At 38.7% G+C, this 72,089-nt stretch overlaps 3 protein-coding genes across 3 annotated transcripts; 1 reads left to right on the top strand and 2 right to left on the bottom strand.

The window, feature by feature from the left end:
* Positions 1-2,692: 2,692 nt before the first annotated feature.
* LOC118853464 (ubiquitin-60S ribosomal protein L40) lies at positions 2,693-3,260 on the bottom strand. The gene has a single exon (XM_036763570.1). It carries the CDS (start codon positions 3,208-3,210, stop codon positions 2,824-2,826), a length of 387 nt encoding a protein of 128 aa, XP_036619465.1. The 5' UTR covers positions 3,211-3,260; the 3' UTR covers positions 2,693-2,823.
* Positions 3,261-3,835: 575 nt separating this feature from the next.
* LOC118852628 (disintegrin and metalloproteinase domain-containing protein 8-like) lies at positions 3,836-7,646 on the bottom strand. The gene has a single exon (XM_036762289.1). It carries the CDS (start codon positions 7,436-7,438, stop codon positions 5,378-5,380), a length of 2,061 nt encoding a protein of 686 aa, XP_036618184.1. The 5' UTR covers positions 7,439-7,646; the 3' UTR covers positions 3,836-5,377.
* Positions 7,647-49,285: 41,639 nt separating this feature from the next.
* CISD2 (CDGSH iron sulfur domain 2) lies at positions 49,286-71,837 on the top strand. Its single transcript, XM_036763909.1, has 3 exons — positions 49,286-49,554; positions 69,960-70,174; positions 70,977-71,837. The coding sequence occupies exons 1-3, from the start codon at positions 49,452-49,454 to the stop codon at positions 71,064-71,066; spliced, it is 408 nt and encodes a 135-aa protein (XP_036619804.1). The 5' UTR covers positions 49,286-49,451; the 3' UTR covers positions 71,067-71,837.
* The last annotated feature ends 252 nt before the right edge of the window (positions 71,838-72,089 follow it).

Below are 72,089 nucleotides of genomic sequence, written 5' to 3'. Positions count from 1 at the left end.
TTAATTTGCCCAGGGTCACACAGCTAGTAAGTGTCCTGGAATAGATTTGAACTCAGGGAAGGCCTTATATAGGAGGCAGCAGCAGAAGTGTGATTTGAAAGAAGCTAGGGATTCTAGGAAGTAAAGGTATAGAGTGAGTGCATTCTAGACACAATGGGACTCACTTGTGCAAAAGAACTGAGTTGGGAGATGGAGGGTTATTTATGTGCAATTGCAGATCTGCTTGATTGGAAGGGTAATACTAAATAAGACTGGAAAGGTAGGTGGGATCCAGATTGTGGAGATCTTTAAAAGTCAGACTAAGGATTTTGAGTCAATAAGCACTTACTTATTAAGCGTCTACTATGTGCCACTCATTGCTAAGCACAATAGGGTGATGATCAAGGGCGTTCTTTCCAATCAATTTTATGAGTATTCCCAGTATTCCTCTCCCCCTTATAAAGCAGTCCTCTCTAAAGTGGTAGCTGTGCTCCAATCCCAAGGGATTGTGATCAACTAATCAGAAGGCGGGAATATAGGTCGTATCCTACCTTCCCAGTGATAGCCAATTTTTTGTCCAATGCAAACACACCTACTGTAATTGCCCCTCACTAATTTGTCCTGCATCCTCTCTCCACTGTGCAAACTATCCTATTATGAGCTGGGTGCACAACCCTGTTGAGTTGAGTTGGTGGAATCGTCAATTCCTCATTCTCACTCCCCGTATCCACTTAGGTGCCAAGCCTTGTCTTTACCTCCAAAATACTTCTTGTATCTATCCCCTTCTCTCTGTCACACATCAAGTACCACCCTAGTTGAGGTCTTTGGCACTGCTCGCCTGGCCTATTGTAATATCTTTCTAATTGATACCTCTGTCTAGGTCTCTCCCTCTCTAATTAATCTTCTATACAACAACCAAAATTATTTTCCTAAAATGAAGTTTACTTATTCTGTCTTTTACTCAGTAAACTCAAGTGACTCCTTTTTGGTTCTAGGAACAAACATTAGTTCATCTTTAACTCATTTTCTTAAATTTCTGTTTTTTAAGTTTTCTAACATATGTAACTATTAATAAACTAATACATTATATAACTTAGAAATAAGTAGATATACAGCAAATATATTGAGAGTATGTGCTCAAAAATGTTTCACTCAGAAGGGTGCCTTATTTAAAAAGTTTGAAGATTACTGCTACAGAGTATGAACATATCAATTGTTACCTTGTTAACATTAGAGGGAGTGACTTTTGATTGGTTTTGGGGGACTGGAATTATTGAAATTATGGACTGGGGTACCAGGGAGGGAGGATTCTAATATGGAGGATCCACCCTTCTGTAAGCCTCATAAAAGACTTTATTTTTTTACTTATCCTAATGCTCACAATAGCCTTTAAAGAACTAGGACAAGGGGCATCCTGTGTGTCCTCTAAAAGAAAAAGAGACTGCTCTCAGTTATACCATGCCTCAACTGTAGTGTCGCCATGGAACCTACCTCAGCCCCTGGTACCTCCTTACCTTAGAATATCCACCTTCCCCAGTGGCCTTCTTACCCTGGAACATCCATCTTCCCCTGTAGTTTTCCCATCCTGATACATCCCTCTGCCATGCTTTCCCCCTCCTCCTATCGTCTGAGTTCCTTCAAGGGGCCCCTGTTTTGGAGATGGGCCTAGGCTGGTCCCCTCTGGACTATGCTTCTGACACTCTGAACTTCACCATGCCCAGAGAGAGGTATCATCTCCCCTTATCCCACCCCTTTTCTGGTTTTCAGCTTCCTTTTTTGTATTGCCTTCCACATTAGGATAGAAACTCCTTGCAAGTAGGAACTTTCTTTTTGTTTCTATTTGCATCCTTAGCACTTAGCAGTATTTAGCACAGGGCTAGGGAACCTGTGGCCTCAAGGTCACATGTGGCCTTCTAGGTCCTCAAGTGCCACCCTTTGACTGAATCCAAACTTCACAAAACACACTCCCTTAATAAAAGGATTTGTTCTGTAAAACATGGACTCAGTCAAAAGGCTGCACCCAAGGACCTAGAAGGCCATATGTGGCCTTAAAGCCACAGGTTTCCCACCTCTGGTCTAGCATATAATAGGAGATAAATAAATGTTCATTGCTTTTCCTTGCCTCCAGTTTTGACAGCTAAGTGTACCTGTTTCTGGGCATGGATACACCTGTGAGTATGTAGTCACCCGTATGTGTACATTCCTTTGTGTACATAGTAATAGTGACCCTGAGTCACAAACATTAGCGTTACATGCTTTCTGAGCACAGATCAGAGACAAGAGACCTGGTAAAAGATTTTCCCCATTCAAAGAGATGTTGGTGGTTGATAGAATTCCTGCAGAAACATGCAGCAGAAGCAAATACAGGGTGTTCCAAAAGTTTTGGTGCACTTTTAAGCTATCAAAAATGGAAACTGCACCAAGACTTTTGAGATACCCTGTATATATTCACTTTCATGGGCTTCCTATGTAGAAGAAAGGCTATTTCTAAGGCAGCCTTCCAACCAGAGAAGGAAGATTTCCAGCAGAGGGAGATTTCTCTTGGAAATTGCCTTAAGAGCAATCTCAAATTTTAGTGCAGTACTGGGGAGGTAAAAGGGTGTGAGTCAGAGTGTGAATAGTGCCTCTCAGGTACAGTCAGGGACAACCACACCAATCCCCAGAATTCTTTGTTAACTGGCTCATCTCTTTATTTTTTTTTTTTCCTGCTTCCCAACTAAAAGGGGATTTTATTGATATCACAGCCCCATTAAACCCAGGAACAAGGCCTTGTTACAACAGACTACTCAAGAGCACTTCATCAGTCAGGGGAGCCAAACCAAAACTGGGTCCCGAGGCTGGTCTTTATTTGACCTTCTTCTTGGGGCGCAGATTGTTGGTGTGGCCGCACTTCTTCTTACGGCAGTTTACAGCGCGGGGGTGCAGGCGGGCATAACACTTGCGGCAGATCATCTTGTCACAGTTGTACTTCTGGGCCAGCTGGCGAAGGGAAGGCTCAATGATGCCCCCTCGAAGACGTAGCACCAAGTGCAGAGTGGACTCTTTCTGGATGTTGTAGTCAGAAAGAGTTCGGCCATCTTCTAGCTGTTTTCCAGCAAAAATCAGACGTTGTTGATCTGGTGGGATACCTTCCTTGTCCTGGATTTTGGCTTTGACATTCTCGATAGTATCACTTGGTTCGACCTCAAGTGTGATGGTCTTGCCCGTCAGGGTCTTCACAAAGATCTGCATCTCTGCAACGCTGTGCCCGCCGCTTGGCCACCTCGCCGAAGAGAAAGAGGCCACCGCGCTCATCTCTTTATTAATTCTTTCTCTTTAGGTCCAAGGACAGCCTAGTAGGCTTTCTCAGAAATTACCAAAATTACAGAAAGCCTTTCTCTAATCAGCTTGACCTGCACTCCAGAGTAAATTGGAGACATTTCTTTCTCCCATGGGCTACCTTTCCCTCTTCCATTCTCAAACCATGAATTTATAGGTTTAAAAAAAACTGCTAATAGTAATGTAACTTATTAGCAGCATTAAGCACAACCTGTCCACATAGGTTCTCTAAATATACTGATGCAGCTCATGGGTAACATGAATAGATGAGATCTGAGACCTAGGCTACCTCTGCCAAGGAGATGAGAACCAAGAACAGGATGGACACTGACAACAGTCTGGCTGGGGAGAGAGCAGGCACTCATGGAAGCTAAGCACTCTTTTTTCTGTCTCAAGAGGAATATCGGGCTGGAATTTTATTTCTCTGCCACACCTTGAAATTCAAGATAAAAGAAGACTTTCTTTGCTCACTTTTAAAAGGGTAGCCTTTAGCTTAGATTTGCAAGCACTCTTAACTAACCAGATGAACTATCATTTGTAATGACTTCTATTTAATTAATTTTCACTTGATCACCTGGACACATGTCCTGGATACCTTTTCTTAGAGACAATTCAATATGCTGGGGTACAATTCTTAGAAGCTTGGAGGTACTGTTTTCACAGGGACTGCCAATACTAGGACATATTCTGGTGGGCTTAAGTGAGAGCATGGCCCAGAGTGGTTTGACTGTGTTGGACAAGGGCCAGAGGTGTAATTGCTGGACCACAGACAGACTTGAGAGAGGTCCCAACTGGAGGAAGTCATACAGCAGGAATTCCAACCTCAAAGCCCACTATAGGACCCGCACCGGAAAGAAGCCCTACTCCTGGACCTGGTTCAAGTGCCATGGACTTTCACTGGTTTAAAGAGGCAGATAGTCTACCAGCCATACCCATGCCACTTGTATTCCTAAAACTTCTCCCAGTCTCACTACCTTCCCTGCACTTGAAATGTCAACAGTGAATCTGCCCCAGGGACCGATGCCTCCTCTCTTTCTCCCTTCTTTCCTTTCTTTCCTTCCCCTCTTGTTCCTGGCTCCTGTGGAGTAAGTGAAATGGACATTTTCCAGAAATATTGTGGCCCTAGGCTAGCAAGGACTGAGCACTATGACATCCCCCCCCAATACTGTTACAACTCCGAATTGTCCATGGATGGGACCATGCTATCGATGACATTCTCTACTCCTAGCAATCCCTCTGGACTCCTTTTTGGACCCTTGCCTGATGTCTCTTTCCTGCCCTATTGGTTCTTAAGGGAGAATTTTGATTTTTTTTTTTTTAGCTTTTGTAGAGAGATAGAGAAAGCTTTGAACTGTCTCAACTCCCCTCACTAAGAGACTGTGGCAAAGTCATTTAACTTCTCTGGGTCTGTTTCCTATGATAAAATGGAGGTTAAATAAAGTTTTTGTATATTTGTGAAAACACTAAAATAGTATTTAAATTAAAAAAAAATAAAATGGATATGGTTTTGCCAAAGAAGGACAAATGATCAACAACCATATGAAAAAAACATTCTAAATAATAATAAGAGAAATGGACATAAATATAATTTGAGGTTTCAACCAATGCCCATTAAATTGGCAAAAATGATGAAAAATAGAAATAGTTAATTTTGGAGAGGTTGTGGGAAGATAGGCACGCTTATTCCCTCTTAGTAGAGTTGTAAATTTCTGGAAAACAATTTGTTACTATATAAGAAAAGTCACTTAAAGTATCCAGATCCTTTTAACCAGTATCATACCATTGGGCATATGCCCCAATGACATCAATGATGGAAAAAAAAAGTCCTACGTAGACAATCAGGGCTCTGAGATTGTCTTATTTTGTTGTGCTTCTAGATAGCTTCACATTATTACTAAGCATGGGGGAAGACTATCCATTGCCACCCTTAGGGTCTATGAGGAAATTTCTTTCTTATGAGGGAAACCTCTCTGTCCCTAGACAGAACAGTGAAAAACACCTACTCCACTTGTTGTAACCAATTATTTGTTAATCTTTTACAATATTCCAAAACCCTCCCCCACGTTAATCACCCAGGGATTCATATTTCTGAATTGAAGTGAGAGAGCTGTGATTGACAGTATGGTGGAGCCCAGCCTGGTTCACAGTGGCATTCTCTCTTGTGATTACAGACCCCATGATTATGGCACTGACTGGAACAGTCCTCAGAGCCATAGATGCCGAGGCCCTGACAACGTTTGTGGTAGCACACCATCTGCTCACCACACTTCGTGCCAGTGGCCACAATCTCAAAAGGATTATGGCTTTCAATTTCTGTTACAGCAAGATCACACCTTTCACCTCCCAAAATGAAGGTGCACAGAGCCCTAGACGGGGTACTTGTGTTTGCCCTGGAGCAGTGCAGGTCCCCACACTTGTTGAAGCCCCCTTTGGCAGGATAATCAGCTAGTGTGCATCCTCTGGAAAGCCCAAGCCAGAAGCATCTGTCATCGGACACGCGTGATCCTGTGCCCCAGAGTGCCTCGCACTGCTGCTTGTAAGTGGGGCAGGCCCCATTGTAACAGTAGCCTTCCCAGCATGGTGTTCCGTTCTCTTTGTATACATTTTCTGGACACTTGGCCTGTCGGCCATTGCAGTACTCAGCCAGGTCACAGACATCCTGAGCTCCCCGACAGAGTTCTCCCGCTGCTGTGAGATGACATGCCTGGCAGCATTCCCCTTCGACACAGTCAGCTCCTGGGGCCCGCCTACAGTTCACAGGGTTACAGCACTGATTCACACACTCCTCTGGAGGGCCACAATCACACTCCTCCCCTCGTTCCACAAACTTGTTCCCACACACAGGCCCTCCCTCAATCTGCTCCAGGTCTGGGAAGTTGGTCAGGCAGTTGGCCTGGAATATAGCCCCGCTAAGAAACTTCTGCAGGTTGTCCTTGCTACAGCTGCTGAACTGCTTGGGGTAGGCATTACTGACACCCATGGATTGCATGACACACCCGCCTTGCATCTTGCTGACCTCACACCGGCAGCCCTTAACATTTTCATCATGGTCCATGCCAAGGTTGTGTCCCATTTCATGAGCTATAGAGGTTGCTAGTCCAAATGGATGTGACTCATGGTCCTGGTTCACACCCCCAGAACCTAATGTGCACATGGAACCCAATCTGGCTAGTCCCACAACATCTTCTCCAAAATCCAGTGCTGTGATCAGCTGGGCATTATCATGCTTCTTCTTCTTGATAAGATTATTTTCCCTCCATTTCAGGAAGCTGTTCAGGGAAGACTGTATGTCATTGGTGATTGCAGCCTTGTTACCTTTGTCCCATATTTCCAGGCCAATTAGGACCACACGGAAATTGAGCAGCTGATAAAGCCTATCTATTTGATTCACGACCTCCTTCACCCTAGTACGTATATTCCATAGGTTTCCATATTTCTTGAACTCTGTGTACTCTACAACTACATAGAGCTCCACATAGTGAGTTTCTTTTGGAATGGATCCGGGTACCCAGCTCCGGGGCATGTTGATTGTAGCCATCTTTGTCTCTAGTTCTCCTTGTAGGGAAGCCCTGGAGATACCACAGAGGCTCCATTTCTTCTTAAAATAATTTTCTCTATAGACTACATGTTTTCCCTGGGCATTGCCACTTCTTTCCTGGATGCTGCCATATCTACCCTGGACTAGTGGTTCAATCAGATGGATGATAGGCCCAATCTGGAAGAAGCCCCGGATGCCATCACAGATGCTGATGCTGGCAGAGGAATCCTGGTGCCCCTCCACATGGCCCTGGTAGAAGCAGTGCTTTTCTTCCTTTGGCTGCTCAGTCACCTCTGTGCCATTAGCCAAAGTGTAGGTTTCTGTGTAGTCTGACCCCACCAGGTACCTGTTTCTAAAAAGGTGGAGGGTGAAGTTACTGTCTCTCAGGCCTAGGTGGTAGCGGACAGTCTCAGGATACACAGCTGTATCTGAAGAGAGTTCTCTCAGAATCCCTAAAATGGGCAACTGGAGAGGTTCAACCACTTCATACTGTTGCACGTGGGGAACCTGTGGCTCTGAGAAGTCCTGGTTCTCTCCAAGAGAGCTCCTCAGGCAGAAGAGAAGGAAATAGAAACAGAAGCCAGGGTGACAGGGGAACATCATGTAGAGTGGAAAGTGTCTGCCACCTTTCTGGGGACTAGCACTGCCCAACCACCTGTAAGGGTAGGGATGTGACCATGCAGAACATGCTGTGCCACACTGTGCTAAGTTATGCCTTGCTGCAGTGGCCCAGGCTGTGCTTTTCTCCTGACTGTTCTGCCTCCTCCTCTAGACCCTCCTACTCTCCCCGCTCCCACTTATGCATGAGAATCACATTGACCTCACAAAGGGCTCTTCTCCCAGCAACCCTGTGAGGTATTCCAGGAATAGAACAAATTGAGACAATTATAGTCCATCCAACTCTTACTACCAAATAAATTTACTTAATAATAGCATGGAAGGGACATCAGCTTCCATGTCCTCCTTCTCTAAGCCCAGTTGGTGCTTAATTCCTTTTGATTTCCTCCGGTGTTAAGGTTTTGTTTTATTTTGTCTGGTGCACATAGTAGGGACCTCAATAAATATTTTTTGGATTGAATAAATAAAATTCTTAAGATCTGTTAAGTTCTACTCAATAATTGTCACTGTTTTCCTACAGGTATCTTTCTTTGGCTTTCTCTTCTTAGCTGTCCTTTGACCACTTCCATCGATGACCATTTGGTTAACTTGCTTATGGGAATAGTGATTACAACAATTTTGCTTTTTTTCCACATTTTCTTCTTCAGTGAAACTCTTGCATCAGAGAAACATGTGATTGTAGGATCAAAGGGGCTTAGATTTAGAGCTGGAAGGGGCTTTGGATGCTGTTAAGTTCAACCCCTACAGCTAAGTTCAGTGATTTGCTTAAGACTGTGTAGGACAGGGAATGGGCAAAGACTTTTTAATGCCAAATCCATCCCCTTTGGACTATACTGCCCTGACAGGCAGTGTGATGGAGTGGAAAGAGCTCTGATTTGATGTTGGAAACCCAGAGTTCAGATCCTGATTCTATGACTTTCTTAGCTGTGGGATCTTAGGCAAGTCACTCTGTATCCCTTCGAGGCTCATTCTGTAAAGTGGGAGTAGAAATCTTTGTTCTATCCATCACTTACAGACTCTTCTGAGGCAAGCTCTCTGTAAACCTTAATATGATATGATCAAGTTATTAAATTCAAACTCCCACAAAAATATACTAACTTAAAGCAAGAACTATCTTGAAGGGTACCCCATTTCTGTTGCCACAAGATCCTACCAAGAAATTTGGTAAATCCACTTTCCTTTAAGTCCTGAGGACTCTCCCACATATAACTGACCTCCAAGCCACCTTTCTCTCTTCCTTATTTCTGTCAGGGCTACTCCCATCATCCCAGGCTTCCATTCAAAGCCCATCACCAAGCAATCGTCAGTTGTCAATGTTTTGTCATTTCTACCTTTACAACATCTCTTATATTTGTCCTTTTCTCTCCAGTCCCACAGCCACCACCCTTAACAAATTTCTTGACCTCTCTGCCTCTTCAAGTCTCTCTCCAATCATCCTCCACATAACTGTGAGTGATCTTCCCAAATCATAGGTCTGACAATGTCACTTCCCTGTTCAAAAAGCCCTACTAGGGGCTCTCTGTTGCTTCTAGGATAAAATACAAATACCTCTGGCTAGCATTTAAGGCCCTTTTCAATTCCAGCCTACTTTTCCAGCCCTGTTCCAGTGCCTTTCCACTCCCAATTTATCTCATATATAGCTTGTTTGTATATAGTCATTTGCATGTTATCTGCCCCATCATATTCTGAGATACTTGAGAGAAGGAACTGACTTTTGCCTTTATTTCTCCAGAGTTTAGCACAGTGACTGGCACACAGTAGATGCTTAATAAATATTTATTGACTGGTACGGTGTCTGCACTTCACTGACTGTCCTAGCATTGCATACTCTCATCAGTCTCCTAATTTTATACCTCCTTCTTCCAGCCAACTTCATATTGTCCTTATTTAAGTTTTTTGAATTATTGAAATATGCAAATTTTCCAGGAAAGAACAATGCCACAAAAACCTAAGAGAGCAGGGTATCCAGAAGAATAGAGTGACAGTATAGAGAGGTCAAAGAGAATGGATGATGAGTGAGAAAGTAACATGATGTCGTAGAGTTCTTGCCTTGGAGTCAGAAAGACTTAGGTTTTAGGTGACTCTGGGCAAGATACTTAACCTTTCTCTGTCTCAGTTTCTTCATCTGTAAAATGAGGGAGTTAGGCTTGATGTCCTCTGAGCTCCTTTCCTGCCCTATGTTCTATGATCTTATGACTTGGTAATTAAGAGATAATTGGTAATTTTGGAGAGAGGAGTTTCAGTTGGGTGGTAGTAGAAGTTTCAGTTGGGTAGCCAGATTGTAAAATGTAGAGAGGTGAGAGAAAAGGAAGTGGAGGTTTGTTTTGCTGCTTCCCTCTTAATACCTATCACTGCCTTGCATTGTAATCTTTTAAAGTTTATGTCTTCTGAATTTGATTGCTAGCTGATATCTTCTGAACTCCTCCATCATTTGTTTACTTATTTTTGCGGAGAATAATGGAGATATAAATACTGTATGATAATTACCATGTACCAATTACAGTGGTTGGATCACTGGACTCAAAGAGTAGCTGTTAATGGCTTAATGTCATTGTCAAGAAGGTCTATGGCAGAGTACTCATGAGATCTGTGCTTCGCCCTGGGCTGCTTAACATTTCTAATGGCTTGTGTGACAACCTGGGGCTCAAGCCTAGACATTTGTATAAGACTCTCCTCATTTGTGGAGAGAATGGCTACTCAATACTTCCTGTCAGTGTGAGGGGCTGAGTTAGCAAGTGCTTAAGAGAAGAAAGTTCATTCTTTTGCTTTCTGACTTGGAGGAAAAATACTTGATTCCAGACTCTCTTCAGGGGAAAGGTTCTTGGAGGACAAAAGTCTCTTGGAAGTCAGCATGTAGAAGAACCGGCACCTCAAGCATGTTCCTGTTTCTTTTTTTTTTTAATTTAAATTTATTTATTTAACATATTTAGTTTTCAGCATTGATTTTCACAAGAGTTTGAATTACAAATTTTCTCCCCAGTTCTACCCTCCCCCCCACTCCAAGATGGCATATATTCTGGTTGCCCTGTTCCCCAGTCAGCCCTCCCCTCTATCACTCCCCTCCCCTCTCATCCCCTTTTCTCTTCCTTTCTTGTAGGGCAAGATAAATTTCTACACCCCATTGCCTGTGTATCTTATTTTTTAGTTGCATGCAAAAACTTATTTTTTTGTTTTTGAACATCTGTTTTTAAAACTTTGAGTTCCAAATTCTCTCCCCTCTTCCCTTCCCACCCACCCTCCCTAAAAAGTCAAGCAATTCAACATAGGCCACATGTGTATCATTATGTATAACCCTTCCACAATACTCATGTTGTGAAAGGCTAACTACATTTTGCTCCTTCCCAACCCATCCTGCTTTATTGAATTTTCTCCCTTGACCCTGTCCCCTTTCCAAAGTGTTTGTTTTGATTACCTCCACCCCCATCTGCCCTCCCCTCCATCATCCCCCGCCCTTTAATTTTTTTTTTTATCTTCCTCCCTCTTCTTTCCTGTGGGGTAAGATACCCAACTGAGTATGTATGGTATTCCCTCCTCAGGCCAAATCTGATGAGAGCAAGGTTCACTCATTCCCTCCTCACCTGCCCTCTCCCCTCCTCCCACAGAACTGCTTCCTCTTGCCACCTTTATGCAAGATAATCCACCCCATTCTATCTCTCCCTATCTCCCTCTCTCAGTATGTTGCTCTCTCATCCCTTAATTTCATTTTATTTCTTTTAGATATCTTCCCTTCATCTTCAACTCACCCTGTGTCTGCTCTCTCTCTTTTACATATATATATGTATATATATATATAAACACACACACATATATATATATACATACATACACATGCATACATATACACATAGATACATACATACATACACATTCACTTATATAGATACATAAACATATATATATATGCATATTCCCTTCAACTACCCTAATACTGAGGTCTCATGAATCATACACATCATCTTTCCATGTAGGAATGTAAACAAAACAGTTCAACTTTAGTAAGTCCCTTGCAATTTCCATTACTTGATTACCTTTTCATGCTTCTCTTGATTCTTGTGTTTGAAAGTCAAATTTTCTATTCAGTTCTGGTCTTTTCACTGAGAAAGCTTGAAAGTCCTCTATTTTATTGAAAATCCATATTTTGCCTTGGAACATGATACTCAGTTTTGCTGGGTAGGTGATTCTAGGTTTTAATCCTAGCTCCATTGACCTCCGGAATATCGCATTCCAAGCCCTTCAATCTCTTAATGTAGAAGCTGCCAGATCTTGGGTTATTCTGATTGGGTTTCCACAGTACTCAAATTGTTTCTTTCTGGCTGCTTGCAGTATTTTCTCCTTGATCTGGGAGCTCTGGAATTTGGCAACAATATTCCTAGGAGATTTCTTTTTGGGATCTATTTGAGGAGGTGATCGATGGATTCTTTCAATTTCTATTTTACCCTCTGGCTCTAGAATATCAGGGCAGTTCTCCTTGATAATGTCTTGAAAGATGGTATCTAGGCTCTTTTTCTGATCATGGCTTTCAGGTAGTCCAATAATTTTTAAATTCTCTCTCCTGGATCTATTTTCCAGGTCAGTGGTTTTTCCAAGGAGATATTTCACATTGTCTTCCATTTTTTCATTCCTTTGGTTCTGTTTTAGAATATCCTGATTTCTCATAAAGTCACTAGCTTCCACTTGCTCCAATCTAATTTTTAAAGTAGTATTTTCTTCAGTGGTCTTTTGGACCTCCTTTTCCATTTGGCTAATTCTGCCTTTCAAGGCATTCTTCTCCTCATTGGCTTTTTGGAGCTCTTTTGCCATTTGAGTTAGTCTGTTTTTTAAGGTGTTGTTTTCTTCAGTGTATTTTTCAGTATTTTTTTGGGTCTCCTTTAGCAAGTCATTGACTTGTTTTTCATGGTTTTCTCGCATCCTTCTCATTTCTCTTCCCAATTTTTCCTCTACTTCTCTAACTTGCTTTTCCAACTCCTTTTTGAGCTCTTCCATGGCCTGGGACCAGTTCCTGTTTTTCTTGGAGGTTTCTGTTGTAGGCTCTTTGACTTTATTAATTTCTTCTGTCTGTATGTTTTGGTCTTCTTTGTCACCAAAGAAAGAATGCAAAGTCTGAGACTGAATCTCGGTGCGTTTTCACTGCCTGGCCATATTCCCAGCCAACTAACTTGACCCTTGAGTTTTTCAGTGGGGTATGACTGCTTGTAGATTACAGAGTTCTATGTTCCACGTTTGGGGGGGAGGTGCCAGCTCTGCCACACCGGCACTGCTCCTTCCCCAACCCCCAACCCGAACTGGGCTTAGATCTTCGGCAGGCTGTGCACCCCTGCTCTGATCCGCCACTTAATTCCTCCCACCAGGTGGGCCTGGAGCCGGAAGTAACAACAGCTGTAGCTGCCCCACCTCCGCTGCCCCCGGGGCTGGAAGCCGAACCGCGAACTCCTTCCACTCCCGCAGCTTTTCCCACTAACCTTCTCCGCAGTCTTTGGTGTTTGTGGGTTGAGAAGTCTCATAACTGCCGCAGCTCACTGAATCAGGGCGCTAGGGCCCCCTCCGCCCAGCTTCTGGGTCTGGATGGTCCACACTGCTCAGGCTGGGCTCTGCTCCACTCTGTTCCCAGCTCCCAGCTCCCAGCTCCGAGCTCCGAGCTCCGTGTGGGATAGACCTCACCCAGAGACCATCCAGGCTGTCCTGGGCTGGAGCCCTGCTTCCCTCTGCTGTTTTGTGGGTTCTGCCGTTCTAGAATTGGTTCAGAGCCATTTTTTATAAGTTTTTGGAGGGTCTCGGTACAGAGCTCACACTATTCCTTGCTTACCAGCTGCCATCTTGGCTCCGCCCCCCCCATGTTCCTGTTTCTAGCCTGCCAAACTAGAGACTTTGGGGAATTTCTCTCTGGGTGAGATTAGGAGCTCTCTTATAGTTGAGATATGTCATTGCCAATAGGAGAGCTCAGTCACTCTCTGTATTATCTGGTGTATTCTAATCTGTAATTTCTCTGATTTCTGTTTGCTATCTTCTTGGATAAATGAGTTTATTGACTCCAATATTTTTGATGGTCTTTGCATAATTAGCATTTGGTGGGAAGAGAGTCAAGCTTTTAAATACTGCATGGAGCACTGCTATCACAACTAAAGAATAGCAATCAGGAAAAGGTGGTATGAATGCAAAAACTCATTGCCTCTAGACTAGCAATATTTGGAAGATGGGGGGCAGAGAGATATCACTCTAATCTAACATTCTCTCCCTTAGCCTCACAGTCCTCTTGCTCTCTTCCAGGCAGTAATTAATCTGCCTTAGAGACATGTGGGTGAGATTTGAGAGATATCTATTCACACCTACCTTTGAGCTGTATTTAGACAAACCCATGTGGACAAATATAACCTACATGGACAACACACACACACATACACACCTTACACTTGTGTAATAGCACAGACAACATGCTCATCAAGTTTTCAGATGTGACACAAAGTTGAGAGGAATAGCTAACTCACTGAGTGATGGAGTCAAAGTCCGCAAATATCTTGACAGGCAAGAGCACTAGGTTGAATCAAATAAGATAAAATTCAAAAGAGATAAATGTAAAGTCTTACACATGCGTATAAAAAGTCAATTTCACAAATAGAAGATAAGAGAAACATGGTTAGAAAAAAATCATTTTAAAAAAAATCAGGAGGTCCTAGTGGACTCTAAGGTCAGTATGAGTCAACAGCATGATGTGGCAGCCCAAAAGCTAGTGCAATCTTGGCCTTCATTAAGACTGGCATAGCTTTCAGGACTATGGAAATGATCATCCCACTGTACTCTCCCCTCATCAGACATCATTTGGAGTAGTGTGTTCAGTTCTGTGAAACATGATAGGATGTTGATAAGCTAGAAAATGTGGCATGTTTAGCCTAGAGAAGACTGAGAGAAAATGGTAGCTTTTTTGAGTAGTTGAAGAGCTATCAGGTGGAGGAGAGATTTTTCTGTTTGGTTCCAGAGGGCAGAGGCAGGAGCAATGGATAAAAATGGCCATGAGGCCAATTTAGGCTTGATATTGGGTGGGGGGAACCTTAACAATTAGAACTGTGGCTCTTTGCTTCTTGCCTCAGTTACTCTTGGGGGATCTTAGTTACACATCTGGTAAAAGATCATGAGGTAATGAGAAATATGTTAGTGCCTTCTCCTCTCTGAGGACATGTAGTCCTGAGGCACAGGCCTCCATCTTTTTGGTTTGTTCTTTTCCATTCTAGGTCTAGAGAGAAGAGCCTCATCACCTAGTGAATTAGAAAGGTCTTCAGGAGAATGCTCTGGGGCCTGGCATTCCAGAGTCTGGGTTCTAGACCTTATATAGGAGCAAAGTGTTGCCCTAGGGAGAGATTTTTCAGGCTCCATCCCAATGGAAGGACTCATTTGCCAGTCATGCCATATCTGAACATAAACTTGGTAGGATTAATACATAGTAGGAACTGACCTAAATTATGAGGCTAATCCCTCTCCTCCTCCCCAATCCCCAAACAAGAAACCAAGGTAGTATATAGGAGATTATGCCCTTGAGGTGTTGGGGAAAGTGTTTCTATTTTATTCTTGCTATATCTTTGATGCAAATATCCCTTTATGAAAACTAAACAACAAAAAGGGACTCTCCTACTAGAATATGCTATCTAGAGAGGTGGGTTCCGTTTCATTGGAGGTCTTCAAGCAGAAAATGGATAACCATTTACTGAATATATTATAGTGGGGAGTCCTTTGTGTATAAGTTAAACTAGATAGCCACTGAGGTACCTTCCAACCAGGGGTGTACTGGAGCCATCTTGAACCAGCTTATGAGAATCAATGGTTAAATTTCCAGCGAGCATTTACACTCAGAAATTTGGCAAATGCTATAAATCATGGCTTGATTCATTGTTTCATTGATTGTTAGACCATCACACAAAGAGAACAGCAAATAAATCCATTTATCCAAGTTGACAGCAAACAAAACAGAGAAGTTATACAGATTAGAATATACTGGACAAAAACAGAATGAATGAGCTCTTTCACTGGGAGCAATGTTTCTCACTCACCTGGGAGGAAATTCCCCAAAGTTTCTGTCAGGGTGAGCTGGGGTTAAGGATATGATTGAGGCACTAGCTCCTCTCCATGTTCACTTCTTCCTGGAGTCTTTCCCTCTCCTCAGGGATTTCACTCTGAAGAGAATCTAGAACTGCATGTCCCCTTTCTCAAAGTTGGCAGCCAGAAAGACAAGGATTTCTCCTCTTCCAAGCTCTCACCAACATTATCCCTCACTTAGGCATGAAGCATTGAATAACCATTCTCTACCAGTCAGGAGAGTCCTACATTACTTAGCACTGATTACTTGTATTATTAACTATCTTTCCATTTTTATCTATCGCTCCCCAAATCTACCATCTCCACAAACCTCTTGACTGTGGGAATCATGTCTTAGACTCCTGTCCTGCCAACTCTCTGGTACTTAGCAGTGTCTTGCACATAGCAGAACCTTAAATTTTTATGTGTTAATATCTTTATTAAACACAGCCATAAAAAGGACATCCCAAAAGTCTTAAATATATAACATTTAATGCTACATGGTGAATATATAAATAATATGTGGTAAATATATAATATTTATATAGCTTAAATATAATTCTCTACAGCTTTTACTACACTAACTTAAAACTGCCCTAAAACTTTCAAGATGTCCTATGTAGTAGCAGCTGTAGAGAATTATAAGCAGTATTGAAGGTGTTGGAGCTGACTCAGTGGCAGAGTGAGATGAGCAATGAGATGGCCCTCTAGGGTGCAGATACTGTCTCTAACTTCAGACACTGTGTGATCATCACTTCATCACCTGAAGCCTGTTTCCCTTTATGTAAAAGGAGAATAACACTATTTCTTCAGTCTGTGTCATGGTGTTCTTGTGAGATTTGTGAACCTTAAAGCACTGTAGAACTCTCTCTCTCTCTGTATATGTATATATATATATATATATATATATATATATATATATATATATATATATATATATATATGTATATGTATATGTATATGTATATATATAATAATCATGATGATAATGATAATAATAATAATAAATGGCTAGAGTCTAGCTAAGTTAGTCAGAATAATCCAAAATACATGGGGGGAAAGCAAATGATTTTGGAATAGATTTTTAAAAATATAATTAATTTATTCATTTTAGTTTTCTTTTTTTCTTTTTTCATTTTATTTATTTAATATTTTTAGTTTTCAGCATTGATTTTCACAAGAGTTTCAGTTACAAATTTTCTCCCCATTTCTACCCTCCCCCCTCACTCCAAAATGGCATATATTCTGGTTGCCCCATTCCCCAGTCAGCCCTCCCTTCTGTCACCCCACTTCCCCCCATCCCCTTTTCCCTTACTTTCTCGTAGGGCAAGATAGCTTTCTATGCTGCATTGCAGGTATATCTTATTTCCTAGTTGCATGCAAAAACTTTTTTTTGAACATCTGCTTTTAAAACTTTGAGTTCCAAATTCTCCCCTCTTCCCTCCCCACCCACCCTCCCTAAGAAGGCAAGCAATTCAACATAGGCCACATGTGTATCATTATGCAAAACCCTTCCACAATACTCATGTTGTGAAAGACTAACTATATTTTGCTCCTTCGTATCCTATCTCCCTTTGTTCAATTTTCTCCCTTGACCCTGTCCCTTTTTTGAAAGTGTTTGCTTTTGATTACCTCCCCCCCCATCTGCCCTCCCTTCTATCATCTCCCCTTTTTTATCTCCTTCCTCCTTCTTTCCTGTGGGGTAAGATAGCCAATTGAGTGTGTATGTCATTCCCTCCTCAGGTCAAATCCGATGACAGCAAGATTCGCTCATTCCCTCTCACCTGCCCCCTCTTCCCTTCCTACAGAACTGCTTTTTCTTGCCACTTTTATGTGAGATAACTTACCCCATTCTATCTCTCCCTTCCTCCCTCTCTCAATATATTCCTCTCTTATCCCTTAATTTGATTTTATTTTATTCAACTCACCCTGTGCCCTCTGACTATATACACACACACACACACACACACACACACACACATATATATATACATATATATGCCCATATATATATATATGTATATATGTATATTCCCTTCAGCTACCCTAATACTGAGGTTTCCCAAATTATACACATCATCTTTCCATATAGGAATGTAAACAAAACAGTTCCACTTTAGTAAGTTCCTCATGATTTCTCTTTCTTGTTTACCTTTTCATGTTTCTCTTGAATCTTGTGTTTGAGAATCAAATTTTCTATTCAGCTCTGGTCTTTTCACTGAGAAAGCTTGAAAGTCCTATATTTTATTGAAAGTCCATATTTTGCCTTGGAACATGATACTCAGTTTTTCTGGGTAGGTGATTCTTGGTTTTAATCCTAGCTCCATTGACCTCTGGAATATAATATTCTAATCTCTTCAATCCATTAATGTGGAAGCTGCTAGATCTTGTATTATCTTGCTTGTGTTTCCACAATACTCAAATTGTTTCTTTCTGGCTGCTTGCAGTATTTTCTCCTTGATCTCTGGAATTTGGCAACAATATTCCTAGAAGTCTTCTTTTGGGGATCTTTTTCAGGAGGCGATTGGTGGATTCTTTCAATTTCTATTTTACCCTCTGGCTCTAGAATATCACGGCAGTTCTCCTTGATAATTTCTTGAAAGATGATATCTAGGCTCTTTTTTTGATCATGGCTTTCAGGTAGTCCAATAATTTTAAAATTATCTCTCCTGGATCTATTTTCCAGGTCAGTGGTTTTTCCAAGGAGATATTTCACATTGTCTTCCATTTTTTTCATTCCTTTGGTTCTGTTTTATAATATCTTGATTTCTCATCAAGTCACTAGCTTCCACTTGCTCCAGTCTAATTTTTAAGGTAGTATTTTCTTCAGTGGTCTTTTGGACCTCCTTTTCCATTTGGCTAATTCTGCCTTTCAAGGCATTCTTCTCATTGGCTCTTTAGAGCTCTTTTGCCATTTGAGTTAGTCTGTTTTTTAAGGTGTTATTTTATTCAGTGGTTTTTTTTTGGGTCTCCTTTAGCAAGTCATTGACTTGTTTTTCATGGTTTTTCCACATCACTCTCATTTCTCTTTCCAATTTTTTCTCTACTTCTCTAACTTGCTTTCCCAAATCCTTTTTGAGCTCTTCCATGGCCTGAAACCAGTTCATGTTTTTCTTGGAGGCTTTTTATGTAGGCTCTTTGACTTTGTTGACTTCTTCTGGCTATATGCTTTGGTCTTCTTTGTCACCAAAGAAAGATTCCAAAGTCTGAGTCTGAATCTGAGTCTGTTTTCGCTGCCTGTTCATGTTCCCAGCCAACTACTTGACCCTTGAGTTTTTTGTGGCTGTATGACTGCTTGTAGAGTATAGAGTACTTTGTCCCAAGCTTGAGGGGCTGCACTGTTGTTTTCAGAGCTTTTTCTACACAGCAACCTCTGCCACACCAGCACTCCTCCTTCCCCAAGAACTGCCAACCCGGATTGCGACTCAGATCTGAGCAGGCTCTGCACTCCCGCTCAGATCCATCACTTAATTCCTCCCACCAGGTGGGCCTCAGGCCAGAAGTAACTGCATCTGTAGTTCTGTAGCTGCACCACCTCTGCTGCCTCCAGAGTGGTGACCGAACCAAGAACTCCTTTTGCTCTGTCCCCGCAGTTTTTTCCCACTAACCTTCTCTGTTGTCTTTGGAGTTTGTGGGTTGAGAAGTCTGGTAACTGCCGCAGCTCACTGATTCAGGGCACTAGGGCCTGTTCCACCCAGTTCCCAGTCTGGTTGGTCTGGTCGCAGCCCACACTGGGCTCTTCTCCTCTCTGCTCCCAACTCCATGCAAAAGACCTTACCTAGTGACCATCCAGGCTGTCCTGGGCTGGAGCCCTGCTTCCCTCTGCTATTTTGTGGGTTCTCCAGTTCTAGAATTTGTTCAGAGCCATTTTTATAGGTGTTTGGAGGGTCCTGGGGGAGAGCTTTAGGCCAGTCCCTGCTTTCCAGCTACCATCTTGGCTCTGCCCCACAAGAGCATACCCATTTTAGTTGTCAACATTCACTTCCATAAGATTTTGAGTTTTAAGTTTTCTCCTCCTGCTTCTCCTTCCCCTTCCTCAAGACAGAGTGCAATCAGATATAGGCTCTGCTTATATATTCATATTAAACATATTTTCACATTAGTCATGATGTAAAGAAGAATTAGAACTAAAGGGTGGAACTATGAGAAAGAAGAAACAAAACAAAACAACAAAAGAAAAGGAAAGCAAGTAGTATGCTTCCATCTGCATTCAGATTCCATATTTCTTTCTCTGGGTGTGGACAGCATTTGCCATCATGGGTCTTTTGGAGTTGTCTTAGATCCTTGCATTGCTGAGAAGAGCTAAGTCTATTAAAGTCAGTCATCACACGATGTGGCTCTTATTATGTACAATGTTCTTCTGGTTTTGCTCATTTCACTCAGCATCAGTTCATATAAGTCTTTGCAGGTTTTCCCACAATCTGCCTGCTCATCATTTCTTACAGCATAATAGTATTCCATTACATTCATACACCACAACTTATTCAGCTATTCCCCACCTGATGGACATTCCCTAAATTTCCAATTCTTTGCCTCCACAAAAAGAGCTGCTATAAATATTTTTGCACATGTGGGTCCTTTTCCCATTTTTATGATCTCTTTGGGATATAGGCCTAGAAGTGCTATTGTTGGGTTGAAGGATATGCACATTTTTATAGCCCTTTGGGCATAGTTCTAAATTGCTCTCCAGAATGGTTGGATCAGTTCACCGCTCCACTAGCATTGCATCAGTGTTCCAATTTTCCCACATCTTCTCCAACATTTATCATTTTCCTGTTTTGTCATGTTAGCCAATCCAACAGGTGTGATGTGGTACCTCAGAGTTGTTTTAATTCACATTTCTCTAATCAACAGTGATTTAGAGCATTTTTCTATGACTATAGATTACTTTCATTTCTTCCTCTGAAAACTGCCTGTTCATATCCTTTGACCATTTATCAATTGGGGAATGACTTGTATTTTTATAAATTCAACTCAGTTCTCTATGTATTTTAGAAATGAGGCTTTTATCAGAGACACTGGCTGTAAAAATTGTTTCCCAGCTTTCTGTTTCCCTTCTAATCTTGGTTGCATTGGCTTTGTTTGTGCAAAAAACTTTTCAATTTAATATAATCAAAATCATCCATTTTTCATTTCATAATGTTCTCTATCTCTTGTTTGGTCATAAATTCTCCCCTCTCCATATATTTGACAGGTAAACTATGGAAAAAAATTTTTAAGATAAGAAAGAGAAGAAGACTGAGCTAGTGGAGAGAGATGGTCTTGGAGTTAGGAAGATCTGGATTCAAGTCCTGACTCCAGGATTCACTAGCTATCTGACCTTGGGCAAGTCACTTAATATTTCAGTGATCCAGGCATATCTTATGACTATAAGTTGTAGAACAAATGCTGATCAATTTTGAATTGATAAAGAGAGTTTTCTCACCTGGAGTTCCCACGTGAATCATATCACAAGTCTGGATTTTTTTTAAAGGTATGTGGTGAAAGAGGTGGAAGAACAGGATATGTGAAAAAAAAATGGAAAATAGAGGCTCAAGTGATGGAAGTATGTTAAATAATGGTAAGAAACCTAGCTTAATTACGGGAAGGATTCACAGAATCATGAATCTGGAGCTGGAAGAGATCTCAGAAACCATCTAGTCTAACCCTTTCATGTTACAGATGGGGAAACTAAAGTCCAAACAAGTTAAGTGATCTGCCCAAGGTCACTCAGGGCATCAGAGCATCAGAGGCAGGATCTAAAATCAGGTTCTTTGACTCTTAAGCCAGTGAGCTTAAGAGTGAGTGTACCATACACCCTCCATTTAATTACTAGACATAACAAGAGATAAGAATCTTATTTAGGGAGTCAATAGTAAAATGGCCCTGAAGCCCATCACTGGGAATTTAGCTGTGACAAACAAAAGAATTAGAGGCTTCAGAGAAATGATAAGTTTTAAACAATATTAATGAAATAATGTTTATTGTAGTTTGGTATAAGACATCCTTGAGCAAGAGCATATTTTGGTTCATGTTGTAGTCTAGCCATCAGATATTTAGAATTTGAGCTGTAGCTGAAATTAATTTTAATGGAGTTGCTAAGGAATAAAAGGACCATATTTTTTAAAATGGAAAGAAATGTGAAAACAGGAATAACATATGAATAGAATGGAGCATACAACGGAAACAGATCCCAGAACCCCAACCAAGCATACACTGAACATGAATAAACTACACTGTAATGTTATTTTTAAGTTATGATGACACAGAGGAAGCAGGAAGTGATCCAGATGTTATGTACATATTGTTTATGCCCTTGAATTCCTTATTCCTTAGTATTGCCTGGGGACAGTAGGCTGACCTACTAAACAACCAACTCTGGAATTTTGTGACCTTTTACTTTTCTCAACAAAGTAGCCATAAACAGAATATTTGCTTAGTGCCTGGGTCACTTAGACAACTGTATAGCATATGAGGGAGACAAGGACACTGAAATGCTGGTCACAAGCTTTGGGGAGACAAGAGACGTAAATATGCAAAGGCGAATTATTATATAAAGTCATGTTTGATTAAATGCCAGTTAAATGGATTCCATAGCTTTAGTAGCATGTAATACATTAAACCTAGTTCTCCTGCTTTCAGTAGTGGAAGTAGCTGAAATAAATGAGAATTTCTCCATTGTCTTTAAAGAGCTATGCAAATTTACTTCAGTATTTCAAAAGATCCATGATTTTATCATTGCAGGTGATTCCTTGATTGATAAATCAAAACCTCAGCATACCTTAGGAGATAGATTTTTCTTTTTGGAGTACAAAAAACAAAACATGATTTAGTGGCTAGTTTCTTGATTATAAATATAAAAAACTACACGGATTGTGGTTGCTAAGAACCTTTCTGAATCTCACCTTCACAAATAATAATGTTAAGGGAAAAAACATTATCTTTGGACTTGTGGCTTGCAGATATTCAAAGAAAGTGGTAAACATCTTGTGGATTATATGGAGATATGTGGCCAAGATAACAGTAATGTTGATTGGATTCAGAACTGATTGAGTGGAAGGACACAAAGAATAAGGACTAAAAGCTCAGCAATTCTTCCTAACAATTAGTTATACAAAAATCAACCCAGAATAGGGTGTCTTGAGAGGCTGTGGGTTCCCCCACACTGAAGCTCATTAAACAGAAACCAGATGAACACTATCAGCTATTTTATGGTGAGGGACTCCTTTTGATTATGGATTGAGTGAGGCTGACTCAGGCTGGTCCCCCTAGTATTTTAGGCTAGATAGTGGAGCAAAATTAGATACTTATAGATCATTAAGCAGTTAACAAAACAGAGCTTTACTTAACCACAACAGAAGGATATTCAACAAGGGCATGCACTAAGGACACTTCCAGTTGATTCAACCAAGGAAAGCTCACTTGGCTGGAGTTACCAGTTGTGATCCACCAGCCATGAATCAAAGCATTTCTAGAGTTCCTTGTGGTCATGAGAAAGTGATGTCAACAATCTGAGCCTTTAATCCTCTGAATCAATCAAGTCTTGAGGAAGGTCTGAATATTTTTTATGGAAAAAAACTAGCCTATCTTAAATAGGAGGGATTTGGATATTGCTCCTACCACATTAGTGATGGCTGCTGGGTTATTTTCTAACTGAAATTCTGTGATTTCAGTGGAGTGCCCTAGGAATCTCTCTTTAGTCTTGCACTGTTCAATATCCCCCTGCCCAACTAATCACAGTAAGCTCAGGCATCTGGATTGAATTGATCAATCAAAAGTAAACTAGAGATGAATAAGTCATCAGGCTGAAAGAAGCATAGAATCTTTGGGTCATTGAATGAAAGCAAATGATACCATACAGGAAATATCTTGTTATTGGCTAAAAGAATTAGATATGACTCAAGACCTACATATAATATGGCAAACTAGTTTATATTACATATTACATATTACACATTATATTAGCAGTAAGTTGAATGGTGGTTGGAGCCAGGTTGAAAAACTCCTGAGAAAATTACCCCTTGGGGAGTGGGGAGGAACATGAGATTCTCTTATCCCCTCCCATTAACCAGGTGATGATCTTGTGGACCTCAAAGGTCAGAAGACCTGAACCTCCTTTTGGCATCAGAAGTAGAGTCCTCAGAGAATGTAGAGGCTGCTGGCAGCATCTGTATGGGGAGATGAAAGACATACTGAGAATAAATTGGACACATTAAGGAAAAACAGGTTTGAGAAGGCTGGCTCTTTTGGCCAGAGAGTACAGGCTATGGACTCTATAAATTTATCAGTTCCTAGAGGCCAGCAGAGAGCTATAGCTGGGGGGAACTTCATGGGATTTCTCTAAAGTGAGGAAAGGTCTTCCAGTAACCAGGAGTTAAAAGTTTTCTTTTTGTCACACAGATTCCATAGACAAATGCATCACTACCTTTTTAATAAAAGTTTGAGCCCACTTTCCCCTGGGAAGTTCTCCCAGGAACTTGTGTGTACAAGAGTTTACCCCCAGAAAATTGGAACACTAATGCATTGTTGGTGGAGTTTTGAACTGATCCAACCATTCTGGAGAGTAATTTGGAACTATGCCCAAAGGGCTATACAACTGTGCATACCCTTTGATCCAGCAATACCACTACTAGGTCTGTATCCCAAAGAGACAATAAAAAAGGGAAAAGGACCAACATACAAAAATATTTATAGCAGTCCTTTTTGGGTGGCAAAGAATTGGAAGTTGAGGGGATGCGCATCAACTGGGGGATAGCTGAATAAGTTGTAGTATATGAATGTAATGGAATACTACTGTTCTATAAGAAATGATGAGCAGGTGGATTTCAGAAAAACCTGGACTTACATGAACTGATGCTAAGTGAAGTGAGCAGAACCAGGAGAACATTGTACACAGTAACAGCAACATTGTTTGATGACCAACTTTGAATACCTTAGCTCTTCTCAGCAATACAAAGATCTAAAACAATTACAAAAGACTCATGATGAAAAATGCTATCCACATCCAAAGAACTATGGATTCTGAATGCAGATCGAAGCATACTATTTTCTCTCTCTTTTTTTGTTTTTTTCTTTCTTGTGGTTTCTCCCTTTTGCTCTGATTCTTCTTTCACAACATGACTAATGTGGAAATAAGTTTAATATGATTGTATATGTATAGCCTATATCTGATTGCATGCTGTCTTGGGGAGAGGAGAAAAAAATTTGGAAATCAAAATCTTATAAAAGTGAATGTTGAAAAAAATTAAATAAAAAATAAAATAAAGCAAAAAAAGAGGTTACCCCCAGGTTGAGGGGGAATTGTTTCTGTAATAACCTTTCCTGCCATGCTGGCTTAATAAATTTCCTAAGGGCTAATTTAAGGCTGGCTAAGTAATTAATGGGTAACACATTGGTGGAAGCTGATGAACAACAATATTAGAAGACCCCAGCTCTTCATTCCTAGAAAAGAGTGGTAATCAGCCACTTTGTGGGGACCCAGCTTGTGAATGCAAGTACAGATTGGGGGAGGGGCCCTAGTGGGAATGCTATACTATTAATTCTCACAGAGGTTTAGGAGTAACTCCTTTGTTTGAATCCTTTACTACTGGCTTTGACTACTCGACTCACTGCTGGTAAAATATGTGATTCTGATCTAGCTTGCTGTTTGTTAGTTTGCTCATTCTCTCTCTCTCTCTCACTCTCTCTGTGTGTGTGTGTGTGTGTGTGTGTGTATGTACACAGACATATTCTGAAGCATGTCTGATTCTTTCAGTAAATCACAATTACTTTTCATCCAATGATCCAAAGCACCTATTCTTTCAAATTGGTTAGAATTTATTCACATCTAGGTTACTGTTGATAGATTCACTCCAAATGCCTTGGCCTTCTGTAACTAATTAGGGGTGGAAGTACATCCCCATCCTTATATTATCAGTAACTTAACTTTAGAATGGATTCTTTTTCATGCATGGGTTGTACAGGATCCACTGTGAAGTCCCTTTCAATTCTAAAGTCCTTGATTCTTTAGTAATTATACATGTGGATTTCAGTGTGCATGGACTCACTGAGGGGGAAAGAAAGGTCGTTTGGAAGATGTTAAATCATGGGCCAAAATCCTGAAAATTTTAATTATCCTAAGATTTTTTTCTAAATGTATATGCTTTTTCTAGCTTGAATATTTGCAAAAAGTATAGTAGAAGCAGCATGACATAGTGAACAGAGTTGGCCTTGGAGTTAGGAAGACTTAGATTAAAATTATTCCTTAGACACACTGTGTGATTCTGGGCAAGTAATATAACCTCTCTGACCCTCAGCTCTTTATTTATAAAATGAGGAGTTTGGACTAGAGAGTCCTTTTCAACTCCAACTCTATGAGCCTGTGATTTTTTGGCAATATTATTTCATTCATAATACAAGTGTTTCTAAAGGCATAACTAAGATGTAACACAGATAAATGGGCTAATGGGGAGGGTAGTCCTTGGGCAATACATAGATTTTCTCTGCTTCGGTCCATTCTAAGCAACCACGTGGAAACCAAGGGTGAGCCTACTTCCAGTCATGATGACTCAGAGCTTTGTATACTATGTGATGACTAAGAATTCTATAATTGGCTGTGGAACTGGAGGAACTGATGATTCCAGGGTTGTTGGGCTAGAACTGAGTGTACACACAAAAGTCTCTCTTCTGCCTCTCTCTCTCTCTCTCTCTCTCTCTCTCTCTCTCTCTCTCTCTCTCTCTCTCTCTCTCTCTCCTTCCCTCTTCTTTGAAGGGGGAGGACTACATTATTACTTCCAAAGAGCCAGGTTGGAGAAGGTAGCGGCTTAGTCTCTTATCCAGCTGATTGACAGTCATAAGTACATATCCTGCCACAAGTCTGTGTCTGGGATGGAGTTTCGTGTTCTTTTTTTTATTTTAGATGAATGAGTATTCAGAGATGGGAATGCCTAGAGGACTTTATAAGTTTGAAAGATTCAGAGGATGAGGACTGATAGTAGCCAGAGGAAAGACAGCATTAAGGAATTGGATGCCACATTAGCTTTCAAGCTATGAACATAGGAATGGACCAGGTTGGGCTGCCTACCCAGTAGGGAGCTACAACTAAGGGGAACTTAGTGAAGATTCCATGAGGGGAAAAAATAGTCAGGCATAGTGAGGATTCCCTTCCACTGTTTTCTATGTGTATCTCTTCGCACTTTAAACTGACCTCACTCTCCATAGGAACCTTGTTTATATAAGAGAAAAGTGCACCACAGGTTTGGGGCAATGTTTTGAATCATCTCTTGCCAATAGACCCCTTTTCTGAAAGTTAATGAAATCAAATGGCTGATTGTTAACGAGGCACACAGCTGGGGGCTGGGAAGCAGTAATACAAGAATTTCAGCCACTTTAGGGTTATCTGCCCCTAGAACTCTAAGAGCAGTTGTAGTCAACTGTCCTCTGGGGGCCCCAAACTGTGAAAGCAAATGCATAGTGGGGGAGTAGCTACGAAGAGATTCCCTAAAATTACAAAAATACAAATTTAGTTAATGAATCAAAACTGTGCTCTACAAAACAATTATTTTGCTTTACATTTTTAAAGATAGCTTCCAAATTAAAAGCAAAATGACTGAATAGGCTTCACCACCTTGAAAGATCTTTTTTACCCCATAGGTACAATTAACATAATTTTATAAAAACATGAAATTTGAAAAGATTTTTCAGAGGTAATCCTAGTCTAACATCCTCCTTGTAGTATCGGCCTGCACAACATATGGCCTCTTGTAGCCTGCCAAAGCAGCCCATGGGTGGTATGTTGTGCAGGTCTGTTTTACATCCTCTACATTTTTTGTGGGCTGCCTAAAATGCTTTTGCTAGCCGTAAGTGGCCAGCAGGCCAAATATTATGCAGACCTGTTCTAGGAGCTTCACCTAGACCAGTACTTCTTAAACTTTCCACTTGAGACCCCTTTTCACCTGAGAAATTTTTATGCGACCTCAGCTATATAGGTATATAAAATACAGATACAAATCAAACATTTACTGATAATAAATCAAAAAGAAATTTATTTTAAAACAATTGTTTGGTATACATATAATTTTACCATTCATTAAAGATGAAAGCAAATTTGCATACTAATGAGATGAATGTGCTTCTTTATTTTTTTAATTAGATTTTTTATTTTTAGTTTACAACACTTGGTTTTACATGTTCTTGAGTTTCAAATTTTCTTCCCTTCCCTCCCCCCTTACCCCCAAGATGGCATGCAGTCTGGTATAGATTCTACATAAACCTTCGCATTAAACTTATTTACACAATAGTCAAGTTGCAAATAAGAATTATGACCAATGGAATGAATCATGAGAGAGAAAAAACAAAACCAAAAAAAAGAGGAAAAAAGAAAAAAAAAGAGAGCAAATAGTTTGCCTCAATCTGCATTCAGACTCCACAGTTCTTTCTCTGGATGTAGCTAACTTTTTCCATCATGAGTCCTTTGGAGCTGTCTTTGAGCCTTGTATTGCTGAGGAGAGCCAAGTCTATCAAAGTTAGTCATCACGGAATCAATATGTCTGTGGTTGTGTATAATGTCCTCCTGGTTCTGCTCCTCTCACTCAGCATCAGATCATGTAGGTCTTTCCAGGTTATTCTGAAGTCCGTATCTTTCCCATTTCTCATAGCACAATAGTATTCCATCACCACATATACCACAACTTGTTCAGCCATTCCCCAATTGATGGGCATCCCCTTGATTTCCAATTCTTTGCCACCACAAAAAGAGCAGCTATAAATATTTTTGTACATACAAGTCCCTTTCCTACTTGTATAATCTCTTTGGATATAGCCCTAGGAGTGGTTTGCTGGGTTAAAGGGTATACATATTTTTATAGCTCTTTGGGCATGGTTCCAAATTGCTTTCTAAAATGGCTAGATCTGGAAACATTTGTTGGTGTTCCGTGGCATGATGGCATGCACAGTGCACGTTGTGTGTTCAGAACCAAGGCTGCAGTGAAGTCCCTCAATGAAACATGGGCAAGCACTGCCGGAAACAGCTCGGATTCATTACAGGTTTGATTCTGAGTTAATTTTTGGTCATTGTACATTCAGAAACATTTCACTGCTGTCAAATTTTTCGTGACTCCCACATTCAGTTACGTGACCACATAAGAGGTTACCACCCACAGTTTAAGCAGTGCCAACCTAGACAACTCCATCAGGTGGATTGCTTAATGACTACAAATGATTAAAATTGATCTTTTAAAATTTCAAAGAGTCCTACGATTTAGAGACCTTAGACATCATCTGGTACAACACCTTCATTTTAGAAAAGGAAAGAGAGACAGAGAAGAGTGAAGTAACTTGTTCAAGTTCACATAGTTGGTGAATAGCAGACAAGGGGTACAAACTCAAGCCCTTTGACTCCAAACCTTCGGTTCTTTCCATGAGTTTATTACTATGTGTTTTTCTTGTTTGAAAATCTCATTTCCAATTATGTTAAGCACTAAAACCAGTTTCTCCACATTCCTAGTTTTGTTCCTTGTGTCAATTCCTTCTTTAAAGGAATTTTCTTTAAAGCTATAAATAGGATGATGTTGTTAAGTGTAGATCTTTATAAATGACATAGCATGACCAGGGTGGAACAGCTGGGGATTTGCTCCAGGGTGCCGTATTTAGAGGCTAATGGCAGCATTTGAAATCCTTTACAATATAGAAACAACAGAGCTTAGTTAGCAACAAGTTAGCAACAAAGATTAAAACAGGAAACTATCAGATGGTGAGCAGGGGTGAACCTTCCCAATCTTCAGTCTTCCCTACCTTCAATCTCCAGGCCTTCCTTCACTCCACCCTTGGCCCCGGGTGCCAATATCCTTGGTTTTTTGTCTCTTCAGCATTGAGCTATATTTAGACTTCTACCCAATCAACTCACATAAGAGTGAGCTTTGTGCCACTGGCCCCTTTAAATCCTAATTTAAATGAAAGATTTTACTAAAATTACAAATACCTCTCTCTGTCAAATTTTAATATTAATTTTTTTAAAAAGAAATTTTATTCCTTTGGGAACTTGAGAGAGTTACTTTTTCATGAATTGTTTTTAAAATATTAGACGAATTTGACAGTTTTCTCACAGTTGGTTTGTGTACAAATTTTCTTCACTCAATACATACTTTCTCCATGAAACTTTTTCTATAATGAAGTTCTTTTGCCACCCCTGATACATACATCTTAATCCTACTCTAGCCCAAGTTCTATTTCCTATGAGTCACTTATGATTATTGTCTAATTGGATAAACATATCTTATTAATTAGCATGCTAATATACCAACTCCTTACATTTCTGATGGTTATTTCCAATTTATCCTGTCTGTAGCTTATGTGTACATAGTCACTTATATGTGGTCTCTCCCATTAGATTATAAACTCCTTGAGAGCAGGAACTGTCTTTTACCTCTTTTTGTATTCTCAGCACTGAGCTCAGTGTTTGGCGCACAGTAGGTGATCAATAAATGTTTGTTGTTTTGCTAATTGGAAACTACAAAATAATTTTAGATTCATAGCACATAGTTAATTTTGCATTTTATAAAGAAAATACAGCAGGGACAGGGTCTTTAAATTTTGGTAAGATTTCTGGTAGCAATTATCAACTTCAACCCTCTTAGTATTTTCTTTAGACATTTCCAAGTAACCAGGGAATTGGTATGGTTTGGTCCTAGTGATGGACTGGGTATGTTTTTCCCTAACAAAAAATTAGTGGGTGGTGCTAACCAGGTGGAGGGTATACTCTGAAAGGCAGGGAAGGTGTGAATGAAATTCAGTTGTTTTTTTTTTCTTTGTTTGTTTGTTTGACCTTGAGTGCAATGCTGGTTGAGAAAGGTGAGTCCAGAGGTTTGCACGACTTTCTCGACTTTTTTTTATGTGTCATCTGAGTGGAACTGTAGGTCTCACTAGTGTAATGGGGGTGCATGCACAGAGTGCCTGGGAATGTTTCTCCACATGGAGTGGCTAAGGAGCTTGATTCCGGGAGAATCAAGATGTAAAATGCAAGTGCTTTGGAAAGAATGTGGGTGGCATGTGCAGACATTCTATAACTGGTGTTGTTCAGCTTAACCATGTGGTATGAGAGGAGGCTCTCCTTCTATTCCCGCTTTAAGCCCTCAGAACAGAATCAATCCACCCCCAGGACCTGTCTTTCTCATTTAACTTCCTCAATACCATCTGAATACGTTAAAATTCTGAAGAGATATTTGTTTCTACTCCCACATTAGAATATCTTTTATACAACTCCTCCTAATTGGTTGAAAACAAAAAAAAAATTACTTTTCCTTGACTCCTGTGTTTGTATTTCACAGTTCTTACCCTGCATTAGTTTTTTCATTAGATATTCCTTAAAGTTCCCTTTCATTAGACCTCTGATCCATGCAATGACCAACAATGATTCCAGAGGACTCATGATAAAAAATGCTACCCATCTCCTAACAAAGTGGTGATTTACTCTGAGTGCTCACTGAGACATTTTTTAATATGACCTGTGGGAGAAAATGTTTTGTTTGACTATGCATGTTTATTACAGGGGTTTTGTTTTTCTTTCTTTCTAACTTGGGGGTGGGAAGAGGTGAGAAAGAGAGAAGTCAAATTTTCCCTGATTAAAAAAATTAAAAATAACACAGTGAGACCTTTATCAGAGAAACTAGCTGCAAAGATTTTACCCCAGTTAACTATTTACCTTCTAATCTTAACTGCACTGGATTTCTCTGTTCAAAAACATTTTATGTAATAAAAACTGTCCATTTTAGCTTCTGTTAGCCTCTCTATTCCTTGCTTGGTCTTTGTCTTCCTCTGTCCCACAAATCTGAATGATAATTTTTACTTTGTTTCTCTAATTTATCATGTGACCTTTCATATCCAGGTCATGTACCTTTTTGGAGTTTATCTTGAATTTTTTTAAGGACCAAGCCAGATTCCTCTGCCAGATTGCTTATTAGTTTTTCTAACAGTTTTTGTCAAATAATGAGTCACAGGAGGAGCTGAGGTCTTTGGATTACTGAACACTAGACTTCTAGGTCTATTTTCCACTCTATGTTGTATACTTAATCTGTTCCACTGATTGAACTCTTATTTTTTAATGAGTACCAAAATGTTTGATTGCTGCTTTATAGTACTTGAGATGTGGTATTACCAGGCTCCTTTCCTTCTTATTTTTTTTCATTATTTTCCTTGAGAATCTTGACCTTTTGTTCCTCTAATTTATTATTTTTTCTACTTCTATAAAGTAATTTTTAGGTAGTTTGGCATACCACTAAATAAGTAAATTAATTCAGGTAGTATTGTCATTTTGATTATATTGGTTTGACCCACCTCCAATTATTTAAGTCTGTCTTTGTGTAGAGTGTTGCATAGCTATATTCATATAATTCCTATGTGTAGCTTAGTAGGTATCCTTACATTTTATATTGTTATAATTTAAATGGAATTTCTCTTTCTTCCTGCTGCATTTTATTGGTAATGTACAAAATGCTGATGACTTATCTCGAATTTATGCTCTGTAACTGTTTCAATTTAGTTTACTCTCTAGGGTTCTCTAAGTATTACATCATATTATCATAAAAAGTGATAATTTTGTTTCTTCTTTGCCTATGCTTATCCCTCACTTTTTTATCTCATTGTTATAGCTAAAATTTCTAGCATTAGATCAAAAAGAAGGGGTAACAAAGGACATCCTTGCTTCATTCTTTATCTTATTAGAAAGGATTCTACTTTATCCCCATTCCATAATGATGGCTCTTGGTCTAAGACATATACTATTTACTATGTAAAGGAAAGGTCCATTTATTCCTTTGTTTTCTAGTGTTCTTAGTAGAAATGAATGGTGTTTTCTCAAAAGCCTTTTCTGACTATTAACATAATCATCTGGGTTTTGTTATTCTTGCTATCAATATGGTCAATTATGTTTGTGATTTTTCAAATATTAAACCAACTGTGCATTCCTAATATAAATCCAATCACATCATAATGTATAATTTTTGTTCTGTATGACTGGATTCTTTGCTAACATTTTACTTCAAATTTTTGAATAAATGTTCATTAAGGATATTTGTCAATAGTTTTCTTGCTTTGTTTTGACTCTCTATGGTTTAGGTATTAAGAACATATTTGTACTAGAGAAAGAATTTGGTAGGATCTTTTCTTTTGCTATTTTTGCAAACACTTTATGTAACATTGGAATAACTATTCTTTGAATGTTTCATAAAATTCACTTGCAAATGCATCTGGTTCTGTAGTTTAGTTCCTTGTGAGTTCATTTGCAGCTTATTAATTTTATTTTTCTAAGAATGGGCTGTTAGAATTCTTTATTTCATTTTCTATTAATCTGGATATTTTACATTTTGTATATTCCACTTACCCTATTTCCCCATGCATAAGATGCACCCTTTTCTGAAAAATTGGGGGTGTAAAAACTGGGTGCGTCTTATACAGTGGTTGTAGATTTTTTTTTACTTGCATTTCCCGCTTTTTCGGGCTTCTTGTCTTTTTGCTCATTGTTTCGCATTTGTTACGTTTTAGTATATTAATATACCATTTAGTATGTTAATATACATTTAGTATATTAGGTTACGTTTTGCCACGTTCTGCCCAGAAATGGCTCAGAAAAGATTTTCGTACAGTGTTGAATTCAAGTTAAAAGTGATCCAGTTTGCAAAAGTGAATGGAAATCATGCTGTTGAACATAAGTTTGGTTCTCCTCCGACTGAGAAAACAATCCGAGACTGGCTACAGGAAGAAGAAACCCTGCTGAAAAGGCCATGGCTGAAGAAGGCCCTGAGAGGCAAGTCAGCAAAATGGCCTGATTTAGAGAAGAAATTGAAGATATGGATTGAAGAGCAAAGAGCAATTGGAATTCCTGTGTCTACAAAGATGGTTCAGCATGAGGCAAGAAGAACTGCTGATGAAAAAGAAGTTATTGATTTCAATGGGGGTCACAATTGGTGCTTCAGGTTCATGAAACGGAATGGACTGAGCATGTGTACACGCACCAGACTTGCCCAAAAGATGCCTGAAAGCTATGAGCAGATGAATAAAACTTGATTTCAATAACTTTATGTAATACATTTTTTTTTCAAATTTCAGGCCCCAAAATTAAGATGCGTCTTATACATGGGAAAATATGTTATTTTTTGTTGTTGTTTTACTGGTATATAACTGAACAAAAGTTTCTAATAATGCTGTTTCTTCATTTTTTATGGATTCTCCTTTTTCATTTTTGATACTGGTACACAACACTCCATCACCTGCCTGAGCATTTTTCATTGGCTATCTCCCAGTCCTGGAAAGCGTCTTCTCCCCCTCTCCTCATCCTAGCTCCTTTAAAGTCTAAAGTCTCACCTTTTGCAAGAAGCCTTTCCAAGTCCTCCTTAATCTTAGAGCCTTCTCTGAGATTACTCTCAATTTGTACTGTTCAAGTCTTGTTTGCACATAGATGTTTGCATGTTGTTTCCAACATTAGACTGTGAGGTCCTTGAGAGCAGGGATTTTTTTTTCCTTTGGATCCACAGCACTTAATATAGTGCCTGTCATGCTGTAGGAACTTAGTAAATGCCAGCTTACTGGTAATCTGGTTTTCCTCTTTCTTTTTTTTTTTTTAAAGCAAAATAGCTAATGGTTTATCTATTTTATTTTTTAATCTAGTTTCTGTTATTTCAATGGTTTTTTGCTTTCAATTTTGTTAATTTCTTCTTTGATCTTCAAGATTTCTATTTCTTTTTTAATTACAATTTTAAATTTTTTTGGTTTTCTAGTTTTCTGGATGTCTTCAGAGACAGAAATTTTATAATGAATAATTTCAGAAGAAATTATAAGACCTTTATGAATTGATGAAGAGTGAAATGAGCAGAACTAAGAGAACAACTTATATAATGATAACAACCCTACAGAGAAAAGCAAATCTGAAAGACTTTAGATCTCTGCTCAGTATAGTGATAAATTCCAAGCTCAACAAATGATGAGTAGATTTTTAAAATTTTCACTTTGTTTTCTTGTTCTAATATGTCTGGGTAGTTTTCTCTCATGATTTCTTGAAATAGGATATCTAGACTTTTTATCATGGTTTTCAGGTAGTTCAGTGATTCTTTTTATCAAAAAAAAAAGTTTCTAGTGATGCTTTTTTCAACATCATTATAATTTCCCCCAGTGTCTCTCCCTCCCCCTGAGACCTATCCCATATAGCAAATAATATTTTTTAAAGTACAAAAAAGAGAAATAAGCATAACTGATCTATACATTGAAAAAGTATGAAAATATGTGCAATGTGTCACACTTATGGAGTTCCCACCTATGGAGAGGGTTGGGGTGGGGTGTCTTCTCATGTTTTCCAGTCATGCTTATTCTTTGTAACTTTGCAACATTAACTTTTGACTTTTTGGTATGTGGGTGTTCTTTCCATTTCCACTGTTGCAGTTATTGGGTATATTGTTTTCTTGGCTCTCCTTACTTCATTCTATGCCAGTTCATGTAGATCTTTTCATGCTTCTCTGTATTCATCACATTTATCATTTCTTATAGCATCCTACTATAAGAAATTTGTTTATTCACTCCCCAACTTATGGGCATCTACTTTGCTTTCAATTCTTTGCTATCATAAAACATGCTGCTATAAATAGATTGGTGAATATGGGTACTTTCTTTTTACCAATGGAATCTTTGAGTCAAAAGGTATGGACATTTTAGTCACTTTATTTGCATAATTCCAAAGTATTTTCCAAAATGGTTTTACTGATTCACAATTTCACCAACATTGCACCAGTGCGCCTATCCAACTCACAATAGATAATATTGACTACACTTATCTTCTGTCATCTTTGTACATTTTTGTAGAGTGTGAGATGAAATCTCAAGTTTGTTTTGATTTGCATGTCTTATATTCTCATATATTATTGCATTCTTTCATATGGTTGTTAATAGTTCAAAATTTTCAGAAGTGTTTGTTCCTATCCTTTGACCACTTATCTATTGGAAAATCCAATGATTCTTAAATTATCTCTTCTTGATCTACTTTCTAGATTAGTTTTTAAATACATGATAATCTTACATTTTCTTCTATTTTTTAAATCTTCCCCCTTTGTTTTGATTCTTCTTGTCACATGGAATCATTAATTTCTGTTTGATCCATTCTTATTTTCAAGGAGTCTGCTACTTGAGTAAGGTTTTACATGTTAATTCTCTTTCCTTCATAACTCTCACTCCTTTTCCAATTCTCTATTTCTCTCATTTAATTTGTAATTTAAATTCTTCAAAATAAATAACTCTTGTATTTTTTTGAAAAAGGAATCCTAGTTGATCTTGTGGCCAGGCTGTTTTCCTTTGAGGCTTTGACCATAGGTGTTTTAGGTTATTCTTTTCTTCTGAGTTCGTGCCTTGGGTATTCCTGGCATCATAATAGCTTTTGATGTTTTTTTTTGTTTACTTTCTGGATTGGAAGTTTATTTAAAGGCTAGGCTCTGTGTTATTCTGGCTTTTTTTTTTTTTGGCTTTTTTTGGTCCTGTCTTATCTTATCTGTTGTCTTGCTGCTGGAGTTAGAGGGCTAACACCAAGATCCCACTGCTCACCTAAGTACCAAGTATCAGATCTCCTCTAGGTGATCAAGATCAGAATGATAGCACTGAAGCCCTGTTGTTCATCTAGGGGCTGAATCTGAGGTTCTCCTCCTTCTAGATTAGAGTAGATGAACTGTGGCCTTTGTGTCACAGGACTAAGTCTTGTGGTCAAGGAGCTGAGATAAAATGCTTCTTCATATTTTGATATCCTTACTGGTATATTTTGTTTTAATTTCTTCCATGTATTCATATAGTCCTTTTAGGCCAAGCCATTCCACCCTGCCCCCACCCCAATTTGTAATTATTGTGGAATCATTCTTTTTTTCCTTTGTTTATTTCTTAGGTATCTCTTTACCCGTAATATTTCTTCACAGTACTTGGTAACTTTTATTTACTGTTATCTTCAGGTGATAGTAATAAATTTGAGATTCTATGTCAGGGTCAGATTTTGCACCCTTCAGTATTTTTGGATGCGGATGACCAGGCCCTCTTTGGTACTGACCTTGATTTCCTGGGCTCTTGGCTTTTACCGCTTCTGGTATGTCCATACTCATAGCCCTGGCCAGTTTCATGCTCCTTTTGCTCATTCTGGTTCAGGGCACTATGGTCTTCAAGGCCTTTTGGAGAGTCTCCTGTTAACAGTTCCATGGATTTCACTCTGGTCTCCCTGAAGGGTTCCAGGGCCCATGTCCAAAGTCAGAGTACTGTGGGTTTCTAACCTTAAGTGGATCATCCTCATCAGAGAACTCAGGGCTTCCTGCACCCTAGAAATAGAGTGCTGCAGGTTTCAGGTATGGAGCATCTCTGGTCAGAGCACTGATAGGCTTCTTGTTTGCTTACCTGACCTTTCACTGGATTCTTTGGTTGTATACCTTTTTCAATGCCTGCACAGTTCTGGCTATTTTTTTGTGTAGTGGTGGGCTGGCTGAAATAGTTCGCTATTGTTTCTCTTAGGATTTCTTGCTCATTATTCAATTTGGTGTCCTTCTTAGCTCTTTGTTGGGACATATACAGGAAAACTAAGCTTCTCTACAATGCTTCAAGCTACCATCTTAGCTGGAAGTTCTCTGTAATGATATTTAAATAAGAAACCAATTCATCAAGTCCCATATCAAAACGGGAAGATAACACAGATAAATACAATATGAAGCAAAAAAGAACTTTCCCTCCCCCCATATAGATTTTTCTATAATACAAACGTATTCTTCCACTAAAATCCATGCTTTGTATTGGCATGAAGGTGGCCTCAGGCTCTAGAAGGCTAAACTCTTTAAGGCCCTGTTAAGCTGGAAAGGTTTTGAGTATGGGCCCAGGAACAGACTCTACTTCTGCCATCTGAGGACCAGCCAAAATACACTGGAACTCTACTCCATCAAGTTAATTTCAGTAGAAATTTTTCTAAGATCAAGTCAGGCCTGGGGAATTTGGGAAAGAGGGGAGTATGATATAATCTCTACTTGATTATGTTTTGGGGGTTCTCACCAATGTCCATGGACCAATATGAAAATCATAGACAGTATGGAATGTATGCACATTTTAAGATGAAATTAGAGGGAAGAATAAGGCATAAGGCCTAAAATCCCAAAGAATAGAAAAATGCTGTCAGTGAAATTTTCTTCTAAATAAGACTGTATGTATCTGTTTTCATCCATTAAGAGAAGCTGAAATTTCTATTAACTATTATGTTATTATAATTATACACTATTCTATTATAATTTTATTTCACTAAATTTCTATTAACAAGTAACATATTGTTTACTCATATTTCTTTTTCTTGGCAAGGAAATCAAAGTTGATGATTTTAGGTATTTTTCTATCACTAATATTAACAATATTTCTTTTATGACACTGAAATGCTTGAAAATTATGTAAAGATTCTAAATCTCATCTGGACTTAAGAATTTGTTTCTTTCTAACTTCATTCTTTGGATATTTATACTTTTAAAAAAGTATTTCCTATCATGTCTACTTATTACAGTAGATCTGTATATGGAATTTGCGACTGTATTCTAAAAACCTAAGAAATGATAACTGTGCTATACTTGGTCAAATAAATGATCCATTTATGTCACTGTTAACTTTAGTAATATCAACAAAGACAGATCTATGGGGAAGCATGAAATAGTTTAGAAACAGTAGCAATCATATTAGACTAGGAATCAGGAAGACTAGGTTCTAGTTCTTGGCAAATACTGTTCTGGAACTCAAGATATGCATTCCTAAAAATCATTACACTGCAAAATCACACAATAAAATCCATATGGTTTATTAAGGAAAATGGGGTTAGAAGCACAACACTCAAAAACTTCATCAGTAGCACAGAAAAAGATGGGAATCTAATAAAAACAGTAGCACAATTTCATACATGCTAAATGGTTAAGAAATAAATAAATAATATGATAAACAGTGGATCAGCGGGTCTATAGGACATGATAACTTGTATGGTCTTAGGCACCCACCAAGTCTGAAAGGCCTGGAGCACACAGAGCTTGGGGTTTTTATTAGCTCTCAGTCAGGAACCTATATCAGAGAAACTGGGGCTGATCATGTTTTATGGAGAGAAGAATCTTTACCACACAAGCTGCTAGGGAAACTGAAGCTGAAGAAAGATGTGTGTGGGATGAATGTGGAGAAGAAGCTGTGTAAAAGTGAGGAAAATGCATCAGGAAACTGATATCCTATCACATTGGACTAAGGTGGTACTAGTGGGAATGCAGAAAAAGAGGAAAACATAAAAGATACATCAAAGGTGACTGGGACTGAGAATGACTGAGCAGAATGACTGCCTAATGAAGTAAGGCTTCTGATTGGAAAGAGTCTTCTGCAGGGTTAAAGATTTACAAAGCAGGTAAGCCAGTATGGGGTTAAGGCTATATCCTTAGACCTAAAAGTCTTGGAAGAATCCTGACAATACTGCAGAATAAATACAGATGGATCCATTCATTGGGAATGCTTTCAATAACCTTGAGTCAATTGCCAGGAGCAGAGTGAGAGAGATGGAGTATTGAAGACTCAGACAACAAGTTTTGACATTGGACTGCAAGGCAGACTTTCCTGTCTCTACTGTCATGTAAGTCTAAAGAATAAAGTAATTAGAATCACAGAATTTGAAAGTTGGATGGACCTCAGTAGCAATTAAGTCTAATCTATACATGAAAGGAATATTCAGTCATCCAGCCTACCATTTCTCAAGGTAGCATATTCTACTGTTGAGCAGCTTTATTAGGAAAGTTTCCCTGGCATCAAGCCTAAATTCACCATAGCAATTCCATCTGTTGTTCCTGATTCTGCCATTTGAGACCAAAAACAAGAAGTCTAAACCTTTCATTTGATACCCCTTCAAATACTATCAATGGCTATCAGAAACATTTCCTGGGTATTCAGAAGAAATGGATGGCTATAGTACTCAGTGTAAAGTTTCTAATGTTCGACATTTCCTTTTTTCTTCCATTAAATGCTTTTAGTGATTATATGCTACTGTTTAATAGGGTTTCTTTTACCATGATGACTACTGGGTATCTAGACCTAAGATGATTTTAGAGGTTCCTTGGTTCGCTGAGGCGGTAAGGGTTCAAGCCAAGTGAGGTATACTCATTAGAAAATACTCCTCACAAATATGAACCAAAATCCAACTGTGTTATAGTTAGTGCTATCAATTATACAACTAAGAAGGGTAAAGATAGAGTCTAAGATAACTCTACTGGTGGTGCCATTGATAGGAAAAGGGAAATTCAAGAGAGCTCTCCTCAAGATGGAGTAGAAGCAGGATATCCTAGTACTCTCACTCCAGCAAAGATGAGGAGAAAAAATAACAGTAGACTGAATAATGATCAAGAAATCTAAAAAAAAAACCTATAGGAAAGGGCAGCCCAAGTACAGGGCCAACAGGCACCAGAAGGGGTTCAGATAGAAAATCCCAGCCTCCTTCTGCACCTCTATCCAATTATCTCTGTGCCAAGAGTTGGGAAGCATGATTCACCATCAGTTTTCTGGAGTCATGACTGGGCATAACTATTAAGTCTTTTACCATTGTTTTCCTTTATGTAACAAGTATCCTTTAAATGTAACAGGTAGTTTTGTCATGTAGCATACATGTAACACGGTTACAGTAGTAGGGTTAACTCCGTGCCTAGCAAAGAATGGGGGAAGAGAAGGAGAGAAGAATCCAGGAGTGTCTTCCTCAAAGGTAACCAGAGAAAGAACGCTACTTTATCTCTAAAGTCTAGGCTTCTGTCTCGCCAATAACAAGTTAGGGAAAACTTATGGTTTCTGATTACAAATCTGTCTCTTTGCTTTTATGTCTCCTGCTCATCTATAAGGGGTTGTCTAAGGAATTTTATAACAGTGACTCTTATGATATTTACCAGTCAGATAGGCACAGGAGCCTGGTAGTGACAGCACCTTCCAGACTCTTGGCTCTACTTCAAGCTTAGTCCTCAGAGCCATTGTCTGGGGAAGCAAGCCTGTGAAGCAGAGGCCCATCCCATCCCCATCTACTACTATACACAGGGCAGGCAAGCCAGCTTAGCTGAAGCAGCACATGCCAGGCAAATGAAACCACCTCCTTGATCACTATCTCCCCTTCAGACCTTGATCGAGACAGGCTAGGACCATGAACCCTAGAGCCTTGGCAATAGCAATGCTTCTGACCCAGTGTTTGTAGCCATCATCCTGGGAAGCAACCCCTGTGGACATGCAGCCTAGCAACTACTCCTATAGGTGTTAAAGCCATTTCTTTTGAAGATCCCCAAAAGAAAGTTCTTCTATCCAAGTCCCTGGCACTGTCAAATAGTTTGGTCAGAAACAACACCAAAGAGGCATTAATATCTGCTTTACCACTGCAAAGTTCTCTAAAGACCATGGGACTTTTCCATCTGACTTGTACATTCCACATTGGAATGTGAACTCCTTGAGAGGATGTCTTTACTATTTGCATCCTCAGAATTCATTTAGCAAGTGCTTTGCACATAGTAAGCATTTAATAAACCCTTTATTCATTCATCCATCTAGTATGACACTACTAGGCATGTAATTTCCTAGGGGAGAAATCAGTCTTTGGATACCTCCCTGCCTCCTGCCTCACATCAGGTGCTGATGGGTGTATCTTCTGCTTCTCTAGTAGGCCCAACCCTGAATTCTTCACACCAAGCACAAGAATGGTAAAAGTTATGAGCATACTTTATACAATACCGGAATAAACAGTACTAAAAGGTTGGACAGAAATTACAGGGGGAAGTAGAACCAATGTGGGAATACACTGCCTGGGCACAGCCAGGGGCTGCAAGAACAAGGGTGTTCCTGCATTCACTCTTCTGATCATAGAGAGATGATGTAAAACACTTGAGGAGTGGGGCAATTATGGGCATCTTTCTTCTTCCCAGTTCAGTGCCATGAGAGGAAAAATCTGGCTTTCAGGGCAGCAAGAGTTATCTCAACCAGCACTGTTGCCTTGGCCCAGTGCTCACATTTTCACCTCATCACAGCTGCCCTATGCTAGGAGCTTCTTTAAGATCAGAGAAGTACTCAACTCTAGAAAAATCTGCATGGCCTCGATACAGGGGTAACCCCATCTTCTACCTGAGTTGTGGCTTCCTTCCACTTTGAATTCTTTGTGAATCTCCCAAGTACCACCCACCAGTTCATGGCCTCAGTGGCCTATGGGCTCCAGGAGAAGTGTCTCTATGGTTATTACAATACAGAGTCTGAAGCAGAGTTACTTTCCAATGTAGGTCATTGTATAGGTGACTGGGTTTGCTCATCTCATTCTATACCCATTTATACAAGTACTCTCAATTTTCTCTGAATCTGATCCTTTTGTCATTTCTTGTGGTGCAGTACTATTCCATTACATTCATATAACATTTGTTCTGCCATTTCCTAACTGATGGGCACCAAGTTTGTTTCTAGTTCTTTGTTTCTATAGTACTTTGCTCTTTCCTGCTTCCCCACCTTTCTCAAGGAGTTCAGTACCTGGTTCACTGTCTTCCTCTTTTCTCTAACTCTGTCTCTTACCAAGAGCACTCGAGCGCGCGCGCACACACACACACACACACACACACACTCTTATCTCCTCAAATACTCTGGCCTCCCAGTTCATCAAAATCCTCAACTCCCATGATCTACATTTTTATTCCATCTCAGTTACAAAAATGTACAGTTGTACCTTTGAAATCACTATCACACAAAGCTTTTCTACTTACAATCATAGATTAGGGGACCATAGATTCAGCACTGGAAGGAACCTTAAAGGTTCCTGAGTCCAATCCCCTTACTTTAGAGATGAGGAAATTGATGCATGGAGAGATTCAGTGACTTGCACAGGATTACACAGCGAGTAAGTACTGGAGGCACAATTTGAACTGGGGTGTTCCTGATTCCAAACCCAGCTCTCTATTTACTGTACTATCTGGCTGCTTCAATGATTGAGAACTCTGAAATTCCTCTCTGTCATGCTAACTCTTCTATCTCTCTCTCACTCTTCTGAAACCTATTCTGCATGCTCACTCTCACTGGGACCTCTGCTCATTCTGTTATCCTAGTTCATCTGTTCAGTGATGCAGTGCTAAGACCACTGGGCCTGATGTCAGGAAGACCTGAGTTTAAATCCAGCTTCAGACACTTACTTTATTAGCTGTGTGACCCTTGGCAAGTTATTTAACCTTTCTGGGCCTTAATTTCATCTGTAAAATGGCAATAATCATAGCACCTACTTCCCAGGGTTGTTGCGAGGATAAGACGAGATGTTTGTAAAACAAGGTGGAACCTTAAAGCTCTATACAATTATTATTATCCATCAACCTGCACTGGCCTCCCTTTCCTTCCTTCAAGATCCTGACCTCTATAGTGGACTAGTTGGTCTATAAACTTTCCTCTGCCCTTGAATTCCCTGACCCCTTGATGCTCCTGCCTTACCAATCTCAACCCCACTCCTGCCATCTACCTCCTTTCCTTCTAGGCATATACCACTGAAGAAAAAACACAAATCACACAACCACTACACATTTGTTATCTAATCTGTACCATCTGAAGGGCAGGGTAGTCCTTTTATTCCTTGATTATCACAGTTTTCACAGAGACAATTCCAAATCTTTTCTTTCCTCTCAACTCTCCTATATTACCCTTTCCCATCTCTCTCAGCAGAGGATCTTGACTCCTACTTTTGTTTCAATAATCCGGCTAACAGCTCCTGTGGGGGCGTAAGATCCCCCCACAGCCAGCACCCAGGAGGCTGCTGGCATGCCGGGAAAGCACAGGTTCTTTTTATCTGCTTAAACAAGGAAAGCACGGTGAAGGGGTTGACCAGCTTACTTTAATCCAGCATTCAGTTAGCATACAGACAACATTCATTTAGTTCAGGGGAAAAACGCCAGCATTCAGTTAGCATTCAGTTAGTTCAGGGGAGCATACAGACAAGCATCAAGAGACAGAACAAATAGAGATTCATTCATTTACTTCAGGGGAAAAAGCCAGCACCCTGAGGTTCAGAACATTCATTTAGTTTGGGGGAAACGAACCAGCATCCTGAACTTCAAAACAAAATACAAACAAATTACAAATATCAACAGACAGCCCCAGTACAATTCATAGTTACCAATATCTGGGCTCAGCCCGAGAGCAAGGGCTGGCCCAGAGTCACCCTCGCCACTGCACCCACACCAACTGGAAAAGGAAAGAGGAATCTTCAAGCCGTCTTCTCCCCTCTTATAGAGTTTTTGACATCATCAAGCGCCGCCTGAATGACCAGGGCGGGATTGGTTCTTGAGTTGGCCCCTCCCCCTAGCGTAGACTAGGTTAACACCCAATAGGGTGTGGCTCTGGAGTCAACACCTCCCCTCAGCCAGCCCCATGACTCATCACACAGGAAGTTCTCTGTTCCCAGGCATGGTCTCTGGGCTTCCTGCTCTGGAAGAGGAGCACCAGGCCCAGCACCCAATGAGATAAACTGAGCCACCCAAAGAAAACAAAGGCTATTCTGGTCACAACTCTATACTGAGAAAGTAGGACATCCACCTTGAGATTCTTCTACTCTTCTTTTTTATACCCTAAAACTTTACAGCATTCCCTGTTCTCCTATTCGCTCTAATCTCTGAAAAAGATGTGACCCTTCTCCTTGCTAAGGCTAAACCTTAAAACTTAAAACTTTTGCCCTCCATTTCAACCCCTCCCATCTTCACCCCTTGCTCCTTCAGTTATCCTCACCTCCCCCTCTATCTTATCTTTAATCTTTGTTATTTATAGGCTCCTCTGCAGCCAACAAACATGCCTGGGTCTCCCTTATCCTTAAAAAACAAACAAAAAAAAACAATAACAAAGATTTTCCCTTGCCTATGCCATTCTCTGAAACTATTTTTCTATATCTTTATTGCCTTTTGCAGCTAAATTTCTAGAAAAACTATCTACATTCATTGCCTCCACCCACTTTTTAACCCTTTGTGAACTTGGCTTAAGATGCCATCAATCAACTGAAATTACCTGCTAAATTTTATGGTCTTTTCTCATTCAAAACAAAATGTATCAGGGCAGCTAGGTGGCGCAGTGAGTAGAGCACTGGCCCTGGAGTCAGGAGGACCTGAGTTCAAATCCGGTCTCAGACACTTGACACACTGACTAGGTATGTGACCTTGGGCAAGTCACTTAACCCCAATTGCCCTGCCTTCCCCCTCTAAAAAAAAAAAAAAGATTAAAAAAATGTATCAGTGAACTTAAGTTAGACACGGAAGTCAGCCCTCCCTCACTCAAATCAAAGTCAACCGCAAGTCATGTCACCATTTCCCTGATGTCACAGATGTCAAGGACAAATATAACAACAACAACAATAGCCACCTTTGGTTGCCTCGCCATCTAGATCAGGCTAGATTCTGAGTCCTGGGGCCACATGACAAATAGAATTCCTAATCGTATTGGGGCTTGTGCTCACTTGACAACACACAGAGAACTGCCCACTATTGACCCCGATTACAGTATCTCAAAATGAATCCTTGTATGTGTTTTTTGATAACAAACATAGCTTTTCCCGCCACTCTTAGCATAAACTCTCCCTCCGTTTCCAGTGTCTATTTTTGGTGCCAGTTGTCCCTACTGGTTACATTTTACTCAGCATTTTTGTTAGCTTTATTATTTTGTTAGTATTTTTATTATATTGGTTATTTATTATATTTATTATTTTGTTAGCTTTATTATTATTACGAATGTTTACACATACATATTCTTGTGTGTGAACTGACACATCTCTGAGGGAAAAGAAAAAAATTATGTCTCTAAATACTAAAAGAAGGCTTATGCTGTCTTAAGTATTAGTAAATGGATCAAATCACATTCTTTCATCCAGGACTATCATTATTGAGCATGCATCTATGCAGTACATTAAAATATTCATTAGTAGCATGAAGGGGGCAGGTAGCAAAAAATTGGAAGCAAAGTAGGTACCCATCAGTTGAGCGGTGATTGAACAAATCATAGTATGTGCTTGTAATGAAATACTAGAGTACTGTAATAAATGCCAAATATGAGAAATTCGGAGAAACTTCGAAAGACTAAAAAATTGACGGAGATTGAAGAAAACAGAACTAAGGAAACAATACAGATAATAATTACAGTAACATAAAAGAAAACAAAACCTAAAGACAACAAAATTCAGATCAATGCAATCCTGATTCCAGAAGACTGAGTGATGAAATACTTCCTTCTTCCTGATACAGAGGGAATAGATTACAGATATGGAATGCTACATATATTGTCAGTTTGCTTTTTTTTTTTAAACTGTTTTTGTTATAAGGTAGGGCTATGTGTATGGGAAGAAATGGAACAGGGATATTTGGAAGTCACAACAATTAAAAAAAAAACCTCCCAATCACCAAACTTTTTTTTTTTTTAAAAGTATTGAATTTGTGGGTTAATGAGCTGATTTAAGATCCTTAAAGCTTACATTTAAATTTTTTTTCAATTAACAAGGATTTATTCTGCCCCCCCAACCCAAAAATGAAAAAAGGAAAAGAAAACTCCTGCAATAAATACGGATGATCAAGCAAAGCAAATTCCCTCATTGGCCATGTCCAAAAATATTTGTCTCTTTCTGTATTTTGAGTCTTATCACCTGCTAGAACATGAGAAATATACTTCATCTTCAGTCCTTTGGAATCATGTTTGATCACTGCATTTGTCAGAGTTCTAAAGCCTTTCAAAGTTGTCTTTATTTACAACATTGTTATTTTATAAACTATTCTTCTGGTTCTGCTTTATTTCACATCAGTTCATGTCTTCCCAGGTTTCTCTCAAACTATTCATTTTGTCATTTCTTATGGCATAATAATATTCCATTATATTCATCAACCATAATTTGTTCAGCCATACCGTAATTGATGGATATTCCCTTTATTTCCAGTTTTTTTCTACTACAAAAATAGCTGTTGTAAATATTTTTGTATACATGGGTCTTTTTCATCTTCCTTTGGTCTCTTTGGGGTATATAGCTAGTAGTGGTATTGCTAGGTCAAAGGGAATAAACAGTTTGGTGACCTTTGGGGCATAGTTCTAATTAGCTTTCCAGAATGGCTGTACCAATTCACTGCTGCATCGTGCGTGCATTTAACAAACATTTCTTAAGTGCTCATCATATGTTAGGCACTGTGCTAACAGTTATGGTTACAAAATATGCCTATTTTTCCATAGCAGCACCTCCAGCATGTTCTTTCCTTTGTGCCAATCTAATGGGTATGAGGTAGAAACTCAATTTAATTTTTATACTCTATTAGTGATTTGGAGCATCTCAAAGTTCAAATCTAGCTAGGTACCACTGCCCAGACAGAAAGTTGTGATCTGGGGGCTTGAGATAGTGAATTTGCTCAGGCACCCCTTCCCTCCCCAGAATGCCCTCCTATACCTTACCAACAAGCCACTGTCTCCAGTCTTTTAAGACTAGAATGACAAACTACCTCAACAAATTATTTTTAGGCTAGCCCTAATGAGACTTCAACAACTCTAATTCACCTGGCAAGTCTTATATCCTTAATACCTCCTCAGTTACTTAAGCATGACCACCAAAATAACCTATTAAACACCTTATACAATGCACTCTGCTATTTGTAGTTCAAGCATCAGCTGTAAACATTCCCTCCGCTAATGCTGACTGCAATTGCTCTGTACCTTAGCCCTTTTCTTGGGTATTTGAGTACATATTACCATGTTTGGAAAAAATCACCACATGATGGACTTCCTTTAGGTCCCTCGACCCTGCATGAATACTAATACAGCATACAGGGTATCCATGTGTTATCCCTAACTCTGGTTTCTGGAGTCACCTATCTCAAATCATTTATGCTGCTTTTTGTATGGAATTAATTGCAATGGTAATAAGATACAGCCTACTTATGCTGAACATTTGTTTCTTGATTGCCATTTGGGGATTTTACAATTTTGAATTCTTGAAGAATGTGGTAATTTTGTTTCAAAGAGAAATTTGAAGTCATTGAAAACACTACGCAATTTATCAAATGCCATACAGCCTGCCCTCTTTTTCCTGTTCTATTCAGGGTCCTGTTCCTTGTTTTATCTGCAGTCTATCTAGAGACATTAATATTGGTGATGGCCTGATGGGCTTTCCATCAGAGAATGCTTTTCATTTTTCCTTGTATCCCCACTGCCCAGTGTCTTATACATGGCAGGTACTTAATAAATGCTTGTTGTCAATGGACAATAGACTTGCTTCATCTGCTTAGTTTTTCCTATGTGGATGGTCAGACTGAACTCTTCTAGGAGAGTGATTTATACCTGTGACAATGAGACTTTGCAATGAGGAATTTGGGAAGACTTTCAGAAACTGATGGAGATTGGAGAAAGCAAAAATAAGAGAATATATATATTAACGATCACAGTGATATAATGCTTGAGGAATTTCTGAACTAGGTGATATGCAAACAGAAAAATTTGGGGAACTCTACCATCTATAGGAAATAACCTCCATTTGGACTCTGTTGGTTGCGTGACAGTAGCAAATATCTTTGATCAACATACATTTTCCTATTTTATAGCTCTTGATAGTAATGATCAGAAAATAATTGAATAAACTTACTCTATTGAATAAATATCTATTCTTTATAATTTTAACATATACATAGTAGACTTCTTGGTGAAGCCCAGCCTATAAAAGCACAATTTTGCTTTACCAAATAAGATGACTTAAAAAGAAAAGAATCAACAGTAAGCCTTGCTGGACCTTTTATGCTCTGCATCTTTTAGACAACTGTGGGAACTATGAGGTGGTTTCCTGGAAAATATTGTTTGAGAAAGCCTGCTTATTCCTTCATCATGTCCTCAACTACGACCTTCTAGCCTAGCTTCCTTCTCAACTAAAGTCCCACCTTCTACAAGAAGCCTTTCTTCCGAAGTTAATCCAATTTGCCCTGTATTTATACATTTGTTATTTGTACATAGTTGTTTGCATAGTCTTCCTTTATTATACTATGCACTCCTTGAGGGTAGTGAGTCTTTTGTCAAGTGTCCAAATGAAGAGTACTAGGTCCAGAGTCGGTGAGACCCGAGTTCAAATCCCACCCCAAACACTAGCTTAAGGGCTCTGGGCAAACCATTTAGCCAATCTTGGCCTCAGTTTCCCCATCTGTAAAATACAGAGAATACCAGTACCTACCTAGAAATGTGTTTTGAGGAGCAAATAAGATTCAACATATGCAAAGCGCCTTGCAAAATGGAATAGCATTTTAAAATCTATATAAATGCTGACTGTTAGTTATATATCTTTATTGCTTTGCACAGTGCCTGGCATACACTGTAGGTGCTTAGTAAGTACTTATTGGCTTGATTTGGAGAAGCTTTGGTAACAGGAAGCACTTCCTCAGACGATGAGATAGAAAAATAAAATTAAGTTTGCTCCCTTGTCCGGTTACGGGGTGCGCGGCGAAATGCAGAGGGGATCGTGGGGCATGTAACCTTTGACCTCCGGTGCGGTCAATTCTCATTTCCAGGCAAAGGGTGTAGCTCTGAGTCCCAGGAGCTGGTCTACACCTGCCCCGTGGAAAAAGATGCCAAGTCGAAACAAACACAAAATCGCAGAGGACCCCGGTCGGTCGACACTTTTGCACACCCGCGCATACGTGCGCACCTTCTCCTCCTCTAGCCTCCAGCTTTCTGCTCGGCTGCCCTCCCCAGTCGCCAGGCCCAGCTCGGCCCTTTCTTTGCCCGCGGCCCGCGCTTCTTCCTAGTACGTCATCAGCCGCACCACCAATCAGCGCCAGGCAGGTCACCGCTCCCTCGCGGCGGGCCTAACACGGACCCGCCTCCCCGAGATCCGCGAGCCCAGTTCAGGCAGGAGACAGAAAGCAACCCGACTCGCGGAGCAAGCGCAGGCGCAGTAGCGGTCAGGATCCGCTCCGTTAGCAAAAGGCAAATAGCTTGGAGACTGAGAATGGTGCTGGAGAGCGTGGCCCGCATCGTGAAGGTGCAGCTCCCCGCCTACCTCAAGCGGCTCCCGGTCCCGGAGAGCATTACCGGGTTCGCCCGGCTCACAGGTAAACAAACTGGGGGAGTGTGTGTATGCATCCACGTAAGGGGAGGCAGTAATTGCGAATCACTGTATTAGCCCTTAACCTTAGGCTTTGCGACCCACTTACACCAGACCTGCGCTCTACGGGTAGTGGGAGGGGAAAGAGGTAGCGGAGCACGCTCGGGAGCGGGACTTCCTCGCGCTTTGTGCGCGTGACGTCGTGACTAGGAGGCGGAAGTGGGCGGGCGGAGTGGCGAGGACTCTGTTCTGCGCCTGCGCGCGGCGCGGTCTCAGGGCGACTGGCGCCTACGTGCGTATGTCTCTCTAGGCCTCTTTGTACCCCGAGCCGGGGTCACGGCGGGGCTCCCTGTCGCCGAGGCACTGACGAAGCACCTAGCGACTTGGGAGTGCCCAGCGCTGCAGGCTTGCCTGAAAGGGGCGCTGCTTATGACCTTTTGAATAGCGTTTCTATCTGGCTTGTGCTTTCCCATAGCGGGCCCTCTGGGCGCCTGCTCTCCGCCTGCCCCTCCCCCACCCGCTGGTCCTCCTCCGACTTAGGTACCTAAGGACGAAAAGGAACCTGGGCCAAAAAAAGAGTTCAGCTAGGGTGACGCGCGCTGACCTTGGTATGGGAGTAATGCCCTAGAATGATTGTTGTGTGGGGCTTGCAACGGGGGGTGAAGGTTCGGAATGGAAGATTCAGGTGCTGGGAGAGTCCAATAAAGAGGCGTCGTGGACCTTGCCAGGATGTTTTTAAATAACCTTAAGAATACACAGGATTACAAAGGAAACCAATTACGTTGAAATACAGTTAACAGATTTTTCTTTTTTAAGCCCAGACCCTGGAATTCGAGCCTCTGCCTAGTATGCGTGTTCTCCATTTGGTGAAAGTCCAGAAGACATTCCGATTCAGTGGGTGGGAGGTTCTTCTAATAGAAAGATTCTTAATTCATCGTGTGTAGTGGACCTCTTTGACATTCTGATGAATCCTATAGACCCCTTATCAGAATAGTATTTTTAAATGCATAAAATACATGGCATTACAAAGAAAACCAATTATACTGGTTCAATTAGATTGAGATGCGATTATCAAAAACATTTTAAAAAACAAAAAGTGTCACAGACAAGGTTAAAAACCTTTTGTCATAAAACTCGATCACTTTGGTTGTTTGTAGATTAACAAGTACTATTTTTCTCTTAAATTCAGTTACTTCCTCTTTATAGTGTAACATACTATTGAGGAATCTCTTGTTTTTCGATTTAGTTTTAGCTTTTGAAAGCTGAAATTGAGAACTTACGGGTCCATTCACTTCAAAGTCTTAGATTAAGTGCCAAAGTATTTCCTTAAAAATCTTATTAAAACTTTTTCTATCTTATATTGCCTTCATTTCTAAACATGTCCTTTGCTACCCAGCAAGCCATGGTTTTTAACTCAGACATTTAAAAAGAACAAGAAAAAGCAGTTCAAAGGAGCCCCACACATCAACATAATTTGACAATATAGTATGTGCAATATTCCACACAAATAGTAGCCAGCATTTCTTTGGGTAAAGAACTTTACATATCTTAGCTCATTTGATCCTCATAACAGCTTTTCCATTTGGCGCTCACACCTTTGCAAAGTGCACTAATGACTGTATATTGATCTGGATATTCCATTGCTTTAAAAGTTTTCAATGACTCTGCCACCTACAAAATATAGTACAAATAGCCTGGTATGCTAGAACAAGCAAGTTCTAAACATTTGTTCATGCTTTAGTCCATACTTCTCTGCTTCACATACTTTAAAAGGTCATATACTATTCCCTTAAATATTCTATACTTTGCCTAGAATGCCCTGGTATTTCTGCCTGTTCAAATTTTAGTCTCCATGAAACCTGACATCGCTCCTTCCTCAAAGCTCTCATAACTAACACTTTGTATTTCTCATACATTTAATCATGTTCTGTCTTTTAACACTTAGCGTTTGAATTGTCCATTTGTTTAGTATCTGGAATTAGCTAACCACTTTGATTTTGAAAAAATATGAACTTTCTAACTGGACAAATTAAAATAATTTTGGTAAAAAGACGACTTAGTATTTACTGACAATTTTGTACAATATCATCAGAGACTTAAAAGTCACATGTAGTCTCTGTGACACATGTCTTCAGTGTGGAGGCTACTTTGAAATATTTTCAACATTGGACTTTGGTATAAGTTTTGTGAATAAAGTGGATTGTTAGTCCAGCAACATTTTTTCAGCGTTGAATTCATTTTAAACTGTTCTAGAGACATAAATCCTGCTACATTTTCCATGTGTCCTTTCTTCTCATGTTAACATTATACAGTATTTTTCCAGCCAAATGTTCTCTCACCATGACGCTGCATTCCTGGTAAACATACGGAGATTCTTGATTACAATGTGGTATTTAAATACTTAGATAATACTTACCCGTATCCAGGAACAGCTAGAATGAGGCCCTTGAAGTATGATAAGGTGGATTATATTAGTCCTTTGAAAGTTCGTTGCTAGTAATATCTGGACTTAAAAAAATTTTTTTTTTACTGATGTCCCAATAGATTCTATCACTTTTAAAAGCAAATAATTTTTGACAGAAGCTAGAAAACAGCGTAGTGCCAGATTTGAAATACAGTGGTTAAACTGAGTGTAGCTTCTTTGCAAAGATAAACTACTTTATTGCCTTGAGTTGCAGTGTAGGAGACACTGTTTATGTTACTTATGCCTAGGGATACAATAACAGACCCTAAGACCTTAATATTGTATGCCAGTTCACTACAGATTTTTCAGAGCTGACACTCTGAGGCTATGAACTTTCATATTTTGGTTCTTTACTTATTTAGTATTATACTAAATAAGAGTTTTATTCAGTGAAATTATCTAGTGATAATTTAGTGCCAAATTATCTGACTGGGTCAAAACCAGGTAATTAGGTGCTTAAATGGATGCTATTTCATCCATATAGGTTCTTTGTTAGTGCAGATTGTAACCCTTCTATAGGTTCTAATTCTGTGCAAGTCTTTTCCATTTTTTTTTTCCTGGAAATCACAGGATCACAGGATCATAATGTCATTAGAGCTAGAAGGTACCTTTGAGGTCATCAAGCCCAACCCCCTCATTTTACAGATGAATAAACTGAGGCCCAAAGAGGATAAATGACTTGCAGCACAACTAGTGTTAGGCAGTATCTGAACCCAGATTTTCCTAACTTTAAGTCTAATGAGTCATTCTTCTGGTTCCTTAAATATATTGATACCATTGTAACACTTGGGTAGTGCATCTTTTTCCTCCCCGCTTGTAGTCAAGAGGTAAGGGTAAGTCCTTAATTTCTTTTGTGTTTCCTTTTTAACTTCTTTATGATGAAGAAAAGAAGCTCTTTTCAATGTTAAGTTGTGGTGATACTTTGTCTCTTTAAGAAAGTAGCTCACCTGAAAACCATTCCCTTTACCCCCTTCTCTGTATTTCTGTATTCTTAAATTAAGTCAAGGGGTTTATATTCTGATGAAGGAAAACACATAAAAAAGAAGCTGAAAAGAAAAGGGAAGATACCAAAGAGAGTGAATGGCAAGGAAAGTCAGAAGACTCCTCAGTGGAGCCTTGAGAGAAATGAAAAATATGGCTAGCCTGGTGACTTTCTGTAAAATGGAGATTCAGAGAGGAATCAGCCAGGAAATGTGCCCCTCTCCCCAAGTTGGGGTTTCAAGGATGGAACATACTTTCAGTCTTAAAAGTCAAGGGATATAGTGAACCCCCATTATCAGAAGTAGCAAGTTCCACTCTCTTTTCCCTCTTTTTTACACGAGTGTATTTTTTCTTTCCTGTTTTAAAATCTTTAGAACAGAACCAATCCACTCCCATGACCGCTATTTTCCTATATTTATTCAACATTTGTACCCTCTGGAGACACTAAGGTTCTGAAGAGGCACTTCTTATTTTAGAATGTTAGGACTTATCATCTTACAATCCCTTCATCCAGATTTACCTCTCTAAGTTTGTTTTCATTTCAAAATTGAGAAATACTTTAAAGTTCTCTATTCAATTAAAGGTGAATTATTGGGTGGTGCAACAAATAGAATGGCCTTGAGTTGGGAATACTCATCTTCCTGAGTTCAAATCTAGCTTCAGACACTAGCTGTGTGACCATGGCAAGTGACTTAACCCAGTTTGCCTCAGATTCTTCTGTAAAGTGAGCCAGAGAAGGAAATGGCAAACCACTCCAGGATCTTTGCCAAGAAAAACTCAAACAAGGTCACAAAGAATTGGACATGCCTGAAAAAATGACTGAACGACAATAAAAATTGTTCATTGTAGTATTTACTCAGTCTTTTATGGTAAATTAGGCTTGATTATGAGCTTCTGTCTTTTTCTCTGTTTTATAGTAGAAGCTGTCAGGTCTTGTTTGATTCTGACTATGATTCCATAGTACTTAAACTCATCTCTCTGGCTGCTTATAGTATTTTTCTTTGACATTGAATCTCTGTTTTGGTTATGACGTTTTTAGAGTTTTCATCTTGGAGGTTTCTTTTAGGAGGTGATGTGTGGATTCTTTCTGCCTTCACTTTTTTACAGCAAATATCTTAGATTTTTTGCTTTTCAAGCTATTGATTTTGTGCTAATATTTCTTTCTGTTTCATGGAGTCATTGGTTTCTTTTTGGTCAAGTGTAATTTTTAGGAGTCTGTTACAGGGATAAATTTTACCACTTTTTTTTCTTAAGCTATTCTCTTTCCAGTTTTTTCTTCTAGAGTTTTTAATTTCATTTTTTAATCTGTTTTCTTTTTAGTTATATATTCCTTGTAGAAAGTCCATTTCTTCCCCTTTGATTCTCTCCTTGCAATTGTTAGCAAGTTATTTTTGCTTGCTATGTTAGATTTTTAGGCATCTTTAGATCTCTTATTAATTATCTTGGTTTGTATTGTCTATATACTCATCTCTCTAGTCTTAATTCCTGAATTGTTTTGTGCCAGATCTAGGCTCCTTCCGCAGCTGCCTTTTGCAGTGTGATAGTTGGACTTGGTCATCTGCATTGCTGTGTTAACCCTTACCTCTTGAGTTTGGGCCCTTCTGATCTTTGAGGATTGGATCTTCAGATCCCTTTCTGGAATCTCGGGGATAACATAATTCCTGGGCCTGGACTATCCAAATCAGAGTGTTGCTGTCATGTCACTGTAAACTACACAGCGTGAGTCATTGTCCCTGTCCCAGTTGCTTAGGTTTCCGACCAATTTAGGACGTTCTTAGGAGAGTCTCTTGCTGCCTCTGGATACAGAACTTTGTCTATTACATGTGTAGCTGTATTTGATCCTCCAGGTAACACGGAGCCATTGTGGTTTATCAAGCTGGTGAGTGACCTGGTCAGACCTGTGCTTTAGGAATCTTACTTTAGCAGCTATGAAGAAAATGGATTGCAGAGGGGAATTTACTTGGAGCAGGGAGATCAGTTAGGAGGTCATTGCAGTAGCACAGAGAGAGGTAAATAAAAAAAAAATCAAGATACAAAATATTACTGTTTTAGGCATGCATTTTTTTATTTCAAACTTAGTAACCATCAACAAACATAACCAAATGAATATGTTCATACATAACTGTGCTATTGAAATACCCTCCTGATTGATCTCCCTGCTCCAAGTGTCTCCCTTCTCCTATCCTGAGAAGAAATGAAACCCTGGATTAGAGTGATAGCTGTGTGAGTGGAGTTAAGGGGATGGGTGTAAGAAATATTGTGGAGGTAGAATAAAGCTTGGCAAATGATAAACAAATAAAGATGAGAAGTCAAGTAGAATGAGTTGAAGGTAACTCAGTGGTTGCAAACCTGCATGACGAAACATATTTTGTTAGTTTCCATGTGTCAGTTTATACAGACATATCCCCTTTTATTTTATGCTGTTTCAACCTAGTGGTTTATGTATGTGCCCACCTTCCTGACCATAGAAAAGAGGGGAGGGAGCCTCTTACTGTTCTTGAGATTGTTGTATGCACTGCACTATCAGGGCCTAACATGGAGTTAGCATGTGGAATCCACCACTGCCACAACTGATTAAGATTAACATTGTAAATACTACTTCATTCCTCTGGCTGGTTATAGAACTCAGAGTCTTGAATAGTGGGGCCTAGACGATAGCTAAGTGGCCATTATGGCTTCAAATGCTATGTATCTGGGATGTCATCTAAATCCAGTATTTTCATCTTACAGTTGAAAAACATGAAGGTCAGAGAGATTGTCACTTGCCCAGTGTCACATATGAGATTAGGAGCAGAGCTGGGATTCAAATGCAGGACCTTTGCCCTTTGGGTTAATCACAATTCTGAACCCTTGAAGACTATAGTGTCTTAAAATTTACAATTATAGAGCATTTAAAGCCATTTGCAACTTGGCTTCAATCTTTCCAACCTTCTATATTACTCTTTTTCTTGTACTCCTCTGTCCAGCCAAAATGATCTTCTTGCAACACAGGACTTTACATTTCCTATCTTTGCCCAGCTTGTCCTCCAGGCCTAGAAGGCACTTCCTCCTCAGGCGTTTCCTCCTCACCTCCACCTCTTAAAATCTCAGGCTTTCTTCAAAGCCTTTCCTGATCCCTCTGGCTTGTATCTTCTCATTCTCCAAAGCTTGTATTTATTTTAATGCATTTATTTAGGTATACTTAGGTGTGCACATTCTCTCTCCCCTGTAGAATGTTCACTTCCAAAGGGCAAGAACTGTATTATTTATGTTTTTATTGCCTTAGCGCTTAGCACAGTGCCTGGAATTTAGTAGTATGATTCTTGTTTTCTTGTTGCCTCTCACACATATACACACAGAGTATAGAAGCTATTGCAAAATAGAATAAGCATCTACATAAGAATTACCACAAAACAGAGTGAAAGAAAAAGAACAGATATGCCATTTATCATTCCAGGAACCATAAGAAGATATTAATGTCTGTCCCTGGCCTAAGACTGGGACTTAGTACCCCACTCCCATCATCCTTTAACAGTCTCCAAACTTTAAGACTGCCATACCCTACATTGATTTTTTTCTTCATCCTGTTTTCTCTATTTCATATTTCTTTTTTTGCTGTCCTCCCTAGGAGAAATGTTTTAAATTAATTTTGCTATAACCTACACATTTATAGTAATAATATGACATAAATTTTGAGCCAAAGGGACTCTGGGGCTATCCAGTCCAACCTCTTTCCTCATTTTGCAGATGAGGTAACTGAGTCAAAGAGAGGTTATACCCAAAGATACTGTTTCTCCTTACAGTAGTTGTGTTATTAAATTGAAATTAAGCTCTCTGAAGTCTGCTGTTTTCTAAAGTATCAATCAACAAATATTTATTAAATGCCTATTACTTCTTTGCCAGGCACTGCTAAGTGCTACAGGAGGTAGTGGTGTATCTCCCTATTGTATAACAAATTAATATTCATTATTTTTAATGAAAATCAATTTTAAGCTTATCAGAAAATAAATATCGAGTTAGTTTAATGAGTCATAATAACACCATTTGATCTCTACTTATAGCTTATATAAGCCATAGCATATTAAGTTTATGAAAGAAGTCCAGATTCTGTACTTTGTTTTTCAACCTACTTTGTTTCGTTAACTTGGTAGGTCACTTAATTTTTCGTGACTCAATTTTTTTAATTTAGCAGATATGCTTAATAATGCTATAAATTAATGGTTATAGAGATTCCTAAATGAAAAAATAATATCAAGATAAAAAATATTACTGTTTTAGGCATGCATTTATTTTATTCTAAACTTAGTAACCATCAACAAATATAACCAAATGAATATGTCCATGCATAAAACTATATGTTCCAAATTTCAGTTTATTTTAAAAATATATATTAACATTAACAAAATAATAAAAAAAATCCTATTTGTTTCCAGTTCTCTTCTAATCTGTTTTCCTATGTTTTAAAAAAAATTCTTGCTTTTTTTTTTTTTTTACATAGCTGTGGATAGCGTGTCTGTTCTGATTCTATTTCTTCACACTGGATTTCTTCATTTGTCTTCCTGTTTTTCTTTGTGTTATTCATATTTGTCATTTCTTCATTCCTGTATTATGATTGTATATGGTGGTTTCCATTTGTTTGCTATTGTAAATAAAACTTCATTGAAAATTTTTGTATGGGTAGTTGTGTTTTTAAAAAATACTGTATTTTAGTTGTAAGCCTAGTAGTGAGATCATTGGTTCAAATGGCAGGGAGAGTTTTATAACTCTTATGGTATATTGCTGCATTTCTGTACAAAAGGATTGCGTCCATTAGTATGTGTATTACAGTGTTTTGTAATGCTTTAAGAATATTAATCACCTATTTTGAAGTATAACATTAAATAATACATTTTGTATTTGAAGAAATTGAAGACTTAACCATCTATCAACTGGCTCCCTCAATTAACTGCTATTTTTCTCTGTCAGAACCCATCTTATTTTCCAGTTTCAGTCAGGCACATCTATAGCATGCAATTTATTCATTTTGAACAACATATTTTTACATATGATTGACTCCTGTCTATTTCTTTCACAAGCCAAATCCTTTACGGTAGTACTGGGAAGTAATAATAATAAAAATTGCATATATTATCTAGGGTATGAAGGTTTAAATTCATTTTTTAAATAAATTATTTATTCTTAGTTTTCAACATTCTCTTCCATAAGTTTTACATTCATTTTTTATCTGACATTTATATAGCAGTTTATGACCTATATCGTGCTGTACATTTATCTCATTTGATCCTCACAGTAGCCATATGGGATGAGTCATACGGGTAACTACCTCCATTTTACAGTTGAGGAAACAATACAATATAAAATCATTAAGTGACTTGCCCAAATTCACACAGCTAGTAAGTAGCAGAGCTTGCATTTGGAGACGCCTTATTTGTCTCCAAATCCAGTGCCCTTTCCCACTGTACCTGTATAGCCTCTTTCACAGTGTACCCTTAAGCCAGGTATGGGGGTACCCACCTGTAGTCTCTACTGGGGAGACTGGTACTGGCAGATTGCTTAAATGTTTGAGTGCTGAGCTACAAGGGGCTAAGCTGATCAGGTGGGCAGCAGTGTGATGAGCCTTTGGGAGCAGGAGCTACCAGGCTGCCTAAGGAAGAGCAAACCAGCTGATGCTATAAATGGAGCGTGTCAATGCTGCATGTTGATTAGTACTGGGGTTGGGCTTCATGAGTGGCCACTGTCCTTCCAGCCTGTATCCGATAGGACAATCTATTCTCCCCCTCCCCACCAAAGGAAGATTCATTGATTTGAATTAAAGTGAATATGTATGTTTTGTTTCCCCAACTAGAATGTAAGCTCCTCAAGGGCAGGCTTTGTGTCTCACCAGCCACAGTAACCCCCCAAAACCCCCAACCCCACATAGTTGGTGCTCAATAAATACACTTGAAGTAGAATTATATACTACTTCATTATTGTTCTCTTGTTGGACTATGTCTTCCATTTTTGTTTTTCCCATGGTGCTTAGCATGGAACTTGACAAGACACTCATGCTTATTGAGTGAATACCAAAGTGAAGGATGGTGTGTCCCCTATTTATTTTAATTCAAGAAAGATTTAGTAAGTACCTGCTCTGCAGGAAGTATTGTGCTTTGAATATAAAGTCTTCCTGTCCTCATGTAGCTTACATTTTACTTAGCTGATACAGGATGTGCACAGGTAAGTAAATATGATGTGATGAAAGAATGAATAGAACACACAAGGAGGAGCCCAAGGAAGGCCTCCTAGTTGAGGTAGCACCTGAGCTGAACCTTAGAGAATCTAAAGATGAGAATGGCAGAGATAAGCAATGTGTTGGGGGTAGGGGTGGGGAAGAACATGTCTTATGTGCATGCATGTATACTTGTGCTAACTGCATTAAGATAAAAGATGGAATGTTGAGTTTAGAGCTGAGCTAGTAGGCCAGTTTGATGGGAAGGTATACTATGTGAAGGGCAGTTATATGAAATAAGGGTAGATTGGAACCAAATTATAGAGGGTCTTAAATGTCAGACCCAGGGGTTTATATTTAATCCTGAAAGCAGTAGTGATTTACTGAAAGTTTTTAAGAAGGGTAGTCACATGATCAGGACTGGGCCTTATGAAGATTATTTTAACATCTTTGTGGAGGACTAATTGGAGAAAAAAGAGACTAAAGGGAAAGTGACTAATTAAGAGGCTACTGCAACTAGGGGCCTGAACGAGGTAGTAGTCATGTGAATGGAGAAAAATAAGGTGAAGAAATATGGGAATAAAAAAAAGCCTAACATAAAACTGACTAAAAACTGACTTACAACTGATATAGCGATAAAGGAGAGGAAAAGCAAGTCGTCTTTGGGGTTAGGAACCTGGGTTACTAAAAGATGGTGGTACCCTCAACAGAAATAGGGTTGCTTGGAGAAGGGATGGGTATACTGGGGAAGAAAATGCATTGTGTTTTGGACAAGTTGAGTTTGAAATGACAATGGGACATCCAGGTAGAGCTGTCCAGCAGGCAATTGAAGATGCAGAACTGAAGTTCAGGAGAGAAATTAGAACTGGATGCATAGATTTGGAGTCACCTGCATAGAAACAGAAATGATAAAGTGACTTGCCCACGCTGACACAGTTAGTGAGTGCCTGAGGCCAAATTTAAATTTAGGTCTTCTTTATTGCAGGTCCAGTGCTCTATCCACTATACCACCAGAAAGTGAAAAGAATTAAGGAGAATGAAAACTAGCCAGAGATCTTAGAATTAAGTAATTGAAAACATTTGTAACCATTGAGAGAGACTAATTTCGCGAGAGAAAATAGATTGCAAGAGGTCAAGAAGTGAGTACTGAAAAGGCATAGACAAGTGTAGATAGTTTTTATGACGACTCGGGCAGCTATGTAGGATGGTAGCCTGAGGGAATTTGGAAGGATGGAAATGATCTGAGCATATTTAGGTGGGTGGCAAGAGGTTGGATGAGAAGGATGGAGAATAAATGAGCAAAAGGAGTAAGCTCTCAAAAGAAACCAAAGGTAACATAATACATGAGATTTTCCTATGAGTTTTCACTCCTGGTTGCAGTGGAAATTCTCAGGTCTATAACTAGGAGTTCTAGTGCCACAGGTGAGTTCTTTTGGGGGCTGGGCGGTGGGGTGAGGGATGAAACATGATTTTATAAACCAAACACAAGTTGGGCCCACTCTCTAGCAAAAGATAACATGATATAAATTCAAACAGCATACCAATTAATTCCCTAATCAAACACTGGAAAAAGCATTATTCTGCTGATATCTCAAGCTAATGGGAAACCTACATACCAAACTATCCAATAGGCTAGATATATAGACTTGTCTGGGCATTTTATTTTTTTCACCCCTCTCCTCTCCCCTTTCCAGTTAAATTTCCTTTGATGTAAGGACACCATGGCAATAGGAACCTGGAGGTATCATCTTGGGGATGGCATGTGCTCCTTGCCTGGATGATGACTCCCTTGGGCAAAGCCTAGGTTGTGTAATCTTTGTTATAATTCTGGAAATTTTCCTAGAGGAAAGTTCTTAACCTATGGTCAGTTTATGGATAGATTGCAGAGTGTCTATGAACTTGGATTGGGGGAAAAATCACATATTTTTACTACCCTCTAACTGAATTTTAATGGGCAGATAAGTGGTGCACTGAGTGGAGCAGCAGGCCTGGAGTCAGGAAGATCTGCATTCAAATCTAGCCTCAGACATTTTCTAGCTCTGTGACCCTGGACAAGTCACTTAACCCTTTTTTGCCTTAGTTCCTCATCCGTAAAACAGGCGCTCAGTGGAGAAGGAAATGGCAAACTACTCCAGTATTTTTGCCAAGAAAACCCCATGGACAAAAGTCTATAGGGTCACATGGAGTCAGACATGACCGAACTTAATAACAAGCTGGATTTTAGCATTTCCTCATTTATTTAAAAAACATTCTAAAAAAGGGCTTCATGAGACTGTCAAAGACATCTATGACAGAAAAAAGTTTAGAACCCCTATCCAAGAGTTTAAAAAGATTCTCAACTTCACTTTTTCACTTTGGGGAAATTGCATTTAGGTATTGATGGGATACTTGGGTACATGGAGGCCTGGGGTAAGATTTATATGTCTTGCAGTGGAAATACCAATAGGCTGTTACCTGGCTATGGTTGGGTAAAGACAGATAAAAATAGGACTTCTTTTGTGTCATGGGCAATCTTTGGAGTGAAAAGAGATAGGGACGTGATGTTCAGTTGCTGGGAAGGTAATAGGAACCTAATGTGTCATCCTAAATCAATCTATAGTGAGATGCTGATGGGTTTGGGATCAGCAGACCCAGACATTTGTCTACGAAACACATAGAGGCCTGGAAAATCCAAGTAACAGAAGCCAGAGAGAAATTATTGGTGGCCTATCATAGGACAGGGCTGTTCCTGAGTAGTTGAATATTAGTGGATAGAGCAAGCAAATTGAAGGAATACCTGTATTTGAAAATTATTGACACATCTCAATTTTATTACACTAGAATTCTTACTTTCCTAAAAGATTCCTTTAAATTTCCTGACTTCATTATAAACTTCTTAAGGCACAGATTATCAATTGAATGAATCTAAATAGCAATTCCCCTAGTGCATTTAGATTTTTAAAAACAGTTAACTTTTACACACAAACAGTAAAAGTGTTAGATGTCACTGCCAATTAAATTGAAACTAGGATATAACATACCTTACAAGTAATGGAAGTGTAGTATTTGAAAAAAATCATCTTTGCTTTATATAACTTTTCAAGAATACTTTTTTTTAGCATAAAGCAATTCAATTTAGAATATAGTACTTCTATAGAACATAAATTCCGAAGTGACTCATAGTATGATCTCTCTTGGATGATTAAAAAAAGGAAAGGTTTAACACATTTTTTTTAAAAACTGAAAAATTTTGGTATATTCATTTTCACTCATTTTTCATAGTATAGTGAACTGGCGTATACTATATAGCACTAACAGGCTTTTCACATAGAACACAATTTTAGATTGAGATGGGTAAATGTGTTTTAGTATTTAAAAGGTCGCATGACTTCTGGGTCATGAAGGTCTAGACATTTTTCTGATCCACAGGACCTCTCACACCTGTTTGATATAGAAATTATGTTCCAGAGATAAAGCAATTTCAGCTGTCTCTGTGGTCTAGGACACAAGTGCTCAAAAAAGGTTTTAAAAAATGTCCACGAACAAGTACCTGACTCAAGCTCACTCAGCACTCTCCCATTCCCACCCACCACTCTCCCGGTAGCAAGATTACACTCACCTGACCCATGGGTCTGCAGCAGAATGCAATTCCACATCCATCCCCCTCTTCCCTCCTTCCAGTGCTGTGGAGATCTAAATACCAAACTGTAGAAGTTTGCTGAGGCCATAATAAGCCAGCACAGCAGCATGGTTCTTTGTTGCCACAGAGATCTGCAAGAGGTCAGAGGACCACAGAGAATGAGCAAGAAACATTTAGATTAGACTCAACTCTACATGCTGATTGCTGCCTCTTTCTAGTACTGTAAAAATCCAAACTCCAAATGGCAGAAATTTGCCCAGACTGGGATAGCAGAAATGTGTTAGTGCTCTGTATTGCTGGGCCAGAGAACTGAGGAACAGGACAGGGCAGGATACTGTGCATGTGCACAAACATATATACAGGGCTTTATGGCACTCCAGTAAGCCTGAGAGAAAGAGCTCAGCATTTAGCTAGGGCCAGGACTGTCCCTCTAAAAGTCATTTGAGGCAGAGACCTGGGCTGGTGAACCTTTCAGATCTAGCCCCTAGGGAAATTACCATCAGAGGGGAAAGAGAAGAAAAATGAGCAAATAAAGGAAATATTGGGGGAAAGACTGAAATTACCAAAATTCTTAGGGCGAAGAAAAATCAAAGACCTTAAACTTAAGCATTAAAACCAACAGGGGAGACATGAACAACAGGAAATATGGCCTCTAGATCTAGTAAATGAGTTTAGGCATCAATGAATAAGTACTGCAAAACAGGAAAATGATTCAACATCAAATGAAACAGCATTCTATGAGTTTTGAGTAGAGCATAAAACTACAATACAGTGTTCCTGAATGGTTTAAAAAAGAGAAATAAGAATTGTGAGAGAAAATTTGTGGCCTACACAGCAAAAATAATGGGCAAAATAGAAAAATTTGAGTCCATGGTGGCAAGTCTCACCAAAGAAATAAAAGAGAGGGCAACTGATTGGGAATGCGAATATGCAGAAGTGAATGAGAGTCCAGAAGAAGAGAAGCAAAAATATCACACACACACACATACTTTCCATACAAGCAAAATATAATTTTAAAGACTGGATACTTAGTGACAACTTAGGGATTTTAGATCTCCCAGAAGAATTTATAATTTTTCCAAATCAGAAAGCCTGAACACCATGATGCAAGAAATAATACAAGAAAACTGCTGAATTGTGTTCAGAACTTCTCAACACAGAAAACAAAGTGCCAATTGAAAGAATTTATAAATTGGGGTGGGGGAGCAGAACAAGCCAAGGCTAAAAACTCCAAAGAAACCAGAAGACCTTTAAATACAAAGGAAGGGACATTCAAATAGCTTGAGACTATTATATCTACTAGAGAATATGGGAGGGAATGAAATAATGTGTTCCAAAAAGCATTGGACCTCAGGATACAACCCAGGGTGACTAACCCTTAAAATCTTAGCATAACAAAAAAATGAAAAAAAGATGAATGTTCAGTAATAAAGAAGCATTCCTAGAAAGAAATTCAGTCCTGAAGTGATTATTTCTTTTGTGAACACCCCAGACAGCAGAAGTGGAGGAGGGGTGAATGAATATAATAGCCAAGGACAGCAACAGTGACAGCAGAGAGAATATTAAGAGACTTCTTTCTAAAAGTATACAAAGAGATAGGGGTGATGGCAGAAGTCAGATGAAGGTTATGGTGGAGAGGCAGGCCTTAGAGTATTATGGCCCAAACCTCACAACACTCTGCTACAGGCGAATCAGTGGTTTTTGCAGAACTAAATTACAAAATGAGAGGGTTAATGGAAGGGGAGAAGGAAGGAGGATAGAGAAGAGCATGTAGTGTGCCATGCTTAGGTCAAGGGCTAGCTGTGAAGTGAAAGTGACTCCTGTGGTCTCTCAGGAAGAGGAGAGCCTGCAAGGGGGTAGTTGAGAGCAGGGTGGAATAACAAAGGGAGGAGGGAATGGGAAGGTTTGGGAGGAGGTGTCACTGATGAATGTTCGTGGGTGAAGTGAGGCATTCTGTGATGAGGATGGGAGTTTTGTACCAAGTATTGCGGGGATTTGGTGCTTAGAGACACCACTTGTCCTGCCTCAGGAGGGATGGAGTCAGAACTCCTGGGGGCAGCTGGCACCTGTGGGAAGGCTACAGGACCCAAAGAGGAGGTTTTGAAACGAATGGAGAAGGAAGGTGACCTGGGGAAGGACAAAAGTCATTGGTGAGCTGCATAATTAAAGATGTGGGGAAGTCATGCCATAGGGAAGTGTCTTCTCTATAACCTGAAGGAATTTTTTCTGGGAGTGAAGCATATTGGGAAAGGCAGGACCAGACAGCAAGCTCTAACAAGCGAGTGGCAGAAATTGCTTAGAAGGAAGAGCCCAGAATGGATACCTCAGAAGTTCTGATTCTGTGAGAAATGCAGAGACTAGATTGGGGCTAGGTAAGTATAAATGCCTAGAGTAGTTAGGAAGGTTGGATAGCGAGGAGTGAGGGAGAAAAATCCTCACTAGAAAGAGGCGCAGAAAATGAAAGTTTAAAAACTAATGAAGAGGACTTGTTGAAAAGGAGGAGAGGAAGAGGGATTCCATTTGACAGAGGGGAAAAAGAGGAAGAATTAAATAAATAGATAAAAGCGGGAAAGAAGAAGGAACTGATAAGCAAAATTTCTAAAGGGAAAGGGATAACAAATGGGAAGGGGGTTGGGGGGTGAAAACGAGATCTGATGGGAATAGCGTATGTGTAAAAAAAAATAAGGTAACTGGAGAACCATAGTACTGTGTTTATAGTAGAAGAAGGAAAAAAATCATAACTTGAAAAAAATCCAGTACTGGGGACAAATAGAGGTAAATATAAACCTAACTCATAACTTTAAATGTGAATGTTTTAAACAATCCAAAAGTAAAAAAAGAGTGACAGATTAGACAAGAAAGCAAAATCCCACAATCTGTTTCTCATAAGAAACACATTTAAAAGACAAAAAAATAAAACATTCACAGAATAACATTGAGGGACTGGAAGAAAAAATTATTATGTGTCAAATGAATCCAAAAAAACAGGAGTTGCAGTCATGCTGACAAAACAAAAGTCAACATTCAAAGATTAAAAACAAACAGGGAAACTACATTATGCTGAAAGGAATCATAGAAAACAAACCAATATCAGTATTAAATTTATATGCTCCGAATGCCTTAGCATCCAAATTCATAAAGGAGACTGAACGACAAGAAGACAGACAGTAAAACAATAATGACAGGAGATTTCATTGTACCTCTCTCGGTTTTGGCGTAAGGCTAACAAAAAAAAATAGGAAAATATGATCTGAAGAAATTGCTGGAGAAACTACACCTAAAAGACTTATGTCATCTAAAGGGGACTGCAAGAGAATACATATATGTCTTCCTCAGCACCACATGGAACTCTTAACAAAAATTTACCACATAATAGGGCACAGAGATGTCGCAGACAACTAAAAAGAGACAGAAATAGTGAGTTTATCATTTATAGATCAGAACACAATAAACAGTCTTTGGTTTAGGGACCACAAACAAAAGATAGTTCAAATGGGAACTTAACAATGAAACCTCGACCTAGATAATGAGTGAGTCAAAGAGCAAATCATAGAAACAATAATTATGTGAAAAAACGATGATGAAAAAAATACCAAAATTTCTGGTATGCAGCCAAAGCATTTCTCAGGATGGCAAATCACATCCCTACATACATGAATAAAATAGAAAGAGAGAGGATTGAAGAAGCTGAGTATGCATTTTAAAAAATTAGAAATCAAACAAATAAGCCTAAAATATGCATAGAAGAAGAAATATTAAAAATTAGAAGAGAAATAGATAAACTAGAAACAAAACCATAGAAATAAATAAAACCAACAACTTGTTCTTGGAAAAGACTAATAAGCTGATAAACCTTTAGCTAATCTGATTTTTAAAAAGAGGAAAGAAAACCAAATCAAATTAGCAAGGTAAAATCACAACAAACCAGAAGAAATTAAAAAAAGAATAATCAGAACATTATACACAGTTGCATGCTAACAGCTGACAACACACAAAAAAAGTACAGAGATGCCTTCAAAAGTATAAAATATTCAAACTCTCAGAAGACTAGATAGAGATCTTAAATAGCCCAAAGTCAGAAAAGGAAATAGAACTAGGTATAATGGAATTACCAAATGAAAAACTACTGATTCTGATGACGGATTTGCAGGAGAATTCTATTTTAAAAACAATTAGTAGCCATAATACACAAATTATTTTTTTAAATTGAGCATGAAAGCACCCTATCAGACTCCTTTTATGAGATAAATGTAGTCCTAATACCTAAACCAGGGAAGAATAAAACACAGAAAGAAAACTATAGATCATCATTAGGAAAGATCAGTTTAATAATTTTAAGCAAAATCTTTTCAAACAGACTATAGCAGTTTATCCAAGAAATCATTCATTATGACCAAATGGAACTTTTATCAGGGCGGTTCAACATTAGGAAAATAATCAGCATGATTGTAATAAATGCCAAAACATCTCAAGCCACTCAATTATCTCAATAAATGTAGAAAAAGCCTTTGACAAAGTACAGTATGAATTTATACATGTACTGAGAAAGACATATACATATTCTCTTGCAGTCCCCTTTAGAAGATAACATAAGTCTTTTAGCTCTAGTTTCTCCGGCAATTTCTTCAGATCATATTTTCCCATTATCTTTTCATTAGACTTATGCAAGTATGGGAAGGATCTTTTTAAAATCATGAGAAGCATTTATCCAAAGCCTAAAGCAAGCAATGCACTGGGAATACTAGAATCTTTTCCATTGAATTATAGGAGTGAAACAAAGATACCCACTCTCCTCACTATTGAATTCTAGAAACATCAATTAGACAAGTAAAAGAAATTAAAGGCATAAAGAAAAGTAAAGAGGTGATAAAATTATCCTTATTTGCTAATGATATGATGGCATACTTGGAAAATACTAGGAAATTAGCAAAGGTACTCATCAAGACAATAGCTTCAGCAAAGTTTCAGACTACAAAATAAACCTTCCAAATCAACAGTATGGTTTATAATAAGATCCATAAAGCAATAATATAAAGGGAAATCCCATTGCAGATAACTACAAAATGCATAAAGTGTCTAGGGATCAATCCTTCAAAGCACATAAAGACATATATAGATTTGATTACAAAGACCTTTTCAAAGAATATTCAGTGCTTATGACTGGGCCATGCTAATGTAATAAAACACAGTTACCACCAAGATTAATTTATGCTCTTAATGCTATACCAATCAAATTGAGAAATTTGATAGAATGATAAAATTAATTTGTATAAAGAAAAGATCTAGAATATCAAGGGAAATGATGAAAAGAAATGGGGATGGAGGAGGAATAGCACTTCTTCACACTATAATATGAAGCAGCAATTATCCAAACCATCTGGTATTGGTTAAAAAATATAAAGATAGATCAATGGAACAGCCTACACAAGGGAAAATGAAGAAGGATTTAACTCAATAGTCTTGTGTTCCATAAATTAGAACATATAAATTACTTCAAAAAGAGCCCCCTATTTAATAAAAACTGCTGAGGAAACTGAAAAGCAATCTGGAAGAAATTAAGCTTAAGGCAACACCAATACATTCTAAATGGTTAGGAGACCATAATATTAAATATAACATTTAAAAAGAGAGCGAGAGAAATGGCTTCTGACAGCCATGGCTAAGGGCTTTTGTTTAACTAAACAAGAGATAGAGGCAATTATAAAAGATAAAATAGACAACTTTGATTATGTGAAACAGAAAACCTTCCGCACAGACAAAATTAATGCACCTAGAATAAGAAGAGAATAGTCGAATGGAGGGAACATCTTTGTATCAAATTTCTCTCAGGGTTAGGTATCGAAGATATATAAACAGTTAACAAATATTTAAGACTAATAGCCATTCCCTAATATATAAGTGGCCAAAGGATATGCAGGAATAGTTCTCAGAAGAATTGCAAACTGTTGTTTTTAACAACCATTGGAAAGGATGTTCCATATCATTAATAATAAGAGAAATACAAATCAAAACAACCTTGAGATTTCACCTCAAACCCTGCAAATTGGCAAAGGTGACCAAAATGGCAAGTCAATTTTAGTGGGATTGTGGAATTATTGAAATACTAATGCCTTGTTGGAACTGTGAATTGGTACAATCATTTTGGAATGCAATTCGGAATTATGTGAAGTGACTGAAGTCCATATATTTTGACCTAGAGATTCCATTGCTGAGCTTATACCATAAAGGAAGTCATTAATAGGAAGAAAATCTCCATATACACCAAATTATTTGTTGTAGCACTTTTTATGATAACAAAGAATTGGAAACAAAGTAGATGCCCATTGATTGGGGAATGGATAAACATATTGTAGCACATGAATGTAAACAGAATATGTACTGGAAGAAATTATTAATGTGATGAATACAGAGAAGAGTGGAAATATCTACATGAACTGATGAGGAGTGAAGTAAGCAGAACCAAGAAAATAATATACACAATGATTATAACAATTTAAACGAAAAAGAAAATCACATACCAAAAAACAAAAGCGAATATAGCAAAATTAGAAAGATCAAGAATGACTCAAATAAAGAAATATGAGAGGGCATCCCTGTCATCATGGAAGTGAGAAGCCCAGAGATTGTTGCATATTGCACATGTTTTCAGACTTTTTCTGTATGTTGATTGGTTGTGCTGGCCTCTTTTCCTTTTTTTTTCTTTATGAAATACCGTTTGTTATATAAGATAGTCCTTAGGGAGGGGAAGGGATACTGAAGAAAACTATAATGATATAAATAATAAAAGACCAATAAGAACTCTTTTTTTAAAAAAAATGGAGAATGCTTAGGCTTTTGGATAGGTTTGGATTTAGTATCATACTGGCGATAAAAAAATGTGGATTCTTTTATAGTCATATTTTGTGGGCTTCCTTTTTACCTAAGAACATGAGGGTGTCATTGATTACAAGTGATCTAGATTTTGAACTCATTATGATGTTGTTATTCTTGATTAAAATTTTACCTTCGGTTCTAGTGATGGCTGATTACCACAAAGCTCTAATTGACCCATTAAAATAAGATCCCAAGTGTGGGGGATGTGGTTTTTATTAATTTGTGCAGCAGTTTACTACTGATTTTAAAAGATAGAGCACTGAAAAGATTAATACATTTTTGTGTATTTAGTTTCAGAATGGCTTCGTTTGTTACCGTTCCTGGGTGTACTTGCACTGCTAGGCTACCTTGCAGTTCGTCCATTCCTCCCCAGGAAGAAACAACAGAAAGATAGCTTGATTAATCTCAAGATTCAGAAGGAAAATCCAAAAGTAGTGAATGAAATAAACATTGAAGATTTGTCCCTTACTAAAGCTGCTTACTGCAGGTGTTGGCGTTCTAAGACGGTAAGATGCCTAGTTATATATAAACATAAAAATTCTTTGCAGTTATGGCACTTTTACTTCCCTAGATCACAGTTTAGATTCCTTCCATGTATTGGAAGATTTCTTATGATGTTTTAAAATTTCTCCATTTCTCAATAGATGTACTCTTGAAAGGGCTATTTTCAGTGAAAATTTGTATAAATTGCTATACTTCAGGATCAAAATTTAAACTGGTTTATCTTAGAGTATCTATAATAACATTTCCTCTAATTTAAAAGTATTTATACTTTTAAAATTTCATAAAAAACAAAAAAGAAAATGGTTTGTTTGAAGTCATCACTATCACTTCCAGTTGACAATCTTTCATCATGCTACTTTTCATCGTGTTGCTTGGACAGTGACCATCAGTTGGCAGAAGCTTAATAAATGCCTTGTGATTGATTGGACCTGGACAGCAGTGTGAATATGCTCTGAGGTAGTTTTTAATTTAAAGCTGCAGCATAAAATGGTTAGACACCTTCATTGTGTTTCTGGAAGCCTATCTTTGGCTGATGTGAACTTTCTAAGATCTGATACAAAATTCAGCAAACAATGGTTTAATTGCTCAGTTACTTGGTTTGAGATTTTAAAAAGGAAAGAAGGCTGTAAGTAATATCAGAAACTATTTTTCACTGTGTTAGGTACTAAAAAAAATGAAGCAGTGTGGTCAGAAGTACTTGATACTCACTTTTCAAAATCAGTTTGCCTTTTATTCACTTTAGTCAATATTTCAATTTATTGGATCTTGTGTTTTGAATAACACTTTTAATTTTTTCTTTTCCAGTTTCCTGCCTGTGATGGGTCACATAATAAACACAATGAATTAACAGGAGATAATGTGGGTCCACTAATATTGAAGAAAAAAGAAGTATAGGAGTGTTGGACTAATTACTTTAATTTCTGTGGTATAAAATCATTATATTGTATTTTTCAATTATTTGTGTCTATAAGTGCCTTTGAATGGCATAGATCATATCTTTAGTAGTCTTAATTAATGTTGTTGGTCTGGTCATCATTTCTGCCATTTAGTTTTCTTACTACACTACTGTTTTGTATTTGATACTTTGTATATTCAGAAGAATCATATTTATGTAGAACTTAAAAACTGAACAAGCCTTTGCATTATGAAATAATAGGTTCCTTTGTGTTTCAGCAATAAAATCATACTCCTGATCTTAATTTTTAACTTTGAGACTATTAGTGTAAGATTTCTGTATTACTCCTAAAACTATTTATCTGTGATGACTTATATACAATAATAGCATTTTCAACATCTACATAACTCCTTTTATTTTCTGCAGTGTAAAAATACATATTTTTCAAACACTTCTGTACCTTGAAATTATTTTTCTTCAGCCTTGTCATCTTTATATGAATAAGAAAATATGTTGTGGCCCAATGTGTATCAATTCTGTGCTCTCATGACAGTAATGTGTTAGGTAACTGGGCTAAAGATAGGTTCTTTGCTTTAAGAAGATTCTGGTGCAATGTGGATCCCAACTGGAGAAAACTAGATGAACAGGATTTTTAAAAACCCAAATAATTTAAGGAGTGGTTATTTGTATTACAACAAGGGTTCTTTGGTTTACAAAAGAATTCCCCTAAAGGGGCTTCTTTGAATAAAAATTTGCCTGTCAGTCATGAATTACTGAAACTAAGTTATGGGGCAGGGTAGCATTAAGACCTACTGCTGTGTTGATAAGGATCACGGAAGAACATTTGGGGGTTTTCTGGTTTGGACCTTTGATTTTGTGGGTAAACATCAAAAACCTAAAATTACAGTGTAAGGCCACAGAAAAATGATTCAATGCTAAAGAAGTTATTAAAGACAAGAAAGTTTTTAAAATAAATATTTTATTAGGGAAATTATAAAAAGGAACTATAACTTTATTAACTA

The sequence above is a fragment of the Trichosurus vulpecula genome, chromosome 6 (assembly GCF_011100635.1).
Source record: "Trichosurus vulpecula isolate mTriVul1 chromosome 6, mTriVul1.pri, whole genome shotgun sequence".
In the NCBI taxonomy this organism is placed as follows: domain Eukaryota; kingdom Metazoa; phylum Chordata; class Mammalia; order Diprotodontia; family Phalangeridae; genus Trichosurus; species Trichosurus vulpecula.
The sequence above is the reverse complement of the archived record's forward strand: the minus strand, read 5'-3'. Positions and strand labels throughout refer to the sequence as shown.

Coding starts and splice junctions, on each gene's coding strand:
- LOC118853464 (XM_036763570.1), bottom strand. CDS start 3,210: ATGCAGATCTTTGTGAAGACCCTGACGGGCAAGACCATCACACTTGAG.
- LOC118852628 (XM_036762289.1), bottom strand. CDS start 7,438: ATGATGTTCCCCTGTCACCCTGGCTTCTGTTTCTATTTCCTTCTCTTC.
- CISD2 (XM_036763909.1), top strand. CDS start 49,452: ATGGTGCTGGAGAGCGTGGCCCGCATCGTGAAGGTGCAGCTCCCCGCC. Junction 49,555..69,959: donor CGGGTTCGCCCGGCTCACAG/GTAAACAAACTG, acceptor TTGTGTATTTAG/TTTCAGAATGGCTTCGTTTG. Junction 70,175..70,976: donor GGTGTTGGCGTTCTAAGACG/GTAAGATGCCTA, acceptor TTTCTTTTCCAG/TTTCCTGCCTGTGATGGGTC.